The sequence below is a fragment of the Ranitomeya imitator genome, chromosome 1 (genome assembly GCF_032444005.1).
Source record: "Ranitomeya imitator isolate aRanImi1 chromosome 1, aRanImi1.pri, whole genome shotgun sequence".
Taxonomy (NCBI): Eukaryota; Metazoa; Chordata; class Amphibia; order Anura; family Dendrobatidae; genus Ranitomeya; species Ranitomeya imitator.
Genome location: NC_091282.1, coordinates 418175931 through 418248019, shown reverse-complemented (window position 1 = coordinate 418248019; position 72089 = coordinate 418175931). Strand labels below are relative to the sequence as shown.

The 72089-nt window shown below is 43.3% G+C and overlaps 1 protein-coding gene across 1 annotated transcript; it reads left to right on the top strand.

Moving 5' to 3' along the window:
- Positions 1 to 23130: 23130 nt before the first annotated feature.
- FOXB2 (forkhead box B2) lies at positions 23131 to 24263 on the top strand. The gene has a single exon (XM_069745475.1). It carries the CDS (start codon positions 23318 to 23320, stop codon positions 24254 to 24256), a length of 939 nt encoding a protein of 312 aa, XP_069601576.1. The 5' UTR covers positions 23131 to 23317; the 3' UTR covers positions 24257 to 24263.
- Positions 24264 to 72089: the final 47826 nt, after the last annotated feature.

The following is a 72089-nucleotide window of genomic DNA, read 5'->3' as shown; positions in this document are numbered from 1 at the left end:
CCCGGTCTGTGCCTCCTCCTCGTGGAACCGGTAAGACTGTTCCAGGGACCACGGGTGAAGGAAAATCGCTTAAAACTGTGGGGGAGGAGTCCGGGACTGCTCGCACTCCGAGACCAAGAGTATTGGACGGTGGTCTCAGTAGGGGACCTGTTAGGTGTTTCCGCTGCCATGAGAAGGGTCATGTTTCTGCGAACTGTCCTGTTACCGCTGAACCCATGCAGTGCGACGTTATAGACTCTAGAAAACGCATGTCTTTGGTTACACAGCTAGTGAGTGTGAATGCGGGTCAAAATGATACAGTGAAACACCTGTGTGAATTATCTGTTGATGGGAAAAATGTTGTGGCATTGCTAGACTCTGGAAGTGTGGTGACTCTGGTGAAAGCTAGTCTGGTGGCACTTCCGTCTGGTCCGTCTGACAAGTTTTCTGTGACGTGTGTGCATGGTGACACCCGCTCGTACTTAACAGCGGTCATATGGATTTCTACTCCCTATGGGTCAGTGCAGCACAAAGTGGGACTCGTTCCCGCATTGTTACAGGATGTAATCCTGGGAAGGGATTTTCCCTATTTCTGGCAGTTGTGGGAGAATCAGTTGCTTCTTCACGGTAGCTGTACCCGTGAATCTTCTCCCATGCCATCTGGAGGTCCCGAGTCCCTAGAGGAGACCCCACAGGAAGATGTTGCTGGGGAGGTTAGTGAATCTAACCTTCAGTACCCCTTCTCCGTCATGGCGGGGGAAACAGAGGAAACTGAGGAACCTCAGCGAGGGGCGGAGGCAGACAGCCATCCGGCACCATGCCTGCCAGATTTGGGAGTCCAGGTGGATGACTTCCACAGCGAGCAAATGAAAGATCCTACCCTGACTCCGGCTAGGAAAAATGTAAAAATGATAGATGGGGTACCCGTAGAACCTGACACTAGGCTAGCGTACCCGTATATGGTTCTTGAAAATGATTTGCTCTACCAGGTAGAAAAAAAAGGGGAAGACACAGTGCAACGGTTAGTGGTACCCAAACCTTATCGGCGGAAGGTACTGGATTTGGCCCACGGACATATAATGGGGGGACATCTGGGGGTACAGAAAACCACAGAAAGGATATTGCATTGTTTTGTGTGGCCTGGAATACATTGTGATGTGCGTAACTATTGTGAGTCCTGTCCAGAGTGCCAAATCGCGGCCCCTAAATCTCAGTTCCGTAGCCCTTTGGTACCCCTTCCTATCATCGGGGTCCCTTTTGAGAGAATTGGGATGGATTTGGTTGGGCCCCTTCCCCGATCCGCACGTGGGCACCAACATATCCTCGTCATCGTGGACTATGCCACTCGTTACCCGGAAGCCGTCCCTTTGCGTAACACAGCTACCAAGACGATCGCCAAGGAATTGGTACAAGTGTTTAGTCGGGTGGGAATTCCAAAACAGATACTCACCGACCAGGGGACTCCCTTTATGTCGAGGGTAATGAAGGAGCTCTGCAGACTCTTACAAATAGACCCGTTGCGTACGTCTGTCTATCACCCTCAAACAGATGGCCTGGTTGAGCGCTTCAACAAAACCTTAAAACAGATGCTCCGGAAGGCGATAGACAAAGATGGGAAGAACTGGGATTACTTGTTACCCTATTTGCTGTTTGCCATTAGGGAAGTTCCCCAGTCTTCCACAGGGTTTTCGCCTTTCGAACTGTTGTACGCCCGTCGTCCCCGGGGACTGCTGGATGTCGCAAAAGAAACCTGGGAAGGTCAAGTCACTCCCTTTAAAACGGTGATCGACCATGTAACACAAATGCAGGATCGTATTGCCGCTGTCATGCCCATTGTTAGGGACCATATGTTACAGGCCCAGGGAGCCCAGAGGCAAAGTTATGATAGAGGCGCTAAGGTCCGTACATTTGCACCCGGCGATAGGGTGTTGGTCCTAATCCCTACGGTGGATAGTAAATTCCTGGCGAAATGGCAGGGCCCATTTGAGGTCCGAGAAAGAGTTGGTGAAGTGAACTATAAAGTGTACCAGCCGGGTAAGAGAAAACCGGAACAGATTTATCATGTGAATCTGATAAAATCCTGGAAAGACCGCTCTGCCCTAACGGCGGATCTGCCCCGTCCGGTTTGTTCACCTACTGTACCAGAGGTGCAGGTTGCTGAGACTCTCTCAGAACGACAAAAATCTGAGGTTAAGCAATTTTTGTTACAGAACCGACAGTTTTTCTCCGAAAAACCTGGCCGGACTAAGTTGGTGAAACATGAGATTGTCACAGAGCCTGGCGTCACTGTTCATGTGAAGCCCTACCGGATTCCGGAAGCCCGCCGTGAAGCCGTCTCCCGGGAAGTGATGGCAATGTTGGACTTAGGAGTCATTGAGGAGTCACACAGCGCCTGGTCCAGTCCAATTGTGTTGATACCTAAACCGGATGGCTCCATCCGGTTTTGTAATGACTTTAGGAAACTGAATGCAGTTTCTAAATTTGATGCGTACCCTATGCCCCGGGTCGATGAGTTGATCGACCGGCTTGGTAAAGCCCGATACATTACGACCCTGGATTTAACAAAGGGGTACTGGCAGATTCCTCTGGCCGAGGCAGCCAGAGAGAAGACGGCATTTGCTACACCGGAAGGTCTGTTCCAGTATGTCTATATGCCGTTTGGACTTCACGGAGCTCCCGCAACGTTCCAGAGATTGATGGATCGAGTCTTGAGGCCTCACAGACAGTACGCTTCTGCCTACCTGGATGACATCGTAATTTACAGCATGGACTGGGAAACTCATCTCCAGAAGGTACAAGCGGTGATTGATGACCTGCGAGATGCAGATTTAACGGCAAACCCCAAGAAATGCCACATCGGGCTTGAAGAAGCCCGATACTTGGGCTACGTGATTGGCCGAGGAGTGGTTAAACCCCAGATCGACAAAATACAGGCAATTCAGGGCTGGCCACAACCAGTGAACAAGAAACAAGTGCAGGCTTTCCTGGGGATTGCCGGCTATTATCGCCGGTTCATACCCAATTTTTCAGCCATGGCTACTCCCTTGACGGATCTTACCAAGGGGAAGGGTTCCGTCATGGTAAAATGGACCTCAGCTGCTGAAGAGGCCTTCCACAGCCTGAAACGGGCTTTGTGCTCTCAGCCCGTACTAGTGACTCCTGATTTCAGCAGCAAGTTTGTGGTACAAACTGATGCCTCTGATACTGGTGTCGGAGCTGTACTTTCCCAGGTGAGGAACGGAGTCGAACACCCGGTCCTCTATCTCAGTCGGAAACTGAATGTACATGAGCAGAGGTATGCGGTGGTTGAAAAAGAGTGCCTAGCCATTAAATGGGCTCTCGACTCCCTCAAGTATTACCTGGCTGGTAGGAAGTTTAGGCTGGTCACAGACCATGCCCCTCTCAAGTGGATGCACCTCCACAAGGACCGTAATAGTCGGGTAACCCGGTGGTTCCTTGCCCTGCAGGCTTACTCTTTTACGGTGGAGCACCGACCTGGGGTGCAGATGGGGAACGCCGATGCCCTATCCCGAGTGCACTGTTTCAAAAGTGTTCTTGCTCGACCGGAGTGGTCTGAGCAAGGGGGGGGGATATGTAAGACTCATGCTGGTGTGGTAGATGGAGGCAGGTATATCTTGCCCAGGTGTTTGTCCTATGTGAATTAGGCCACTCAGTATCTTCAGGGTGCTAATGGGTTAATGATTGCAGGAATAAAAGATGACCAGCTGGGTGTTTCCAGTGTCTGCCTGGGGCACACAGATTGCCTGCCTGTGTGAGACAAACGTGAGTGAAGAGCTCTGCTCAAGACCTGTGTGATGTTAGCTGGGTGGGAGAAGCCCCCCCAGTTGTTGAGATAGCAACGTATTTGTTTAGTTAGTGCCGGACAGGCTAGGATTTATTTTTATGTTTTGTTTTTTGTGTTGCTTTCACGTTAATAAATCTGACCTGAGGTCAGCCTGCTCAGAAACCTGCTGTACGCCTCAGATTCAATGCACAAACCACGTGTCCTTTGACCCCAGCAAAGGCGATCCCAGAGTGTTTTTTCACAACCCCTAGATGAATTCATTCATTGAGAGGTGTTGTTTCTAAAATGGGGTCATCTATGAGGGCTTCTGATGTTCTAGCACCTCAGGGGCTCTCCCAGTTGGCCATAGCACCCGAAAACCATAACAGTAAAATCTGCTCTATATTATGGTGCTCTTTCCCTTCTGAGCTCCGCACTGTGCCTGAAAAGTATTTCCCAATTACATGTAGGTTATTGGTACTCTCGGGACAATTTTTTTACAACAAACTGAGGTCCATTCTTTACTATTAATCCTTAGAAAAATGTAAAACTTTAGTGGTAAAAATGTAATTATTCCTTCTTCACCACCAATGGTATAAAATTATGTGAGTCACATGTGGTGTCATATGCACCCCTAAATGAATTTATTATCGAGTGTAGTTTGTAAAATGATGTAACTTATGGGGGGTTCTGATGTTCTGGCACCTCAGGGGCCCTGCCAATGTGACATGGCACCCTCAAACCATTTCAACAAAATCGGAGCTTTTGCATTGTGCCTAAAACATAGTTTTCAACCACATATGGGGTATCGGTGTACTCAAGAGAAATTGCACAAGTTTGGGATCTATTTTCTCCTGTTATCCTTGTGAAATTGAGAAACTTAAAGTCTAAAACCACATTTTTGTGGGAAACTTTTTTTTTTTCATTTTCACAGATCAATGTTGTAAAATTCTGTGAAGAACCTATTGGTTAAAGGTACTCATCACACATCTAGATATATTCCTTTAGGGGTCTAGTTTTCAAAATTTTTTTTTGTATTGGGTTTCCACTGTTTAGGCACATTAGGGGCTCTCCAAACAGGACATGACATCAGCAGGACATTCCATCAAAGTCTGCGTTCCAAAACAACACTACTTCCTTTCTGAGCCCTGCCATGCACTCAAACAGTGGTTTTCCTCCACATATCTTTGTACTCAGGAGAAATTGCACTACAGATTATATAGTGTAATTTCTCCTGTTACTCTCGTGAAAATAAAAAAAATTGGGGCTAAAATAACATTTTTGTGGGGAAAAATGTGATTTTGTGAATCACCTGTGGCTTCATGGAGCTCACCACACATTTAGATCCTTAACCCCTTACCGGCATCGGACGTACTATACCGTCCGATGCCGGCTCCCCTGCTTTGATGCAGGGCTCCGCGGTGAGCCCGCACCAAAGCCGGGACATGTCAGCTGTTTTGAACAGCTGACATGTGCCCATAATAGGTGCGGGCAGAATCGCGATCTGCCCGCACCTATTAACTAGTTAAATGCCGCTGTCAAACGCAGACAGCGGCATTTAACTACCGCTTCCGGCCGGGCGGCCGGAAATGACGTCATCGCCGACCCCCGTCACATGATCGGGGGTCGGCGATGCTTGTATATTGTAACCATAGAGGTCCTAGAGACCTCTATGGTTACTGATTGCCCGTCGCTGTGAGCGCCACCCTGTGGTCGGCGCTCACAGCACACGTGCAATTCTGCTACATAGCAGCGATCAGCAGATCGCTGCTATGTAGCAGAGCCGATCGGGTTGTGCCTGCTTCTAGCCTCTCATGGAGGCTATTGAAGCATGGCAAAAGTTAAAAAAAAGTGTTTAAAAAAATGTGAAAAAAATAAAAAAAACATAAAAGTTTAAATCACCCCCCTTTCGCCCCAATCAAAATAAATCAATAAAAAAAATATCAAATCTACGCATATTTGGTATCGCCGCACTCAGAATCGCCCGATCTATCAAATAAAAAAAAGTATTAACCTGATCGCTAAACAGCGTAGCGGGAAAAAAACTCGAAACGCCAGAATTACTTTTTTTGGTCGCCGCGACATTGCATTAAAATGCAATAACGGGCGATCAAAAGAACGTATCTGCACCGAAATGCTATCATTAAAAACGTCATCTCAGCACGCAAAAAATAAGCCCTCAACCGACCCCAGAGCACGAAAAATGGAGACGCTACGAGTATCGGAAAATTGCGCAATTTTTTTTTTTTTTTTTTAGCAAAGTTTGGAATTTTTTTTCACCACTTAGATAAAAAATAACCTAGTCATGTTTGGTGTCTATGAACTCGTACTGACCTGGAGAATCATAATGGCAGGTCAGTTTTAGCATTTAGTGAACCTAGCAAAAAAGCCAAACAAAAAACCAATGTGGGATTGCACTTTTTTTGCAATTTCACCGCACTTGGAATTTTTTTCCCGTTTTCTAGTACATGACATGCTAAAACCAATGATGTCGTTCAAAAGTACAACTCGTCCCGCAAAAAATAAGCCCTCACATGGCCAAATTGACGGAAAAATAAAAAAGTTATGGCTCTGGGAAGGAGGGGAGTGAAAAACGAACACGGAAAAATGAAAAATCCCCCGGTCATGAAGGGGTTAAAGGGAACCTGTCACCTGAATTTGGTGGGACCGGTTTTCGGTCATATGGGCGGAGTTTTCAGGTGTTTGATTCACCCTTTCCTTACTCGCTGGCTGCATGCTGGCCGCAATATTGGATTGAAGTTCATTCTCTGTCCTCCATAGTACGCGCATGCACACGGCAATCTAGCCTTGCGCAAGCGTGTACTACGGAGGACAGAGAATGAACTTCAATCCAATATTGCGGCCAGCATGCAGCCAGCGGGTAAGGAAAGGGTGAATCAAACACCTGAAAACTCCGCCCATATGACCGAAAACCGATCCCGCCAAATTCAGGTGACAGGTTCCCTTTAAGGGGTCTAGTTTTCAAAATTGGGTCACTTGTGGGGGTTTCCACTGGTTATGCACATCAGAGGCTCTCCAAACGCAACATGTCGTCCACTCTCGATTTCAGCCAATTTTCCATTTAAAAAGTCAAACAGTGTTCCTTCAGTTCCAAGCTCTGACGTGAGCCCAAGCAGTAATTTTCCCCCACATATGGGATATCGGCATGCTTGAGAGAAATTGCACAACAAATTTGAGGTCCATTTTCTCCTGTCATCACTGTGAAATTAAAGAAATTTGGGTTTAAATTAAAATTTTTGTGAAGAAAAGTTTAATGTTCATCCTTTCCTTCCACATTACAAACATTCCTGTGAAGCGGTACAGTTTTTAGAATGGGGTAAATTTTGGATATTTTTTGTCATATATACCCCTTAAAGTTACTTCAAATGTGATGTGGTCCCTAAAAATGGTTTTGTAAATCTTGTTTGAAAAATGAGAAATTTCAGTCAACATTTAACACCTCTTACTTCATACAAAAAAGAAATTGTGTCAAAAATTGTGCTGATACAATGTAGTAATGTGGGAAATGTTATTTATTAATATTTTGTGTGACATAACTCTCTGATTTAAGGGCAAAAAGAATAAAAGTTTGAAAATGTATACATCTTTAAAATTTTCACCAAATTTCCAATTTTTTCACAAGTAAATGTAAGTCATATTGGACAAATTATACCACTATCATGAAGTACAATATTGCATAAAACAAAACATTCTCAAAATCAGTGGGATGTATTGAAGTTTTCCAGAGTTATTACCTCGTAAAGTGGCACTAGTCAGAATTGTAAAATTTGGCCTGGTAATGAAGGTCAAAACAGGCATGGGTTAAAATGGCCCATAATATGAACCCTATTATAATTTGCTGCCTTTTTATTTTGTTGCAGCATTTCATTCTCTACCTGTTCAGCTACATTAGGAGGCTTATAGCAAACTCCGATTAGCAGCTTTCCATTATTACAATACAATGTAAAGAGGTATAGATTATTGGAGCACATAGGGTCAAAGGGTATAAGAGATATAACCTGATAGTGTAGCACAGGCCCCAACGCACGTTTCATGTTTTCAGCTTCTTCCTGGGAGGTTTCAATATACAAGGGTGTATATATACTCCAATAACCTATACCTCTTTACATTGTACTGTCCATCTTTTTTTGTACTATGAAAGGCATTTTCTTTTGCACAGCACTTTGCTGGCTAAACTAAATGTAGATAATTATATTTTTGCACCCATTCTTGTACTGTATATTTCTGTATAGTAGATCAACTAGAGGTTAATGCACCAGCACTTTTTCTTAAAAGTGTAGGTTTAGGTATAGATATATGAAAGATATCTGACTAGGCATGCTGATTAGCCTATGAAATTTTCTATTTAGGATCATGATCTTTATATCACACTAATAGCATTATTGGGATTTGATCTGAATTAGGACTTGATGCCTCCTTGAACTTCATACATCTCTAGATATACGGCTATTATTTGCCTGTCTACAGTACCCTTATGATATTCTAATTATTCATTTCTGAACTACATTTGAAGGAACATTTCTTTATATGCATCAAACTGAGGTCCTTTAAGTGAATGTGTGTGATATCATCTGTTAGGGCTCCTTCTCACTTGCGCGAGACTCGGATGAGTCTCGACCGGCAATGCACCTGGTACAGAGGAGCGGAGCGTGCGGCTACATGTATTGCTATGCGGCTACACACTCCGATCTGAGTGCCGGGTGCAGTGCCGGGTTTTAAACATGTGAGGCTCATCCGAGTTGCTCGCAAGTGAGAAGGAGGCCTTAGTGGTTTTCTTCTGCATTTGTTTTCCCTTTTTTATGATATTATCAACTATCACTATTGCTTAATAAAGTTTTTGTGATTCTTAAGTGGCTTTTGACTTCCGTCTTCATACAGGTTTACACTAAATAAAAAGTCCCATATCTCTGGAACCGTATTACGGAATTTAAAAAAAAAAACACAAAATATATACCAATAGAGAAAAACGAAGGAGTAAGATCAAAAACATGTAAAAATAGAAAATAAATTTTATTGCAATAATCATACACAATATTACAGAACTGTAGTAAATAAGACTACATTATTTGAGGCACAAGAAACAGAATGCTAGAAAGCAGATATAGAACTCAGGGAAAAGGACCAGGCATATCATATATTTATAATAATAATAACTGTAATAATATGTAATATAACAGATATGTCTGGTAGAGATCCCAGTGTCTGTTGTACACACCAGTTTTAATTTAAGGGCTCTAGCATACGGTAGCAAGAGGAGCCCAATTCATTAAAAGGCATACACTCAAAGTGCTTTACAACATTTTTTTAGTATAAACACTTTAATAAATTGGCCATCTTAGTCATTCTTTTTGTGGGCTTATGGATGTTTTTTCTTTTTCTTTTCTGTTAGTCTTCTTTCGGTGGCCCATTATTCTGTGCATACTCTCTTACACCCCTTTTTGGTAATTTATACTTTTATTCTGAATTATTTATTTAGTTTGGAGGTGTAGTTATTCTTTTGAACATCTGAGAACTAATATTCACTCTCTCACAGTCCGATGGAGAAAACTTCCTCATAGAATATTAACTACCAAAATTCACAGCGCCTACCATGAATTTGTTGTAAGAGAGTTGATAGCATTAGTACGTTTTTAAGGGGTAGGATAAGGTTTACAATTTTCAAATCGTAGCTCATGTTAAAACTACAACATTCAATTACAGGGGTGATAATGGTGTGGGTATGATTTTGGGGGTTTGGGTAAAGTTACTGCTTCAAAGTTAAGATGCTACAGAGTACCGTAATATTTTAGAGACTTACACAATTATTTCAGACAATTCTATATGTCCAACATTATGGAAACAAGATGGTGAAGGATCTTTTCCAATGCAGCAAGGACATGCACCTGTAGACATATAAAGGTCCTTAAAGACATGGTTTGATGTGTTTAGTGTGATGAATGAAACACTTGGGATGAACTGCAAAAGTGATTACAAGCCAAACCTTTCCCAACTAGCATCAGTGCTTGACCTCAATTTTGGATACTAAAATCTTTAAAATCTTGCATGCAAATTGCCTCTTCAGAGAGCAAAAGGACCTAAACCCTAGTGCCTCTTATTGAAAGTAGACACATTCACATATCCAGTATTTTCTCAGCATTTTACATCAGAATGCGTAAGTCAAAATCAGGAGTGGAAGAGTTGGAGGAAAAGTATAATAGAAACACGTCCCACTTCTGTATTTATCACCCATTCCTGGTTTTGACTTACAGATACTGATGTAAAACACTGACCTAATACTGAACGTGTAAACATGGCCTAACAGTCAATATCAACCGTTTATTGAGCTGAGCCATATGACTTAGGATAAAAACCAAACCGGAATCTCAATTTGCAGACACGGGTTTCAGTGTATTGCCCCTCCTTAGTGCAAAGCATGTTATCTGATTTTGTTGTATGAAAGATCTTTGGCTGCAATAAGCTATACCAAAGAGATGAGATTGATATATAACTATTGTTTGGAAAAAAAAAATTGCCTTACATGGGTACACTGACAACCAAGAAGAAGGAAAAAGTAAGGTCACAAGGGGAGATGCCAATTCCATCTAAAATATATTTTTAGTTATGGATTATTCAAATATTGTAGAAAATAAAATATACTTCATCTTTGAGAAAGATTTATCAGCATGCACTTTGCTTAAACATTCAATCTTCATCTATGAACACACTGAGTGGACAACATCTAGTAAAAGACATGATAATAAAAGGTGAATAAGGTAAATGAAACAATAAAAGGAATTAGTAGGGAAGTAAATTGCATTTTGTTAAAATGGCTCAAAAGTTTGTGAGATTATAAGATTCTATTAAATGGTCACTGTCATTGCAACAAACTTTTCATAAATTCATAGCTCATATGAATATGAAAAACAAATACACAAATATATTTCCTATATCTTATCCCGGAAAAGCACTTCTTTCCCCACTTACGGGCTTCTTCTTCCCCTTCTACCTGAATTCTAAACTCATTTACTTTGAAAAACTGGCTTATGCCTTTGCTGTTGCAGTTATGAAGAAAGAAAAAGAGAAAGACAGAGAAGACATCATAGTAACATAGTAACATAGTAACATAGTAACATAGTTAGTAAGGCCGAAAAAAGACATTTGTCCATCCAGTTCAGCCTATATTCCATCATAATAAATCCCCAGATCTACGTCCTTCTACAGAACCTAATAATTGTATGATACAATATTGTTCTGCTCCAGGAAGACATCCAGGCCTCTCTTGAACCCCTCGACTGAGTTCGCCATCACCACCTCCTCAGGCAAGCAATTCCAGATTCTCACTGCCCTAACAGTAAAGAATCCTCTTCTATGTTGGTGGAAAAACCTTCTCTCCTCCAGACGCAAAGAATGCCCCCTTGTGCCCGTCACCTTCCTTGGTATAAACAGATCCTCAGCGAGATATTTGTATTGTCCCCTTATATACTTATACATGGTTATTAGATCGCCCCTCAGTCGTCTTTTTTCTAGACTAAATAATCCTAATTTCGCTAATCTATCTGGGTATTGTAGTTCTCCCATCCGCTTTATTAATTTTGTTGCCCTCCTTTGTACTCTCTCTAGTTCCATTATATCCTTCCTGAGCACCGGTGCCCAAAACTGGACACAGTACTCCATGTGCGGTCTAACTAGGGATTTGTACAGAGGCAGTATAATGCTCTCATCATGTGTATCCAGACCTCTTTTAATGCACCCCATGATCCTGTTTGCCTTGGCAGCTGCTGCCTGGCACTGGCTGCTCCAGGTAAGTTTATCATTAACTAGGATCCCCAAGTCCTTCTCCCTGTCAGATTTACCCAGTGGTTTCCCATTCAGTGTGTAATGGTGATATTGATTCCTTCTTCCCATGTGTATAACCTTACATTTATCATTGTTAAACCTCATCTGCCACCTTTCAGCCCAAGTTTCCAACTTATCCAGATCCATCTGTAGCAGAATACTATCTTCTCTTGTATTAACTGCTTTACATAGTTTTGTATCATCTGCAAATATCGATATTTTACTGTGTAAACCTTCTACCAGATCATTAATGAATATGTTGAAGAGAACAGGTCCCAATACTGACCCCTGCGGTACCCCACTGGTCACAGCGACCCAGTTAGAGACTATACCATTTATAACCACCCTCTGCTTTCTATCACTTAGCCAGTTACTAACCCATTTACACACATTTTCCCCCAGACCAAGCATTCTCATTTTGTGTACCAACCTCTTGTGCGGCACGGTATCAAACGCTTTGGAAAAATCGAGATATACCACGTCCAATGACTCACCGTGGTCCAGCCTATAGCTTACCTCTTCATAAAAACTGATTAGATTGGTTTGACAGGAGCGATTTCTCATAAACCCATGCTGATATGGAGTTAAACAGTTATTCTCATTGAGATAATCCAGAATAACATCCCTCAGAAACCCTTCAAATATTTTACCAACAATAGAGGTTAGACTTACTGGCCTATAATTTCCAGGTTCACTTTTGGAGCCCTTTTTGAATATTGGCACCACATTTGCTATGCGCCAGTCCTGCGGAACAGACCCTGTCGCTATAGAGTCCCTAAAAATAAGAAATAATGGTTTATCTATTACATTACTTAGTTCTGTTAGTACTCGTGGGTGTATGCCATCCGGACCCGGAGATTTATCTATTTTAATCTTATTTAGCCGGTTTCGCACCTCTTCTTGGGTTAGATTGGTGACCCTTAATATAGGGTTTTCATTGTTTCTTGGGATTTCACCTAGCATTTCATTTTCCACCGTGAATACCGTGGAGAAGAAGGTGTTTAATATGTTAGCTTTTTCCTCGTCATCTACAACCATTCTTTCCTCACTATTTTTTAAGGGGCCTACATTTTCAGTTTTTATTCTTTTACTATTGATATAGTTGAAGAACAGTTTGGGATTAGTTTTACTCTCCTTAGCAATGTGCTTCTCTGTTTCCTTTTTGGCAGCTTTAATTAGTTTTTTAGATAAAGTATTTTTCTCCCTATAGTTTTTTAGAGCTTCAGCGGTGCCATCCTGCTTTAGTAGTGCAAATGCTTTCTTTTTACTGTTAATTGCCTGTCTTACTTCTTTGTTTAGCCACATTGGGTTTTTCCTATTTCTAGTCCTTTTATTCCCACAAGGTATAAACCGCTTACACTGCCTATTTAGGATGTTCTTAAACATTTCCCATTTATTATCTGTAGTCTTATTTCTGAGGATATTGTCCCAGTCTACCAGATTAAGGGCATCTCTAAGCTGGTCAAACTTTGCCTTCCTAAAGTTCAGTGTTTTTGTGACTCCCTGACAAGTCCCCCTAGTGAAAGACAGGTGAAACTGTACAATATTGTGGTCGCTATTTCCTAGATGCCCAACCACCTGCAGATTTGTTATTCTGTCAGGTCTATTAGATAGTATTAGGTCTAAAAGTGCTCCTCCTCTGGTTGGATTCTGCACCAATTGTGAAAGATAATTTTTCTTGGTTATTAGCAGAAACCTGTTGCCTTTATGGGTTTCACAGGTTTCTGTTTCCCAGTTAATATCCGGGTAGTTAAAGTCCCCCATAACCAGGACCTCATTATGGGTTGCAGCTTCATCTATCTGCTTTAGAAGTAGACTTTCCATGGTTTCTGTTATATTTGGGGGTTTGTAACAGACCCCAATGAGAATTTTGTTACCATTTTTCCCTCCATGAATTTCGACCCATATGGACTCGACATCCTCATTTCCTTCGCTAATATCCTCCCTTAAAGTCATCACTACTATCAACACCCCATCGTCATCACTACTATCAACACCCCATCGTTGAAGTCCGAGAGAGCCGTGGAGCCTACCACATATTGTACACCGAGCTGCGTGCAAACCCTCAGAAGTTTTTTTACTACACCAGGATGTCGGAACAGAGCTTCAATGATTTGCTGCAATGTGTGCGAGGATCCATCACCAGGCATGACACACAGCTACAGCTTCCTGCTGAGGAACGTCTGTTGGTGACACTAAGGTACGTAATTTTGAAAAAGAAACACTTGTCATTAATATGATTGTTCTAAAAGCCATGTACTGACTTTTTTAGCATTTTTGTTCTAAAAGCCATGTACTGACTTTGTGTCCATTTTATTAAAAAAGCTATATACTAATTTTTTTCCATTTGTTTTTTAAAAACCTATGTACTGATTTTTTTTCCATTTTATGTTCTGCCCGGCTACTGGAGAGACAGTATCATCTCTCCATTTCCAATTCCAGATTGGAGTGTCCACTTTCTGGGATTATTGCAGACACCTGCTGTGCTTTATGTGACATTCTGCATGCAGCATTCCTCCCACAACTGAACTGTGGCTGGAAAATGCTGGAAAATTTATGGACATTTGTAATTTTCCTAACTGTTTGGGGGCTGTGGATGGCAAACAGATTTGCATTAGGAAACCAGTTGGAAATGGATCCGAGTTTTTCAATGATAAAAAATACTTTTCTATTGTTCTTATGGCGATTGCAGATGCTGACTGTTGACAATGGCTCATTTGGAGGAGGAAATGACTCACAGACTTTTAAAAATTCTGACATGGGTCAACGTTTGTATGGTAATGATTTTAATTTTCCACCGCCACAGCCTCTTCCCAACACTGAAGGACCTCCAATGCCGTTTGTTGTGGTTGGGGATGAAGTGTTCCAAAAGTGTGCCAGCCTCCTTAAACCGTACTCAAGTCAGGACTTAAATCACACAAAAAGATTTACAACTACCGACTGACAAGGGCACGAAGAACTGTGGAGTGTGCCTTTGGATTGCTGGTCTCTAAGTGGCGCATTTTGGGAACAGCCATTAATCTAAAAATTGATACTATTGATGAGAATGTGAAAGGGTGTGTTGTTCTGCACAACTACATCCTGGCTAAAGAGCTGCCTACTTTGTTTCTGATAATGGATGTCTGTCATGGCAAGACAAAATGGTTTAAGACACTAAAATGTACCTGTAATGTTAAAATGAACCTGTAATGTTATGTTTAAATTTACCTGTAATGTTAAAATGTTCCTGTAATGTTTGCTGACTGAAATAATAAAAAACCTCTAGTTAAACACCTGTTCCAAGTTCCCTCAACAATACAATACACACAAGTGTGTGTTTGCTGTGATGGCGCATAAAGTGTGGCGACGGTGCATACAAAGATAAAGAACACACTGTGAATATGCAAACAAAAGCAAAACTTTATTTAACAATAAAAAATGTGTTTTGGGGAATAAAAAATTAGCTTTGGGGAATGTTGGAGGGTGAAATATGATGGACATGCGGGGTGTAGAGCTGGCATGATTGGCTAGCGTGTGGATGATGAAGGGGTTCCAGGGGAAGGGCCTACAAAATGTGTGGGGTCTGGGAGGTCAAGGATGGAAGTAGACATATTAGAAGTGGAAGCGTGGGAAGGGAGAGACAAATTAGAAAACAGAGACAAACTGGAAGGTGAGGGTGGAGGTGGTAGGACAGTTTTGGGGGTACGTTGGCTGGTCCTTGTCTTCTTCTTGGTTTGCTGTGCTGAACTGGTACTGGCCTTCTGTTTGCTTCTTTTTTCTTTGGGGGGTGGGAGTAGTGGCTTGAGGCTAGTGCAGCAGGACTCGGCATGGTGGTGGAGGTAGACAGGCATGCAGCAGGACTCGGCATGGTGGTGGAGGTAGACAGGCGTGCAGCAAGACTCGGCATGGTGGTGGAGGTAGACAGGCATGCAGCAGGACTTGGCATGGTGGTGGAGGTAGACAAGCATGCAGCAGGACTCGGCATGGTGATGGAGGTAGACAGGCGTGCAGCAGGACTCGGCATGGTGGTGGCTTGAGGCAGGTGTGCAGCAGGACTCGGCATGGTGGTGAACCTGGTTAGTGTCTGGAGCAGCCAGAAATGCCATGTGTGGCTGCTGGAAGTACCGAGTCTGCTGCATAGCCTGGCTGTGAGCAGCATGGCAGGCCTGCATCACATTCAGCTGGAGATCAGGTGTAAAGTTTTCCGACATGCCCCACTCTATTACATTAAAACAATGTTGTGCCGGTCTCTGAAGGTCGGCTTCCAGGCAGTCAAGGCGTAGGTTGACTTCCTGAAAAAGTGAGTTTACATGCGCGAACCCACTTTCCAGTCTGTCTCCAACGGCCTTTAAGCCATTCTGGAAGACCAAGCCTATGTGAACAAACTCGAGCATGAGTAGCCTATTCCAGGCCTTCTGCCGCCAGTGAGAAGAGAAAAAAAAACAGTGGCAGAGGACTGGGACAGGGGAAAACCTGAAGGATCAGCTGCCGGTTCTCCAGCCTGTGAAGCCTGCCCACTTGCTGCATCGCTGGTGGATGACTCGGATTGTTCGGTGGCTGTTCGATGAGGGGAAGCTCCAACAGAGGATGATCCAGGTTCAGCGGTGCTGCTCTAGGTTCTGTTTGAAAAAGAAATGAAAAACATTACTGCAAAAAAATTTAAAATTTGAAAGCGCCAACATATCCTATTGAAAAGAAAAATTCAGATGTTATATCATGGAATGCAACACAAAAATACTTACGTTCGGTGACCAACCGCAGGCCTCAGGAAGGAGAGACTACAATGGTACTTGTATTTGGAAATCTTTTGAGCAGCACCACTTTGAACCCAACTCTCCTTTCTCATGTCCTTATTGAAGCGATCCTTCATCGAACGCCACCAGACTTTGACTCTTTTCACTGTGAAGGGGGAAAAAAATTGTAAAATAATGCACCACATGTTCACTGCCTCGTCAGACCACATTGCAATACTTACAAAAATCCTTTCTGACTTGTGGCGTGGCACGGTCCCATCATCCAACAGCGATCTGGCCACTTCATCCCATAGCCGCCGAATGACCACAGTGTCCGAGTGCCGCTGATCCCACGTGTCCCACAACGGAACTCGCTCCTGCACTACTGATATTAGGAGGTCGTTGTCAATGGTGCCTTCACGATGTGGAACCTAGAAATCAAATAAACACAATAATATAGTTGTAAACATAAAACAAAACAAAAACAGTAAAAAATACTTACCTGCCGTCTTTCCACCTGAACTTGGGCCTGAGTCTGCTCCTGCTCTTCCGCACTGGAACTGTTATGTAAAGAAAATACATGATTTTACCCCATGTGTCATATTGACAGTCAATACTTACCAATCAGTAGCAAAAGTACTCACTTCATCAGTCTCCTGTCCGCTCTGGGAGGTATGCCCTTCACTGGAGGACATCTTTGATGAGGAATGCTGCAAGACAGACAAAAGTGAGTACAGACTACAGTGAGAGAAACAGACAGACTTTTTCATAGCTTCTATACTCATGTCCTGAGTGAAATCCAGAGTCTTCAGATCATCAAAACAGTCTTCAGAGCAGCAAAGCAGTAACAATCGCTTCCAGAGTCTTGAGAGTAATAGACTACAAGTCTCCAGACCCCCTTTTATACATCAGTGATTTTTCAGGTGGTAACATAATTTCTTGGACATGATTAGTGTGAAGTACGCATGCATATCGAACGCATGTGTACGCTTGTACTTGCGCACCAATGCGTTCTCATTGACAGTAATGCTTTTTTTATGCAATCATCCACAATCGTCCGAATGCGGATGATTGCGCAATATCTGACGCCTCAAAATATGCAACATGTTGCGTTTGCGGGACCCCGCCACAGACCACCAAATGACGCATGAGTATGCATCTGCCAGCGAACTCATGCAGACGCATGAAACCTGCGTACACCATGTTAAATATAAATACACATGACGCATGCGGATCTCTGCGGATCAAACGCTGCGCGCACAGATGCAAATGGGAAACTAGCCTTATTTGGTCAACTTATTAAAACCACTATCATGATGCCTCCATTGGTTACGTATGTAGATTATTTTAAGGGCGCAGTCAGGCGGCCGTATAACACAGATGACGATCACACCGCAATGCTCGGACTGGTCGTCGGCTCTCTGAACTGGAGTGCATAGAAATACATGCATAGACAGACGTGTTTATAAATGCACTACCTAAACCACTTTACGATGTTCCAGTCAGTATGTGTGCATGATATAAAGTAGATATTATAGCCTGATTCATCAATTGCGCCTTTTAAAAAAGCTGCAAAATTTCACTCTGGTCCTTACACCCCCTGAGAGTATTTTCTAGTGTGCCATAATTTTGGTGCAATTTTTGCAACTTTTTGGCACCAAATTGTGACTTGTGGAGCAAAAAGTCACAAAAGCAGTTCAGGTCAGGAAAAAAGCCAATTTTGTTTTACTTTACGCCAATTTCATCAACCAGTTTTATTAATTTGGCACCAAAAACAGCAACTAATGCCACAAGACAAAAAGGTTGGTGACTTAAAAAAAAAAAAGAAAATGACGAACAGGGGTCATGTATCCTTCAGTCACAGTCTGCCGACATATAACGTATCAGTATGACTATTTCTACTGTATTCTTAAAACAGTTGTTCCCATTTTATTAAGTTTCTACCCTGGCTGTAGAACAACAATCCATTATGCAATCTCCTTGGCTCGATCCACTGTTGAGTCTCTGCTGCTGCTCCCCATACATGGCATTGGCAGTGATTCTGATGTCACCTGTTTTATAACAACCTGTAGCTGGGGAAGAAACTTAATTGAAAGACAACAACCTGTTTAACTGATTAATAGAGGCTATATACCCTGTGATGTACCAACTAGTTATATCAGGAGAGACAGGTATGTATCGCACAGAGAGAGGGCGGTTGTGATCTAAATCCAGGACAGTTTGCTGGACCTTGTTGCCCACAAACCTGTATATTTGATTAGGGCTGGATTTAAGGGTTAACCAGAAAGTGATGAGTGGGTCAGGTTAATCACATATCTCCGTGGTCCTGGGATGTTAAAATAAAGGTTCTATATGCTTCCTGGAGAAATGTGGAACCACATGGGGAAAATTAAGGCCATGTGTGAGTCTGGAGCTGGGTGGAGCTCCCAAAAGTCCAGGAAGCTACTGAGGGTCTGGACTACTGACAGGACCAGTATGAAGCTTGTCGGTGAAGCCTGAAAAGCTGTTAAGCAGGTAATCCAGAGCATGGGGAATTATGTGAACTGACGGGCATCAGTTATTGAATTGGGTGGACATAACCGCAGTGGAAATGGACTAACAGGACAGATCTGTTTTTGTAAAGTGTCCTGATGTATCCGCTGAAGAGAATGGACTGTAGGTTGGTTATGTGATGTTTACATGGCCTATATTGATTTATGGTTGTGTAATAAACCAGAAATTGACTCACTTAAATGAAGAGAACTGTGGCTGTATGTTTGAATATTGCTGCCAATTGAGTGTATCCCAACCCTCTTAGTGATCGCTACGTCACAACCCTAAAGAATTTTGTCATTAAGTAATGCCTTTCACACTAACTAAATGTTACTGTTCATGCCTAAGTTATTATTATTATTTATTGTTATTACGCCATTTATTCCATGGCGCTTTACATGTCTTTTTAAATATTTCCAATACCCATAACTAAACCTAAAATGATGTAACATATCCGTCTATAGACGCTTGACTGGTGCACAGTGTTTTCACAAATTGTGCCGGGCTCAGGCATAAAATAACTAGATGGACATTACTGATACAGTATATTGACACCCAGACATAACTGATGGTGGGTAGACTGATGGCTGAGTTGAATAACAGTAAAGTAGAATTACGGTACATTTTGGAATTTAGGTTCAGGTTAAGACCCATATCAATACCCCAGTTTAAGTTTTCATGAAGAATTTTACCTTGAGATCAATCTAAATGGTATTATCATGTGAAAACCCCTTTACAGCTATGTTAATTAAAGTGAACCTGTCACCCCCAAAATCGATGGGGAGGTAAGCTCACCGTCATCAGGGGCTTATCTACAGCATTCTGTAATGCTGTAGATAAGCCGTAGATGTATCCTGAAAGAGGAGAAAAAGACGTTAGATTATACTCACCCAGGGGCGGTCCCGCTGCGGTCTGGTCAAATGGTTGTCTCAAGTCCACTCTGGCGCCTCCTATCTTCATTCCATGACGTCCTCTTCTGGTCTTCACACCACGGCTCCGGCGCAGGCGTACTTTGTCTGCCCTGTTGAGGTACTGCAGACTGCAGGTAAAGTACTGCAGTGCGCAGGCGCCGGAAAGGCCAGAGAGGCCCGGCGCCTGCGCACTGCAGTACTTTGCTCTGCCCTCAACAGGGCAGACAAAGTACGCTGGCGCCAGAGCCGCGGCGTGAAGACCAGAAGAGGACGTCATGGAATGAAGATGGGAGGCGCCGGAGTGAACCTGAGACACCCATTTGACCAGACCACCCCTGGGTGAGTATAATCTAACGTCTTTTTCTCCTCTTTCAGGTAACATCGGCAGCTTATCTACAGCATTACAGAATGCTGTAGATAAGCCCATGATGACGGTGAGCTTACCTCACCGTCGATTTTGGGGGTGACAAGTTCCCTTTAATGATGTGATGATCGCACAATGTCCTCCTGAAAACATTTACAGTTCTCCATAGAATATTACGAGCACCAACTGTCATCACCTGTCTCAGTAATGGGAAAATCTGTACTAACTGAAGACATATTATATTACACCCATAAACTGTGAATTTTGAGAACGAATGATCAGTCCAGGAGGAGAAAGAAGTGTTCTTCCTAACATGGTATGTTACAGAGTTTCTTACTTTAGCATGTCCTATTGACTTATGAAAGCAAAATGTAAAATGATGATTACTCTTTAGGTTAAACATACTATACATAGGGCAAATAGTATAAATATTAATAAATAGAAATTAAAAATAAATATTAACAAGAGCTGGCAGATTCCCAGTTATCATATATTCTGGGTTATCAGATCACAGAAAAATCATATAAAATTTACATGTGACATTTAGATTAAGTTCGCACAATGAGTATTTGGTGCTTTTTGTGCTCAGAAAATGCAGCATATTACAGTTCCAGAAAAGTCTATGAGAATGATGTAAATCTCATGCCCACTGCACTGTTTTTTTTAATGCCGCAAAAACTGACTAGCAGTGTCAATTTTGAAAAACACAGCATGTCAATATTTATTTTATATGCATTTTATTTGCGGATTTTCCCCATAGATTTGAATGAGATGTGGAAAATCCACAGATAAATAATGCATATACTGTATGTCTTTAGTGCATTTCCACAGTGGAAACATAGTAGAAAATCTGCACATGACTTTGACAATAAAGTTTTATCAAAGCTAATAACACGAAGTTTCCAAAACAAAGCAGTTTTTATTTTAAAAATGACATAAAAAATAGACAAAAACATAAAAAACTCATAACAAGAAGCAAAAAACTCACTAAGGCCGTGTGCCCATGAAGAGTTTTTGGTCATTTTTTGACGTTGTTTATTTTTACTGCTGCAAAAACGCAGCTTCTTATAGTTCCAGCAAAGTGGATGGGATTTCAAGAGATCTCATGCCCACTGTTCTTCTTTTTTAGCGTGGTGGGTGTTTTAAATCCTAAACGTCAATTTATATTTCAGGTACGCTGAGTTTTCTGTGCGGATTTTTCCCACAGACTTACTTTAGATGCAGGAAATCCATAGGTAAAAAACGCACATTCGTTTTTTGTGAGTTTGCTCCGAAGAAACGCATGATCTGCGCAAGTAATCCGAATGTGACTCTATCAAAAAAAGTTGTTGAAGCCAAATACCAGGAGGCAAGAAAAACAAAGCAGATTTATTTACAACAGGACGTACCAACAAATGACAAAAAAAGCAATAAAAATGCAAGTGACCAATTTTACTTAATCGGTGCATAAATGGTGCAGAAAATCTGCACCATCAAAACCTCTCCAAAAGCTCATCATGGGAACGTAGCCTAAAAAGACAATAGTTCAGGAGCTTCTTAATTGACTGGGTTTGCTCAATTTGCTGTTGAAATCATATAATACAAATGTCAGAATATCACATGTTCTGTACTGATGTCACAGTATAAGAATGTCACTATATATGCATACAAATCAAACTGCAGGGGTCATCATTATAATTAATCATCACGTTCCTTTCTTCTGCTCATCTAAATGTCACCAGAATGACTCCAGTAAGTTCAGGTCTCCATATATCTGGCCAAACTGATACAAGAATGGATGACATAGATTGTTATGGGTTTGTTCACATTAATCAATGTGAATAGTTGTTGTGCTGGACCCTTCAAAAAGACAGACAAGAAACAAAAACTATATTTAGCAATTTGTTTTCCATCCTGCTCACCAATTTGCAGTAAAAAAAAAAAATTGTAAAAAAAAAAGCTGCTAAATGATATAGATAACCAAGGTATGTGGAAACCCTGCTTAACTGACAAAGGGCAACAGACTTACCTTCTCTAAGAATGTCAGGTGCATTGGTGCAACAAGAAATCTGGAAATATACAGATATATATATATATATATATATATATATATATATATATATATATATATATATATATATATATATATATATAATATCAGAGGTGTGCTAAGCCTGTGATGTTTGGAGGACAAAAGGGTAAAGTGATTTTATAACAGAAGATTAGCAAAGTGCATGCAAAGTGAGAGCAGATTACTCCTCTGCATAATGGAGAATTACTTTCTGAAATGACCTATCAAAGAATGTGGCGTCTATACAAGCATCACAAGGAACATTTTCTAATTACCGAGTTAAGAATTAGGTGAAAAAAGGTCCTATTTGTGAAGCACCCTTGTCCTCTTCTATTGAAGCCCCAAGCACTTTTAGGTAACTATTTGAGTAGTTTGGTGCTGCTTAAGAACTGCACAGAAATCACAGAATGCAAGTCCCCAGTATAGAAGATTCTATAGAACACCAGGGAGAGTGTGAGAATTCCCTTAGTGGTCCTGGATCTTCTGCACTTAACTCCTGCAGCAGAGAACTCCTTGAGGTCTTAATGCCTGGAAAGCTGTCAATGAAAAGGATCAAAGTGCTGCATACCTTCCCAGCCAAGCCCTCTCCAGGACGACCTCACACCGTGTTCTTCCAGTGCATTGGCTCTCCTTAGGTCTCAGTCAACCAGATGAGACCTTGTCTTGTGTGGAGCCCCTCAGAGACTGTCATGTGATAATGAAGAGGCAGCAGCGGGGGTCTCAGCATCTCTGTGATCAGTACAAAACCAGAGCTTCTTCATCTCCTGCTCATCTGCTTCCCCAGGCAGAGCCTCACCACCTTCCCTCTGTATCCAGTAGGAGCACATTGAGAAGGATGACACTCTGGAGGTCTGGATGCTGCTCTAGCTTGCTGATGAGACTCATTTAGCATCTTCTACTTGATCAACTCTGTTCTTCATTCTTTTCTGGAAGTCACTTTGCATCTGTAGTGTGAAGAGTCTGATCCTCATGGCTTGCTGACTTGTTCTAACTTCAGAATCCTATTTTTTTTAGAGGACTGAGAAGACAACTTGACCTGGAGCTGATATAAATAGGTCTCATGTTTAACATGATAAGATTTGTGCCGGTGATGTGAGACTTGGAGCCAAGTTATCCTACAAGAACCATTTAACTGCTGAAGACACAAGCATGCCTCGACCAGGAAAAAACTCCTACAGTGACCAGAAGCCACCATACTCTTATATTTCATTGACTGCCATGGCCATCCAGAGCTCCACTGAGAAAATGCTACCCCTTAGTGACATATATAAATTTATCATGGACAGGTTCCCATACTACAGAGAAAACACCCAGAGGTGGCAAAACTCTCTGAGGCATAACTTGTCCTTCAACGACTGCTTTATCAAGATCCCAAGAAGACCTGACCAGCCAGGAAAGGGGAGCTTCTGGGCTTTGCACCCGGAATGTGGAGACATGTTTGAAAATGGAAGTTTCCTAAGGAGACGAAAGAGGTTTAAGGTACACAGAGCAGAACATTTAGCTTCTAAAAATCACCAGATGATTCATTATTTCCATCACCCACACAATCAAACCAAACTGGGTCTTCCAACTTCTGATAGCCCCACAGTGGCTGGAATTGGAAGACTCCCCCACTTTCAGCCATACAACCAGTCCACCGGATTTAAGCACCCATTTGCAATAGAGAACATTATTGGCAGAGATTATAAGGGGGTCATGACTAGTGGTCTTCCTTTGGCATCTATGATGCATCACTTGGGATATCCTGTGCCCAGTCAACTTAGCAACATGGTTACCTCCATGTGGCCACATGTTGGCATGATGGACTCTATGACAAGCATGGCAGTGTCACAAGAATATGGACATTTCGGAGTACCCATGAAAACAATATGCCATGCTCCTAGTCAGACAATTCCAGCTGTGCCTGTGCCAATTAAGCCAACGGCGTCTCTCCCACCCATATCTGCTATTCCAAACCTGACTGTAAACCCTTCTATGTGCTCCCCAACAGCTTCACAGGCGGCAGTAACCTCACTCCTGGAGCAGGCACCTGGGAACCATTCAGACAGCGAGACTGGTATGCTGCACTCTGTACTGGTCCATTCATAGGCACTGACTTACCACCCAGAAACAGCAATGCAGCAGATCTATAGTGTGTGTGTGTATATACATTTATGTGTATATATTCATATATATATATTTATAGAGATAGATACTTCTATCCATCCATTTATCTATATTATAATATATATGTATATATATGTATATATATATATATATATATATATATATATATATATATATATATATATATATATATATATATATATACACATATATTTTTAGATAGCTGTACACACAGACATATAAGTTCTACTGTGCCTGGGACCCACGAACACTATAATGTGGGGTAAATAAGTGATTGTAGACTGATGTTATTCCTGTGTTTCCTTTGTATACAGTACATAGAGATATTACCGCTCACTACATATCGGCTGATAGTTAAAGTCTCTCCACTTCTTCTATAGAATCCAATGTGTTGATTCCACTAATGCTTCTGATCAGAGTGATGGGTGCAGGAGCCTGTGCCCCATACAACGGAGGAGTAAGCACTTTATAGCACAATGTAGATGCCACTGTGTGTCCTGTCCCTTCTCTTACTGATGCATTGTATACTTGTCTAATGACTATCCTCCCTGTCTGTGCTGATGGGTTATTATTAAACGAAACTTCAAAGTGACTCTCTGCAGCGTTTTATTTCTGTGTGTAAATATTAGAGTCTTTCCTGATGGTTTGTATTATTCCTACTATGTGTTTTACAGCAACTTGTTGATTGGGAGGGACGTGCTGTCACTGACTGACTGTCCGGTCCATACAGCTAGCGGAACATTCTCTGTAGATGCCAGGAACATGTCACTGATGAACTTTACATATGTGTGGCGACAAGTGAAAAAATGTATACAGAGAGGGAATGAAAGAGAGAAAGGAAAGAAAGAAAAAGAATGAGAGTAAGAAAGAAAGTAAGACATGTAAGCGACAGATAGATAAAGAGATAGATAGATGTAGATAGATGTATGGATGGATAAATAGATAGATGTGGGATAGATAGATAGATAGATAGATAGATAGATAGATAGATAGATAGATAGATAGATAGATAGATAAATTGATGATAGATAATAGATATATTGATAGATAGATAAATAAGTAGACAAATATGAAATAGATTAATTGATAGATAGATAGATAGATAGATAGATAGATAGATAGATAGATAGATATGAGATAGATAGATAGATATGAGATAGATAGATAAATAAGTAGACAAATATGAAATAGATTAATAGATAGAGCTGTATATAGATTGATTGATTGATAGATATTAGATAGATAGATAGATAGATAGATAGATAGAGAGAGATAGATAGATAGATAGATAGATAGATAGATAGATAGATAGATAGATATGGGATAGATATTAGATAGATAGATAGATAGATAGATATGGGATAGATAGATAGATAGATAGATATGGGATAGATATTAGATAGATATTAGATAGATAGATAGATAGATATATAGATAGATATTAGTTATACAGATATGAGCTAGATACAATGATAGACCGATAGGTATAATGAATGATCTATTTTTCTTTTCACCCCTGGGTTATAGACATGTAGCTCAGCACACATCCCCCAGTATAATATTAGCCTTATTGGCTTTGCCCCCATTTCCCCCCATTCCCCCAGGCAGTGATGTGTTGCACTAAACTTCATACGGATTGACGGATTTTGTTCTGAGAATTTGTCAGAGAAAATGACGTTCACCAAGTGCAGTAAATTAATAACACATTTCTAATGCTTCCCCCAAATTATCTATAACGATATACTTTACAAAGCTGTTTTTTTGTCTTTTTCTATGGAGTAAAAGACCTGATAAAACACGTCCTGTGCTGGACGTCTAATTACCGCTGCAGATAAGAGACATCGGAAGGGAAAATCACCGAAAGGCAGCAGACAAATGAGCAGAAATGATAGATGGCTGGAAGTCCAGTCACATAACTGCTAGAAATGTGAATGAAAGTGGTGATCAGACAGCCGAGCCCCCATACACTATCAGGAGGACCACATAGAAGAATATTATTATTATTAATACACTTTCTAAAGTATATGGCATAAATGTGATTAACTACATTATTACCGCATTTTGAATTAATAACTATATATATATATATTAATTAATTAAAAAAAAACAAAAGAAGTAAAAGCATATAATAAACCTGTAATAAAAACAAATGTACTTGCAGTTTAGGTTTCTGCTGTTAGCTCCATAGGTGACAATCTTTTATTACAGCATACATATATTAGAAGGATGGTGTAATTTATCCTGTAGTCTATGCATTAGAACTGAATATCACTAAATCTCTAGTTCTCTCGCCCTGTGTTTGTATCTATGAAATTATTTACCCCTTAATTTTTAAGATTATTATTATTATTGTGACAGGAGACTTTACTGTGCGGATTTTTTTCCTGCACGATATTCCATATTCCTGCTTTTTTTTCGTGTCTATTTTGTTTTGCGCGGAATTATTTCTGCATTTAGTGCACCACCAGCCTTCGATAACACTGATTTGGTTATATATTTAATTGCTTATTTCTTGCCTTTTCATTTCCATTCTTAGGGCTTCATGCGTTGCATCTCTAAGGGCTGCAAGCAATCTGTTCTTTCTATTAATATTGTTTATGGGGTGTACTTTTTATTCATTGCAGTAACCTAATGCCCAGCAACCCTCAAATATCGGCGCTTGTTATCTGATGATCAGTGAAAGTCACAGAAAACATTGTCATGGAAAATGCACACTTTACATCAAATTACTCTATCAAAAAGTGGAATTATTGGCAATGTAAAGCATGCTGCTCTAGAAAAATAAAAGATTTAAAGAACAAATATACAAAAATCTGCAAATGTTTTAAAAATTGTACTACATTTTTTTACTTTCTGAAAATGGTAGAAAAATAGAAAAAAAAGAAGTAAAAGTTATCACCACTGAAAACTAATATTTCAAGAGTGATTTTGTGGCTTCAGTAGGAAATGCACCATTTTATAAATCAAATCCCAAATCTTAATATATATATATATATATATATATATATATATATATATATATATAGTGTGTGTGTGTATATATATATATATATATATATATATATATCCTATATCTATCTATCTATCTATCTATATATATACACACGCATAAATATATATTTATATATAAATACATATATATATATATGTGGAAATATATACGTGTGTGTATATATATATATATATATATATATATATATATATATACACATACATATATAACTGAATTATTTCTGCAACATATACATGAATTTTTACAAATCTTCATAAAAATTGTTGACATTTCTACCGGAATATACTCTTAAAGGGATATTTACCACACTTTTTAAAGGGATCTTATGGGACATAACTAGGACAGCACTCTTTAGTTTTCAAGCCAAACTCACAGTTCTAGCTTTGCTGCATGAACTGACAGGTAATGAAATCCCTCCTTTACCCTAAATCTATACACAAGGCATTTGGTAAACTCAATATTGCAGAATGTCAGCCCTTACTAATGTGATAATAATATATTTGAACGGAAAATGACAAATGAGGGTACAGTTAAGGGGGAAAAACAAGTAAAAAAATAATCTTGCATTGGAATTTTCTAGGCATCCTAAAGGCTTTAAAATTTGGTATGTATTACATAAACTTTCTGATCTTGAAGAACACATTTATAATGGTCAGAATTTAGTTTTGACATCTGAATATTTTACTAATTTGTTCTGATATAACATTGGTGTTGTCCAATGGGAAGTTCTTCGTCTCAGCAGGTTCTGTCGGGTCAACCACATTTTTCATATATCTTCTATGTTTGCTTTTAATGCTCACATAATTGGAGCCTTCCTAATCAATAGAAATAGAACAGAGCTGTAAGATTACAGAATGAGGACATGTTTTCTCTCCTTGATATTAACAAAATATCTTTCTTAAATAAGTCATATTAGATACCCACTAGATGACATTCATTTAATTAATTAAAAAAAAAAAAATAGCGTGCGGATTTTGCAGTGAAAGTAATATATGCAAAGTTAACTATACTACATTTTTATAGTATCTGACCAAGATTCTTGTATGATAATCCGCCTTATAATTTAGATGTGGCTTTTAAAGGCTGTGTAGAATTGGGAAACCGCCCCACTGCCACCTCAGACCTTTTCACTTCACTGAGCTAAGTTGCAGTACCAAAGTATGCTCGTAGACAAGATTTGAGAAAAAAAGCCGCCATGTTTTTCTAATTTTTTACAGACCCCTTTAAATCTCATTAATGTGCACAGCAGATATAAAGCACATGGGGCATTTTGTACTCCGAAAATCTGTTGGCGAGCATATACTCTATCAAGCCAGGCATATCTGATAGAAGAGTTTTACTAGAGAGCCGAAATGGGGCTGGAATGTGTTATTGCATCACAATACATGCAGATATATGTACAGTGGGGAAAATAAATATTTGTTACAATGCCAATTTTGCAAGTTTTCCCATTAGAAAGAATGGAGAAGTCTGTAATTATTTATCATAGGTACACTTCAACTGTGTGACAGAATCTAAAAATAATCCAGAAAATCACATTGTATGATTTTTGCAGAACTAAATTGCATTTCATTGCATGAAATAAATATTTGGTCATCTTCCAATCAGCAAAAACACTGGCTCTCACAGACCTGTTAGGTTTTCTTTAAGAAGCCCTCCTACTCTGCACTCATTACCTATATTAATTACACCTGTTTGAACTTGTTACTTGTATAAAAGACACCTGTACACACAATCAATCACACTCCAACCCTTCCACCATGGCCAAGACCAAAGAGCTGTATACGGACACCAGGGACAAAATTGTAGACCTGCACAAGGCTGGGAAGGGCTACAGGACAATAGGGAAGCAGCTTGTGAGAAGGCAACAACTGCTGGCACAATTATTAGAAAATGGAAGAAACACAAGATGACTGTCAATCTTCCTCAGTCTGTGGCTCCATGCAAGTTCTCACCTCGTGGGGTAAGGGTGATTCTGAGAAAGGTCAGGAATCTTCCCAGAACTACATGGGAGGACCTGGTCAATGACCTGAAGAGAGCTGGGACCACAGTCTCAAACATTACCGTTAGTAGCACACTACACCATCATGGATTAAAATCCCGCAGGGTACGCAAGGTCCCTCTGCTCATGCCACCACATGTCCAGGCCCATTTGAAGTTTGACAATGACCAGCTAGATGATCCAGAGGAGGCATGGGAGAAGGTCATGTGGTCACAAGACCAAAATAGATCTTTTTGGCATCAACTCCACTCGCTGTGTTTGGAGGAAGAAAAAAGATGAGTACAACCCCAAGAACACCATCCCTACAAAGAAGCATGATGGGGGAAACATCATACTTGGGGGGGTGCTTTTCATACTTGGGGAGGTGCAACTGCACCATATTGACAGGAGAATGGATGGGGTCATGTATCGCAAGATTTTTGCCAACAACCTCCTTCCTTCAGTAAGATCATTGAAGATGGTAGTCGTGGTTAGGTCATCCAGCATGACAATAACACAAAACACACAGCCAGGGCAACTAAGGTGTGGCTCTGTAAGAAACATGATAATGTGTGCAAAACTGTAAAGCGCTGCGGAATATGTTAGCGCTATATAAAAATAAAGATTATTATTATTATTATTAAACATTTCATGTCCTTGGGTGGTCTAGCCAGTCTCCACATCTGAACCCAATAAAAATCTTTGGAGGGAGCTGAAACTCAATGGTGCCCAGCGGCAGCCCCGAAATCTGAAAGATCTGGAGAACATCTGCATGGAGGAGTGGGCCAAAATCCCTGCTGCAGTGTGTGCAAACTTGGTCAAGAACAACAGGAAACGTCTGATCGCTGTAAGTGCAGACAAAGGTTTCTGTACCAAATATTAAGTTCTATTTTTCAATTGTATCAAATCCTTATTTCATGCAATAAAATGTAAATTATGAAACTGTTAAACTGTAAAGAGCTGCGGAATATGTTGGCGCTATATAAATACAGATTATTTTATTATTATTATCATTAATATAAAAATCATACAATGTGATTTTCGTATTTTTAATTTTAGATTCTGTATCTCACAGTTGATGTGTACCTCTCCATTCTTTGTAGGCGGGAAAACTTGCAAAATCGGCAGTGTATCAAATACTTATTTTCCCAACTGTATATATTTCTAGCACCAATTTTACTGATCTGGTGCATGTCTTGTAAAAAATATTCTCTGTTAAATGATACATTCAATAAGTGATAACATTAACTTAGGCTGAATAAATATTTATTTCTGAGGGTTCTCTGTAAGGTTTGGAGTCATAGGCTTCTTCTTAACATAAAAGAGTTTGGCTATTTTTCAAGCACCAGACTTAGGGCTTGCTCACATTTGTGTATAAATCATAGAAATAAATATAAAAAAAAAATAAGATTGCATACGGACAGCTTACAGACAAGTGAGAAAAAAATCATCCTACTATCCGGGATGAGAATGGGACTGATTTTTTAATAGGCAAGTGTGAGCAGAACTCTGGTTCTGTGTAAGGTATGTCCTTATAACACAAGGGGCCTGTTAATTAAAGGGTTTGTTTAATATGCAGAATGAAGTTCTTAGTGACTATTTATATTGCTTGCACTCTTTCGGAGTCAAGATTGACTTACAAAGCATAATCCAGGTTCAAAGTCAGTAAATGTTCCATCTGTTTCCTGGTATACATTTCTGGCTGAGTATCCACTTCTTAGGATTATGAAATACTCGTGGTATCAGTTCAGTTGATTACTTCTTATGTGTAGACTTGCTTGATGCTCCTTGGTAAATTAAATGCACGCTTTAAGTAACAATAAAGCCTAATAGACATAACCTCTGAGTTATACAAAATTGGACCCATGGAAATGCATGGAACCATACTCTAACCCATATGCTTCTGATTTCATAACAAGGCATTCAGAGTATTTTTCTTTCAGAATCTTTATCAATAACAGAAAAAATAACCCTGAAATGCATCTTTGCTATGTAAGATTTCTCCGTCTCAGCCTTTGTTTTGCCTATGACTCCATACTATGAAGCTGCAGGAGCTCTATATGACCCCATGAAGGACTTGTGTATGCCGTAGGCATGTTGCCCCATGATCCTATTTCCAAACAAATATTAGGAAATTCTTGTGACAGGCTGCTACTAACCCAGGTGGATAGCAGTAATATAGCTTACTCTGCTACTAACAGGTCTTAATGGAACCACTCCAGGTGTCTATTATGTTGTATTTTGCGGAAACCTTCCATAAAGGTCAACTAAAGAATCAATCCTTGTCTGATGGCTGCCCATCTACTCTATTCTGGTGCCCTTAGCAGATGAAGCAAATGGAGCCCTAGAATCCATAACCCACTGAGTTAGGCTATGTTCACACCTGCATTTTATGATTCTGTCCCACTTTCCCCAGAGAGTTAGGCTATGTTCATGAGTCGCCCAATAGGGCAGTGGGGATACTCAGTACTGGGTCCGGTCACAATTAAAGGGGTGGTCACAGTGGCAGCGACCTGGTCCATGGCCCTGGGCACTCAAGTAAAGGGAAAGGTCTTTTAAGGGGAGTTGTAATAAATGTTATATTCGTGACGCCACCTGTGGTTCTCGGTCAGAGGGGACCAACACTGCTTGAAGGGGTCCCCTGGGGTGATGTTACTGCAGCATAGATGGTGACGCTTCCCACTGGTGAATCCGGGTTCCCAGGGCTCCTAGTGTAGTGGACAAGGATGGTGGGTTGCCAGTAAATAAACGGAGGACACAGGGTTGCAGTCTTTACCTGGTTTACTGATGGTAGTAGGCCACAGTCCAGGGCACCGGCAACAGGTGTAGATGGAGTCCAGGCAGCCTGAAGACAGGTGGAAACCCCGTTGACAGGTCAGTTTGGGAGCTTTCCACTTTGCGCTGGTCTATTAGTGCCTTGCTACCTGTAGTGTTCTAACAAGGTCCTTGATCTCTCCTGTCCTAGGACAGTGCCTGCATGATAGGCAGCTTGAGCCGTTTCTCTGAGGTCTCTTTACACAGTGACTCCAGCATCTGGATTGCTGCTGTACCTCAGGTTTAATATGGGCAAGTTACTTTCAGCTCTCTGCCCTCCGATTCTGCTGTAGGACTTGCAGTTGCCCACAACCTCGGGCTCCCGGTGCTCGGTTTCTGTGCTCAGCTTTGAGAGGCCCAATCGCAGTCTCCAGTAGTTCATCTGTTCCTCTGTACTCCCTCACTGTCTGCTGCCAACTAACTCTTCCTCCAGACCAGGATGTATATTGAGGGAAGCTCCCCATAAACCAGATTTTGAGCTCCCCCTTCTGGCCTGGAGTCAGAAAGTGTTGCATGTACAGCTTACCTGCCAAAGGGATCCCTCCTGTCTCCAGGCATGGCATTATCCTTCCAGAGAGGAAGGCAGCACCACTGTGGTACCCGAACTCCTGGGGTGCCACAATCACAATTGCATTTTATAATTCTGTCCCACTTTCCCCAGAGAGTTAGGCTATGTTCACACCTGCATTTTATGATTCTGTCCCACTTTCCCCAGAGAGTTAGGCTATGTTCACAATTGCTTTTATGATTCTGTTCCACGTTCCCCAGAGAGTTAGGCTATGTTCATGCCTGCATTTTATGATTCTGTCCCACTTTCCCCAGGGAGGTAGGCCATGTTCACACCTGCATTTTATGATTCTGTCACTCTGTCACTCCGTACTGTTTTCAGGGGCAAACAGAATAATGTTCAAAATGGATACATTGTATAACTGATGCAAACAAATAAATAGACTCTATTGGTTATTAATGGATCACTCTGGGTACCTTTGCATGACCAGTCAGTTCTTCCATTATTGAGAAATCAGCATTTGAATTATTAGCCAAATTACACTGTAGACCTCAGGCCTCTGTCACTCCAGCTCTATTCCAATCCCAGCGCAACCTAATCCTGCTTGACTGACAGCCTTTATGTTGTGTGACTTAAGGCAAAAGAAGCATCATTCAAGCTGTAGGAGGTGGCACTCCATAGAGCTGGAGTGACAGAGATTTCAGGTCTTCAGCCTCATTTGTATATCAATTCAAATGCTAATTTCTCGGAGGAACGGACTGGCCTGGCACAGATACTGCTGGACTTTAAAAGAGCTACATGCACATGTAAGTAGTTTAGGACATGAAATCCTCCAGACAGATTCCTTTTAAGTGTCTCTTTGTAACACAGAAGAAAAAGTTCAGATGCTCACCCAAATTATTATTATTATAATTATTATTAATTTATGTAGCGCCATTAATTCTATGGTGATGTACATGAGAAAAGGGGTTACAGACTGGTGCAGAGGGGAGAGGACCATGTCCTTGCGGACTTACATTCTATGGGATAATGGGGAGGAGACAGAAGGTCAGGGGAGCGGCAGCTCTGGCGGTTGGTGAGGCGGCCGCTATGGCGGTTGGTGAGGCTGCAGTTCTGACGGTTGGTGAGGCGGCAGCTCTGGCGGTTGGTGACGTGGCAGCTCTGGCGGTTGGTGATGCGGCATCTCTGGCGGTTGGTGATGCGGCAGAATGCTTATTGCAGGCTGTAGGCTTTCCTGAAGAGATGGTTTTTCAGGTTCCATATGAAAGATCCGAGGGTGGTGGATAATTGGACGTGTTGAGGCGTGGAGTTCCAGAGGATGGGGGATATTTGGGAGAAATCTTGGAGGCGGTTGTGTGAGGAACAAATAAGTGTGGAGGAGAGTAGGAGGTTTTGGGAGGATTGAAGATTACGTGAGGGAAGATTTTGGGAGATTAGTTCAGAGATATAGGGAGGGGACAGGTTGTGGATGGCTTTGTAGATCACTGTTAGTAGTTTGAACTTGATTTGTTGGGGAATTGGGAGCCAGTGTAGGGATTTGCAGAGGTGAGTAGCGAGGAGAGAGGTGGATTAGCCAGGCAGCAGAGTTGAGGACAGACTGGAGCGGTGCAAGAGAGTTAGCGGGGAGGCCACAGAGGAGAGTGTTGCAGTAATCGATGAGGGAGATGATGAGGGCATGCACAAGAGTTTTATTAGATTGTGGGCTGAGGAAGGGACGGATTCTGGCAATATTTTTGAGTTGGAGGCGACAGAAGGTGGCAAGAATTTGAACGTGTGGCTTGAAGGACAGGGCAGAGTCGAGAGTTACCCAGAGGCAGCAGATTTCAGGTGCAGGAGAGAACGTGATGCCGTTTACCGTAATAGATAGTTCAGGTAGGGGGATACGTGAGATGGGGGAAAGATGATGAGTTCGATTTTGTCTACGTTGAGTTTTAGGAAGCGAGAGGTGAAGGAGGATATGGCTGACAGACATTTCGGGATTCTGGACAGCAGAGAGGTGACATCTGGGCCAGAGAGGTAGATCTGAGTGTCGTCCGCATACAGGTGGTACTGGAAGCCATGGGACTTTATTAGTTGTCCTAGGCCAAGGGTATATATGGAAAAAAGTAGGGGCCCTAGGACAAAGCCTTGAGGGACTCCAACAGAGAGAGGGCGGGATGAGGAGGTAGTGTGGGAATAGGAAACGCTAAATGTGCGGTTGGAAAGGTATGAAGCAATCCAGGACAGGGAAAGGCCTTTGATGCCAAGGGAAGAAAGAATCTGTAGCAGTAGGCAGTGGTCGACTGTGTTGAAAGCAGAGGATAGGTCGAGAAGGAGCAGGATAGAGAACTGTCTGTTAGCTTTGGCTGTGAGTAAGTCATTAGTAATTTTGGTCAGAGCAGTTTCGGTGGAGTGGTGGGGGCAGAAGCCAGATTGGAGGTTGTCAAGAAGAATGTTAGATAAGAGGTGGGAGGAAAGTTGAGCATGGACATGCTGCTCAAGGAGTTTGGAAGCAAACGGGAGCAGTGATATGGGGCGATAGCTGGGCTTAGCAGTTGGTCAAGATTAGCTTTTTTGAGGATAGGTGTGATCGTGGCATGTTTGAAGGCAGAGGGGAAGGTACCATGGTTGTCGTTGTGTTGCAATGCTGAATGCACATTGCAGACAGATCAGTGAACACTAAGAAGGGTGCAGGGTGGCACCGCTATCTTTCACAAAGTACAGGACAAAGAGACATAAGCAGCAAACATGTCAACGGCGGTGCAATGCTGTAATGATTTTCTTTCAAACTGCAACCCCCTCCAAGGTCATACCATGCAACGCCATAGTCACCACCTATCTCTTCCTAGCGTTCCTCCTGGAGCTGCTGTAACCCATTTAAAAGGAACTCATCACATGTGATAATGCTATTAATCTACAGATACAGGATTAATCTGCTGGTTAATAGTGTTAGAAATATGCCCAGCCACTGTACTGAAAGTGCGACCCCCAGAAAAAGATTAACTTTATTCCTCGAGGGAACCTTTCAGTCATATAGGTGTGCTGGTGTAGCTATGGTCACTGCTCACAGCACTATAAGTGGTGGCCAGGGGCAGACATATCATATATAGCCACACAGGGACCCAAGCGGTAAAGGGGCCCACTTTCACCTTCAAATCAGGAAGAAGGTCCTGTCAAAGTGGGGCCGATATATTGCTCTTGCACAGGGGCCCTCTTCCGTCTGTGTCCATCACTGGTGGTGGCCGTAATGGTGCCTAGCTGCAGTGCTGCAGCACCAGGGAGAAAACTGTCTTTTCTTCTCCGGGGAGCCTCCGGCTTTCAGTCATGCAGGTGGACAGCTACAGTCACCACTCAGTATACTGTGAGCAGCAGCTATAATCACGCCCTGGCACTTTGACCGACAGCCAGCTCTGCCCTGATGCACTATAATGCTGGGTGTCAGACTAGGTGCCGGGGCATGGCTACAGCTGCTGCTCACAGTATACACCGTATACTGAGTGGTGACTGTAGCCGTCTCACCTGCATGACTGCAGGAGAAGTAAACTTAGTTTTCTCCTTGGTGCTGCAGCACGGCAGCCAGGCACCAGTACAACGCTATCAACCTTAATACGAAATTAAACCCATAGATCAAGATAAGGTGGCACATGAACTGAGTTAGATATATGAACAACAACAAGCTGCAGTCTATAATGCCAATAAAAACAGATTTTATTTAATGATAATTAAAATTTGTACATAACACCAAAGAATTCAAGCGTTCTCCTGACGAAGAAGCGAAACGTGCGTTGGGGCGACAGGGACACCACACACAACTCCTACATTCATGTAAGTGCTGCCCTTTACATTGTACCATTAGCCTAATAATTCGACAGCGAACAGTATATCCCTCTATTAAATGTAATATATGAGGTTATGTGTCCACGTTCAGGATTGCATCAGGATTTGGTCAGGATTTTATGCAGGTAAAATCCTGACCAAATCTGCACCTGAGGTCACTGGCAGGTCACCTGCTTTGTCCTTGCGTTGTTTCTGCAATGTAAGGACATGCTGCGCCCTTAAAAGAAGCGCCGCATGTCCGTTTCCGCGGGTCTGCCTCATGCATCTTTTAATGCATAGTGGAGACAGGATTTCATGAAATCCCCTCCACTATGCTGTAACATCTGGACGCTGCATTTTTTACGCTGCGGCTCAACGCAGTGTCAAAAACACAGCGTTTCCTGAACGTGGAAACATACCCTTAGTGGCTTTAATTACACTGCAGCGTGCAGGCACTTCTATCACTGTATTATACAAAGCGTACTGGCTCTCTGCAGTTACCTTGAATACTTTAGTGTTATTTATGTACAAATTTAAATTATGACTAAATACAATCTTTTTTAATTGCCATTATATACTGTAGCTCGTTGTTGTTCACAATGCTATTAACCTGCAGATTAACCCAATATTTGCAGGTTATCTGATGTGACAGGTTCCCTTTAAGCCCGCAAAATAAGTTTTTCTTTAAATATTACACAAACAAGACACAAAATAATGATCATAATTCATTAAGATCAAGGAGTATTTTTCCCAATGAAACATTTGCAGCTTGGGTATATCTGAAACAAACTGTGATTAGTTCAAAGGATTAGTGTATAACAGAGTGTAATATGTGAGCAGGATGAACAGTTAGAGCTGGCATACCACACACACACTACCTGTGAGGCACAGTGCTGGAGTTATTATAGCTGTCTGTGTAATTACATGAATTATACCGAGGAAACAGCTGTCACCGCAGTCCGACAAAATCATAGACTTGGAGGACTTATCTTTGCTCTGTATCAAACTACCTTCTAGCAGTATTTTATAACATACTTCCTTCCATAATAAAAGTTTCTATAGGTACAATTACCTACATACATCTGTACCTGCCTATGTTGGGAGATCTTTTAATTCATTGTATCTTAATATGTATAAAAATTGTAAATATTCATTGTGTTTACACTGTACAATCCATTAATTCTGTGAAGACGTCATACAAATCGTGGCACATATGGACATACTTACCCAAGAGGCATACAGTATCATAAGGATTTGAGCAAACAGAATATTGTATGGCATAGTTTACTCCACAGTAGATGAACATGTTTTACATAGCCATTCATGTAATATTTTATTTTCCCTGGCCTGGCCAAGACTCTTCCTTACAAAACTGTTTCCAGATTTGCCAAGAGCAAGATTCTTGATTGTAGGGGTAGCATAAATAACTGTTTGTCTGTGATCGACAACGTCTTTAACTTTTGCAACAATGCTACTCACTTGGGAGCGATATGAGGTATCACAGGAACCGTTTCTACAGTCTGGCTGGTTTCACAGTGAACAAGTCTGTATGATCATGTTCACACACCACCAAGAAACCTGAAGACACAGAAGAGAATAGTAAAACCAAAAACACTCAGTTTGAAAAAATGTTGCAGTAATCCGCAAGTGCTAGTAAAAGATGTAAAAAACAGGGTATTTGGTTGATACGTTGTTCTCTTGTGTCTACAAGACTGGGGAGTTCCACCACTCCTCTTGGGCTATCTGCACAAAAGCTGTTCTACCCTGTATGCACACATGGATTTTTCCTCTCTGAACCCTGTTCACACAGGTTATATACAGATGATCAGGTTTTTAAATACATCAGATAGGGATTGCATACATTAGTTAGGAGTGCTCTGATAAGGGTATACTGTGAAGATTGGTAGAGCAGCTTAGTATACATTTTTTGCAAAAAACGTATCAACCAAATACCCTGTTTTTTACATCTTTTACTAGCACTTGCGGATTACTGCAACATTTTTTCAAACTGAGTGTTTTTGGTTTTACTATTCTCTTTTGTGTCTTCTAGTCTGGCTGGTTTGTTTGAGTCCTCATAAACCACATCACAAGAAAATGTAAATATAGCCCTTGTCCGGCACAAAGTGAAACATAAAGTAAGCAGTCCATACAATAGTGTGGGTTTACCCGCTTGGCTTAGAGTCCAGCTTCTTAGTCCCTTTGCAAAGCCACACAATGTAGGAGGTCTACACACCTCCATGCACAGAACCATGTGTCAGATAAACAGGCCCCATTTTACAATATGAACCCCACCCTAGCATGGAGATATAGTGAGCAGCCGTCCCTCCCTAACTCTTCAGCTGCTCACAATAAGACCTGGCCCTAACATGGCCGATTAAGACCTCTTAGTACCATGTGTATTAGAGCATTACTCCAGGTTTATTTCACAGAGGACATGCACCTCTGTGATGCATATGTCCCATACACTATGTGTCAGGCAGCCACCTTACACTTTGTATTCATTGTGATGAACACTTTCCTGTTCATGAAAGTCAATTAATAAGAATTAAAACATTCATTTTTCTCTTACAAGATAGTCATATAAACATTGTCACTGCTAGGTATCAACGTCTAGTTATTTTATTATAACCTCCTCAAAATTCCAGCTGTCCTTTCATCCTCTCTAAACTGTATTATTATTCAGTAAGATGAACTTACAAAAATGAACGTTCTTAGCGCATAAATTGGCCTCCAGCCTGACTATGTACTCCTCCCATTTACCAGCAGGTGATGTATATCAATTCTACTTACCCATTTGAATTGTAGGATCATTGCCAGGGAGAGACATGTTTTGTCCATTTAACTGTAGGCTAATAGCTCAAGAGAGGTATGTACAGTGGACTAGGGGCCCATCAAAGGGAGGTCACCTTGGTGCGGTTGATGGGCACACATGAATTGGCCACTTTATCTATCTATCTATCTATCTATCTATCTATCTATCTATCTATCTATCTATCTATCTATCAAGAGATCCCAGATTTCTGAGATCCCAGATTTCAGATCAATATCAATTGATCTATATCCTCAGTGAATGTTTATAGCGGAGCAGACTGTTGGGTAAAGGTACCATCACACATAACGATATCGTTAACGATATCGTTGCTTTTTGTGACGTAGCAACGATATCGTTAACGAAATCGTTGTGTGTGACAGCGACCAACGTTCAGGCCCCTGCTGGGAGATCGTTGGTCGCTGGGGAAAGTCCAGCACTTTATTTTGTCGCTGGATCTCCCGCTGACATCGCTGGATCGGCGTGTGTGACGCCAATCCAGCGATGTCTTCACTGGTAACCAGGGTAAATATCGGGTTACTAAGCGCAGGGCCGCGCTTAGTAACCCGATGCTTACCCTGGTTACCATTGTAAATGTAAAAAAAAAACACTACATACTTACATTCCCGGTGTCTGGTCATGTCCTCCGCCGTCAGCTTCCCACACTGACTGGTGAGCACCGGCCAGCCGTAAAGCACAGCACAGCGGTGACGTCACCGCTGTACTTTACGGCCGGCGCTCAGTCAGTGCGGGAAGCTGAAGGCGAGGGACATGACCAGACACCGGGAATGTAAATATGTAGTGTTTTTTTTTACATTTACAACGGTAACCAGGGTAAACATCGGGTTACTAAGCGCGGCCCTGCGCTTAGTAACCCGATGTTTACCCTGGTTACCCGGGGACTTCGGGATCGTTGGTCGCTGGAGAGCTGTCTGTGTGACAGCTCTCCAGCGACCAAACAGCGACGCTGCAGCGATCGACATCGTTGTCGGTATCGCTGCAGCGTCGCTTAGTGTGACAGTACCTTAATGCCACTTACACGTAACAATCTGACTGTTAACTTATTAATATATTTATATAATGCTTTAGGTGAAACCGTTAGAAAGGCAATTACTCACTCAAGTCTGTTAACATGCAGACAGCCTCATTATATGAAAGTGAATTCACTGAATGCATACATTTCCTAATGCCGTGATTACTTCATTTTCTTAAGATTACAGTGTCAATTATTTCTCATAACCTTCTTAGCTAACAGATTAGCTTGATAGATTGACTAGAGAAAGCATATTTTACATGACAGCAGTTCACAAATGTCAGTCATGTGTATACATGCTAATACATCTAATACATTCAGATAAATATATATAATTTTGTTTCATCTTTCTCCATGATCCTATCTTTGATGTTGGTAGCCTCTTAAAATAAGGAAGCAAAGCTGTTGAAAGAGGCCCCTTTTCATTTATATACATAAGTGCTGCTGTTCCAATTTGCCCACGCCACATTTCTATTGTTCACTACTTAGCATGGTAAAGGAAGGCTTACACTGAATTAAGAATGTTTATTCTGCACAAATATTGGACATTGTGTGTTCAACAGAAGCAAATTGAAGAAGTCAAATAAAACATATTCACACTTGTTGTGTATCCCATAACAGACAAGGAGTCAAAAATCCAAAATCTAATCTTAAAAAAGCAAAAGTTTATTACAAAAATGACAACGACAGAAACTGGCACAAGAAAAATACATTTAACCCATTCATGACCAGAGGTATTTTCGTTTATGCGTTTTCGTTTTTTGCTCTCCTTTTTCCCAGAGCCATAACTTTTTTATTTTTCCATCAATATAGCCATGTGAGGGCTCGATGTTTTGCGGGACGAGTTGTACTTTTGAACAACACCATTGGTTTTAACATATCTTATACTGGAAAATGGGAAAACAATTCCAAGTGCGGTGAAATTGCAATAAAAGTGCAATCCCACAGTTGTTTTTTGTTTGTCTTTTTTACTAGGTTCACTAAATGCTAAAACTGACCTGCCATTATGATTCTCCAGGTCATTACAAGTTCATAGACACCAAACATTTATAGGTTGTTTTTTCTCTAAGTAGTGAAAAAAATACCAAACCTTGTTTTAAAAAAAAACGCCATTTTCCGATACCCGCAGTGTCTCCATTTTTCATGATCTCAAGTTGGGTGGGAGCTTATATTTTGTGCGCCGAGATGACGTTTTTAAAGATAACATTTTGGTGCAGATACGATCTTTTGATCGCCCGTTACTGCATTTAAAATAAAATTTAATTCTTGCGTTTTGACTTTTTTCTCGCTATGCCGTTTAGCAATCAGGTTATTCCTTTTTTAATTGATAGATCGGGTGATTCTAAATGCGTCAATACCAAATATGTGTAGGTTTGATTTTTTTTTTTAATTGTTTTATTTTGAATGGGGCGAAAGGGGGGTGGATTTGAACATATATATATATATATATATATATATATATATATTTATTTATTTATTTATTTTTAAACATTTTTAAACTTTTGCCATGCTTCAATAGTCTCCATGGGAGACTAGAAGCTGCCATAACCCAATCGGCTCTGCTACATAGAAGGCGATGATCAGATCATCTGTATGTAGCAGAATACCTCACTTGCTATTAGCACCGTCCACCCGGGGGCGCTCATAGGAATCAGGCCTATAACAACCTTAGAGGGCTCCAAGAGACCTCTGATTATCATGCTAACCCATCAGTCACCTGCGATCACGTGACAGGGGTCACCGATGGGCGGATTTCTGGCGCGATTGCTGGAAGTGCATGTTAAATGCCGCTGTCAGCGTTTGACAGTGGCATTTAATGGGACAATAGCAGCAGGTGGATTGCGATTCCACCCGCCGCTATTGTGGGCACAAAATCGTGTGTCAGCTGTGTGACTTAAATATGAGTATCTGAGCAAAGTGTATGAATACTTATGACCATGTGATATTTAAATTTTTCTTTTTTAATATATTTGCAAAAATTATTACATTTCTGCTTTTTTTCAGTCAAGATGGGGTGCAGAGTGTAAATTGATGAGAAAAAAATGAACTTTTTTGAATTTACCAAATGGCTGCAATAAAACAAAGGGTGAAACATTTAAAGGGGTCTGAATACTTTCTGTACCCACTGTATTGTAGGTGTTAGCACTCACCTGGTATGGAGGAAGACACCGAGACACAGCTATGCCTGGTGCGGGCTTGATTACGGAGCATGCGTGGCCATTCCTGACGCTGCCTAGGGAGTCCGTAGTGGAGCAGCAGGTCTGGTGGAAATCCCCCCATGACACCAGTGACTAGCATGTGTCATCGCCGAGCGCCGTTCGCAGCATCAATGACCATCGAGCTCACCGCGCATGCGTCCATCCCAGACTCCATTTTTATGAAGGACAATGGCGTAAAGGTAAATACAAATATATAGAAAGTAAAGCAGCCTCTATAAGATGGTATAGTGATTTTGAGAACTGGGTGATATTTAGAAAATGAATGCCCATGGAAAGTTCATGGAAAATATATTAAAGAAATGCATATGTAAATCCATTAAAGTGACAAGTGCAAACTGAATCATGATGAAAGGACATTGAACTGCGATTAAAGTATAGGGACTAATCCAGTCAGGGTCTATTCATTAATTTTAAAACAGCACATACATGCATACAATAATCAAACAGTATTCAAAGATAAGAACTTTTTTTAAAGTGACAGTGACATAAACTAGGGTGAAGGACGCCAAGAAAGTTTGAATGTCAAAACAATATATAATGCAGCATTGTATATAGAGCAGATAAAAAGAGCTCTATATACCTAAACATACATAAGGTCCACAGACCCATGCCCAATATTGATATGGATAAACAAATCAATTGTCATGGTCCAGTCCTGAGATTGTTTTCAGCTGTCTTGTCTCTGGACTGGTCATGCGGGAGTTAATGCCCTCTGCCTCGCTATGGAGCTGGCTGAGCTATTTCAGTCCTCTGCAGCCTGTGGGCCAGTGTCAGCTATAATTCAAGCGTCCCGGCTGGAGCCCCTGACCCGTGTTCCTATTAGTGATCGTTGTTCCTCTGACTGCCTGCACCAGTGTATCACTCCATCTGATTTCTAGACTTCGCCCCTTGTTTTTCATCTGTGATACCACGCTTCCTGTTGTGAATTCTGTGGTCAAGCTCCCTCCTGTGGTCATGAGTGGTACTTCGGCTGGTTCTGTCTATGAGTGGATGTGAGTGGGGCTGCGGCTTCTGAGTTTCCTTCCTCAGGTGACGAGGTTAAGTCATTAGGTGCTGCTCTATTTAACTCCACCTAGTTCTTTGTTCCTGGCCTCCAGTCTATGTTCCAGTATTGGTCTGGCTCTCTCCTGGATCGTTCTTGTGGCCTGTCTGCCCTGCATAAGCTAAGTTCTGCTTGTGTTACTTTTGTTTACTATATTTTCTGTCCAGCTTGCTATATTGGTTTTTCTTGCTTGCTGGAAGCTCTGAGACGCAGAGGGAGCACCTCCGTACCGTTAGTCGGTGCGGAGGGTCTTTTTGCCCCCTCTGCGTGGTTGTTTGTAGGTTTTTGTGCTAACCGCAAAGCTATCTTTCCTATCCTCGGTCTATTCAGTAAGTCGGGCCTCACTTTGCTAAAATCTATTTCATCTCTGTGTTTGTATTTTCATCTTAACTCACAGTCATTATATGTGGGGGGCTGCCTTTTCCTTTGGGGAATTTCTCTGAGGCAAGGTAGGCTTATTTTTCTATCTTCAGGGCTAGTTAGTTTCTCAGGCTGTGCCGAGTTGCATAGGGAGCGTTAGGCGCAATCCACGGCTACCTCTAGTGTGGTATGATAGGATTAGGGATTGCGGTCAGCAGAGTTCCCACGTCTCAGAGCTCGTCCTATGTTAGTAACTATCAGGTCACTTTGTGTGCTCTTAACCACTAGGTCCATTGTGGTTCTGAATCACCTGTTCATAACAGTACTGGAGGCCCAAAGTACTAATGCTTCTCAATAGAGGGAAAAGAGAAGTTCTGAGACCATTTTTTTTTCTTTGCACTGTGTTTTGTCTTTCTTTTCCCCATTACATCAGGGTGGTTCAGAACACTGGTGTAGATATGGACATTCAAGGTCTGTCCTCTTTGATGGATAATCTCGCTATAAGTGTTCAGAACATTCAAGATTTAGTGGTTCAGAATCCTATGTTAGAACCTAAAATTCCTATTCTTGAGTTATTTTCTGGAGATAGAGCTAAGTTTCTGAATTTCAAAAATAATTGTAAATTATTTCTGGCTTTGAAACCCCGATCCTCTGGTGACCCAGTTGAACAAGTAAAGATTATTATTTCTTTATTACGTGGCGACCCTCAAGACTGGGCATTTTCCCTTGCGCCAGGAGATCCTGCATTATGTGATATTGATGCGTTTTTTCTGGCGCTCGGGTTGCTTTATGATGAACCTAATTCAGTGGATCAGGAAGAGAAAATCTTGCTGGCTCTGTGTCAGGGTCAGGATGAGGTAGAGATATATTGTCAGAAATTTAGGAAGTGGTCTGTGCTCACTCAATGGAATGAATGTGCTCTGGCAGCAATTTTCAGAAAGGGTCTCTCTGAAGCCCTTAAGGATGTCATGGTGGGATTTCCTATGCCTGCTGGTCTGAATGAGTCTATGTCTTTGGCCATTCAGATCGATCGACGCTTACGTGAGCGTAAAACTGTGCACCATTTGGCGGTATTATCTGAGCATAAACCTGAGCCTATGCAATGCAATAGGACTTTGACCAGAGCTGAACGGCAAGAACACAGACGACGGAATGGGCTGTGTTTTTACTGTGGTGATTCCACTCATGCTATCTCCGATTGTCCTAAGCGCACTAAGCGGTTCGCTAGGTCTGCCACTATTGGTACGGTACAGTCGAAATTTCTTTTGTCCGTTACTTTGATCTGCTCTTTGTCATCCTATTCTGTCATGGCATTTGTGGATTCAGGCGCTGCCCTGAATTTGATGGACTTGGAGTATGCTAGGTGCTGTGGGTTTTTCTTGGAGCCCTTGCAGTATCCTATTCCATTGAGAGGAATTGATGTAACGCCTTTGGCCAGGAATAAGCCTCAGTACTGGACCCAGCTGACCATGTGCATGGCTCCTGCGCATCAGGAGGATATTCGCTTTTTGGTGTTGCATAATCTGCATGATGTGGTCGTGTTGGGGTTGCCATGGCTACAAGTCCATAACCCAGTATTGGATTGGAAATCAATGTCTGTGTCCAGCTGGGGTTGTCAGGGAGTACATGGTGATGTTCCATTTCTGTCTATTTCATCATCCACCCCTTCTGAGGTCCCAGAGTTCTTGTCGGATTACCGGGATGTATTTGATGAGCCCAAGTCCAGTGCCCTACCTCCGCATAGGCATTGTGATTGTGCTATCGATTTGATTCCTGGTAGTACGTTTCCTAAAGGTCGACTGTTTAATTTGTCTGTGCCTGAGCACGCCGCTATGCGGAGTTACGTAAAGGAATCCTTGGAGAAGGGTCATATTCGCCCGTCGTCGTCACCATTGGGAGCAGGGTTCTTTTTTGTGGCCAAGAAGGATGGTTCTTTGAGACCTTGTATTGATTACCGCCTTCTTAATAAGATCACAGTCAAATTTCAGTACCCTTTGCCGCTGCTGTCTGATTTGTTTGCTCGGATTAAGGGGGCTAGTTGGTTCACCAAGATAGATCTTCGAGGGGCGTATAATCTTGTGCGTATTAAACAGGGTGATGAATGGAAAACAGCATTTAATACGCCCGAGGCCCATTTTGAGTACCTGGTTATGCCATTCGGGCTTTCTAATGCTCCATCTGTATTTCAGTCCTTTATGCATGACATCTTCCGAGAGTACCTGGATAGATTCATGATTGTATATTTGGATGATATTTTGGTCTTTTCGGATGATTGGGAGTCTCATGTAAAGCAGGTCAGAATGGTGTTCCAGGTCCTTCGTGCGAATTCCTTGTTTGTGAAGGGGTCAAAGTGTCTCTTTGGAGTTCAGAAGGTTTCATTTTTGGGTTTCATTTTTTCCCCTTCTACTATCAAGATGGACCCTGTTAAAGTTCAGGCCATTTATGATTGGACTCAGCCGACATCTCTGAAGAGTCTGCAAAAGTTCCTGGGCTTTGCTAATTTTTATCGTCGCTTCATCAATAATTTTTCTAGTATTGCCAAACCGTTGACTGATTTAACCAAGAAGGGTGCTGATGTGGTCAATTGGTCTTCTGCTGCTGTGGAAGCTTTTCAAGAGTTGAAGCGTCGTTTTTCTTCTGCCCCTGTGTTGTGTCAACCAGATGTTTCGCTCCCGTTCCAGGTCGAGGTTGATGCTTCTGAGATTGGAGCAGGGGCTGTTTTGTCGCAAAGAAGTTCTGATGGCTCGGTGATGAAACCATGCGCCTTCTTTTCCACGAAGTTTTCGCCTGCTGAGCGTAATTATGATGTTGGCAATCGAGAGTTGCTGGCCATGAAGTGGGCATTCGAGGAGTGGCGTCATTGGCTTGAAGGAGCTAAGCATCGCGTGGTGGTCTTGACTGATCACAAGAACTTGACTTATCTCGAGTCTGCCAAACGGTTGAATCCTAGACAGGCTCGTTGGTCGCTGTTTTTCTCCCGTTTTGACTTTGTGGTTTCGTACATTCCGGGCTCTAAAAATGTGAAGGCGGATGCCCTGTCTAGGAGTTTTGTGCCCGACTCTCCGGGTTTGTCTGAGCCGGCGGGTATTCTCAAAGAGGGGGTAATTTTGTCTGCCATCTCCCCTGATTTGCGGCGGGTGCTGCAAAAATTTCAGGCTAATAGACCTGACCGTTGCCCAGCGGAGAAACTGTTTGTCCCTGATAAATGGACGAGTAGAGTTATCTCTGAGGTTCATTGTTTGGTGTTGGCTGGTCATCCTGGAATCTTTGGTACCAGAGATTTGGTGGCTAGATCCTTTTGGTGGCCGTCTCTGTCGCGGGATGTGCGTTCGTTTGTGCAGTCCTGTGGGATTTGTGCTCGGGCTAAGCCCTGCTGTTCTCGTGCCAGTGGGTTGCTTTTGCCCTTGCCAGTCCCAAAGAGGCCCTGGACACATATCTCTATGGATTTTATTTCGGATCTCCCCGTCTCTCAAAAAATGTCGGTCATTTGGGTTGTTTGTGATCGCTTCTCGAAGATGGTCCATTTGGTACCCTTGTCTAAATTGCCTTCCTCCTCTGATTTGGTACCATTGTTCTTCCTGCATGTGGTTCGGTTACATGGCATTCCGGAGAACATCGTTTCTGACAGAGGTTCCCAGTTTGTTTCGAGGTTTTGACGAGCCTTTTGTGCTAGGATGGGCATTGATTTGTCTTTTTCCTCAGCTTTCCATCCTCAGACAAATGGCCAGACTGAACGAACCAATCAGACCTTGGAAACATATCTGAGATGTTATGTTTCTGCCGATCAGGATGATTGGGTGTCTTTTTTGCCTTTGGCTGAGTTCGCCCTTAATAATCGGGCTAGCTCGGCCACTTTGGTTTCGCCGTTTTTCTGCAATTCTGGTTTCCATCCTCGTTTCTCTTCAGGGCAGGTTGAGTCTTCTGACTGTCCTGGTGTGGATACTGTGGTGGATAGGTTGCAGCAGATTTGGCATCATGTGGTGGACAATTTGACATTGTCTCAGGAGAGGGCTCAACGTTTCGCTAACCGCAGGCGCTGTGTGGGTCCCCGACTTCGTGTTGGGGATTTGGTTTCGTTGTCATCTCGTTATATTCCTATGAAGGTTTCCTCTCCTAAGTTTAAGCCTCGTTTCATTGGTCCGTATAGGATTTCTGAGGTTCTTAATCTTGTGTCTTTTCGTTTGACCCTTCCAGCTTCTTTTTCCATCCATAACGTATTCCATAGGTCATTGTTGCAGAGATACGTGGCACCTGTGGTTCCATCCGTTGATCCTCCTGCCCCGGTTTTGGTTGAGGGGGAGTTGGAGTATATAGTGGAGAAGATTTTGGATTCTCGTATTTCGAGACGGAAACTTCAGTACCTGGTTAAGTGGAAGGGTTATGGTCAGGAAGATAATTCCTGGGTCTTTGCCTCTGATGTTCATGCTGCCGATCTGGTTTGTGCCTTTCATTTGGCTCATCCTGGTCAGCCTGGGGGCTCTGGTGAGGGTTCGGTGACCCCTCCTCAAGGGGGGGTACTGTTGTGAATTCTGTGGTCAAGCTCCCTCCTGTGGTCATGAGTGGTACTTCGGCTGGTTCTGTCTATGAGCTTCCGCTGGTGGATGTGAGTGGGGCTGTGGCTTCTGAGTTTCCTTCCTCAGGTAACGAGGTTAAGTCATTAGTAGTGTTGAGCATTCCGATACCGCAAGTATCGGGTATCGGCCGATACTTGCGGTATCGGAATTCCGATACCGAGATCCGATACTTTTGTGGTATCGGGTATCGGTATCGGATACATAGAGATGTGTAAAATAAAGAATTAAAATAAAAAATATTGATATATTTACCTCTCCGGCGGCCCCTGGACTCAGCGCGGGTAACCGGCAGGCTTCGTTGTTCAAAATCAGCGCTTTTAGGATCTGAGAATCACGTCCCGGCTTCTGATTGGTCGCGGGCCGCCCATGTGACCGCCACGCGACCAATCACAAGCCGCGACGTCACCGCACGCTATTAACGCGCTCATTTTTAAAAATGAGCGCGTTAATGGCTTTCAAAGACGTAGCGGCTTGTGATTGGTCGCGGCCACGCGACCAATCACAAGCCGCGACGTCACCGCAAGCTATTAACGCGCTCATTTTTAAAAATGAGCGCGTTAATGGCTTTCAAAGACGTAGCGGCTTGTGATTGGTCGCTCCATCAGTGTTTCAGTCCTTTATGCATGACATCTTCCGAGAGTACCTGGATAAATTCCTGATTGTATACTTGGATGATATTTTGGTCTTCTCGGATGATTGGGAGTCTCACGTGAAGCAGGTCAGAATGGTGTTCCAGGTCCTGCGTGCGAATTCTTTGTTTGTGAAGGGGTCAAAGTGTCTCTTTGGTGTTCAGAAGGTGTCATTTTTGGGTTTCATTTTTTCCCCTTCTACTATCAAGATGGACCCTGTTAAAGTTCAGGCCATTTATGATTGGACTCAGCCGACATCTCTGAAGAGTCTGCAAAAGTTCCTGGGCTTTGCTAATTTTTATCGTCGCTTCATCAATAATTTTTCTAGTATTGCTAAACCGTTGACTGATTTAACCAAGAAGGGTGCTGATGTGGTCAATTGGTCTTCTGCTGCTGTGGAAGCTTTTAAAGAGTTGAAGTGTCGTTTTTCTTCTGCCCCTGTGTTGTGTCAACCAGATGTTTCGCTCCCGTTCCAGGTCGAGGTTGATGCTTCTGAGATTGGAGCAGGGGCTGTTTTGTCGCAAAGAAGTTCTGATGGCTCGGTGATGAAACCATGCGCCTTCTTTTCCACGAAGTTTTCGCCTGCTGAGCGTAATTATGATGTTGGCAATCGAGAGTTGCTGGCCATGAAGTGGGCATTCGAGGAGTGGCGTCATTGGCTTGAAGGAGCTAAGCATCGCGTGGTGGTCTTGACTGATCACAAGAACTTGACTTATCTCGAGTCTGCCAAACGGTTGAATCCTAGACAGGCTCGTTGGTCGCTGTTTTTCTCCCGTTTTGACTTTGTGGTTTCGTACATTCTGGGCTCTAAAAATGTGAAGGCGGATGCCCTGTCTAGGAGTTTTGTGCCCGACTCTCCGGGTTTGTCTGAGCCAGCGGGTATTCTCAAAGAGGGGGTAATTTTGTCTGCCATCTCCCCTGATTTGCGGCGGGTGCTGCAAAAATTTCAGGCTTATAGACCTGACCGTTGCCCAGCGGAGAAACTGTTTGTCCCTGATAAATGGACGAGTAGAGTTATCTCTGAGGTTCATTGTTTGGTGTTGGCTGGTCATCCTGGAATCTTTGGTACCAGAGATTTGGTGGCTAGATCCTTTTGGTGGCCGTCTCTGTCGCGGGATGTGCGTTCGTTTGTGCAGTCCTGTGGGATTTGTGCTCGGGCTAAGCCCTGCTGTTCTCCTGCCAGTGGGTTGCTTTTGCCCTTGCCAGTCCCGAAGAGGCCCTGGACACATATCTCTATGGATTTTATTTCGGATCTCCCCGTCTCTCAAAAAATGTCGGTCATTTGGGTTGTTTGTGATCGCTTCTTGAAGATGGTCCATTTGGTACCCTTGTCTAAATTGCCTTCCTCCTCTGATTTGGTACCATTGTTCTTCCAGCATGTGGTTCGGTTACATGGCATTCCGGAGAACATCGTTTCTGACAGAGGTTCCCAGTTTGTTTCGAGGTTTTGGCGAGCCTTTTGTGCTAGGATGGGCATTGATTTGTCTTTTTCCTCAGCTTTCCATCCTCAGACAAATGGCCAGACTGAACGAACCAATCAGACCTTGGAAACATATCTGAGATGTTATGTTTCTGCCGATCAGGATGATTGGGTGTCTTTTTTGCCTTTGGCTGAGTTCGCCCTTAATAATCGGGCTAGCTCGGCTACTTTGGTTTCGCCGTTTTTCTGCAATTCTGGTTTCCATCCTCGTTTCTCTTCAGGGCAGGTTGAGTCTTCTGACTGTCCTGGTGTGGATACTGTGGTGGATAGGTTGCAGCAGATTTGGCATCATGTGGTGGACAATTTGACATTGTCTCAGGAGAGGGCTCAACGTTTCGCTAACCGCAGGCGCTGTGTGGGTCCCCGACTTCGTGTTGGGGATTTGGTTTCGTTGTCATCTCGTTATATTCCTATGAAGGTTTCCTCTCCTAAGTTTAAGCCTCGTTTCATTGGTCCGTATAGGATTTCTGAGGTTCTTAATCTTGTGTCTTTTCGTTTGACCCTTCCAGCTTCTTTTTCCATCCATAACGTATTCCATAGGTCATTGTTGCGGAGATACGTGGCACCTGTGGTTCCATCCGTTGATCCTCCTGCCCCGGTTTTGGTTGAGGGGGAGTTGGAGTATATAGTGGAGAAGATTTTGGATTCTCGTATTTCGAGACGGAAACTTCAGTACCTGGTTAAGTGGAAGGGTTATGGTCAGGAAGATAATTCCTGGGTCTTTGCCTCTGATGTTCATGCTGCCGATCTGGTTTGTGCCTTTCATTTGGCTCATCCTGGTCAGCCTGGGGGCTCTGGTGAGGGTTCGGTGACCCCTCCTCAAGGGGGGGTACTGTTGTGAATTCTGTGGTCAAGCTCCCTCCTGTGGTCATGAGTGGTACTTCGGCTGGTTCTGTCTATGAGCTTCCGCTGGTGGATGTGAGTGGGGCTGTGGCTTCTGAGTTTCCTTCCTCAGGTAACGAGGTTAAGTCACTAGTAGTGTTGAGCATTCCGATACCGCAAGTATCGGGTATCGGCCGATACTTGCGGTATCGGAATTCCGATACCGAGATCCGATACTTTTGTGGTATCGGGTATCGGTATCGGATACATAGAGATGTGTAAAATAAAGAATTAAAATAAAAAATATTGATATATTTACCTCTCCGGCGGCCCCTGGACTCAGCGCGGGTAACCGGCAGGCTTCGTTGTTCAAAATCAGCGCTTTTAGGATCTGAGAATCACGTCCCGGCTTCTGATTGGCCGCGACCAATCACAAGCCGCTACGTCTTTGAAAGTCATTACCGCGCTCATTTTTAAAAATGAGCGCGTTAATAGCTTGCGGTGACGTCGCGGCTTGTGATTGGTCGCGACCACGCGACCAATCACAAGTCGCTACGTCTTTGAAAGCCATTAACGCGCTCATTTTTAAAAATGAGCGCGTTAATAGCTTGCGGTGACGTCGCGGCTTGTGATTGGTCGCGACCACGCGACCAATCACAAGTCGCTACGTCTTTGAAAGCCATTAACGCGCTCATTTTTAAAAATGAGCGCGTTAATAGCTTGCGGTGACGTCGCGGCTTGTGATTGGTCGCGTGGCGGTCACATGGGCGGCCCGCGACCAATCAGAAGCCGGGACGTGATTCTCAGGTCCTAAAAGTGCTGATTTTGAACAACGAAGCCTGCCGGTTACCCGCGCTGAGTTCAGGGGCCGCCGGAGAGGTAAATATATCAATATTTTTTATTTTAATTCTTTATTTTACACATCCCTATGGATCCCAGGGCCTGAAGGAGAGTTTCCTCTCCTTCAGACCCTGGGAACCATGAGAATACCTTCCGATACTTGATGTCCCATTGACTTGTATTGGTATCGGATATCGGTATCGGCGATATCCGATATTTTTCGGATATCGGCCGATACTATCCGATACCGATACTTTCAAGTATCGGACGGTATCGCTCAACACTAGTCATTAGGTGCTGCTCTATTTAACTCCACCTAGTTCTTTGTTCCTGGCCTCCAGTCTAATAATAATAATAATAATTTTATTTATATAGCGCCAACATATTCCGCAGCGCTTTACAAATTATAGAGGGGACTTGTACAGACAATAAACATTACATCATAACAGAAATACAGTTCAAAACAGATACCAGGAGGAGTGAGGGCCCTGCTCGCAAGCTTACAAACTATGGGGAAAAGGGGAGACACGAGAGGTGGATGGTAACAATTGCTTTAGTTATTCGGACCAGCTATAGTGTAAGGCTCAGGTGTTCATGTAAAGCTGCATGAACCAGTTACCTGCCTAAGTATGTAGCAGTACAGACACAGAGGGCTAATACTGCATAAAGTGTATGAGAACATGATGCGAGGAACCTTTTTTTTTTTTTTTTATTATAAATAGGCCACACAGGGATCGTTAGGTTAATGCATTGAGGCGGTAGGCCAGTCTGAACAAATGAGTTTTTAGGGCACGCTTAAAACTGTGGGGATTGGGGATTAATCGTATTAACCTAGGTAGTGCATTCCAAAGAATCGGCGCAGCACGTGTAAAGTCTTGGAGACGGGAGTGGGAGGTTCTGATTATTGAGGATGCTAACCTGAGGTCATTAGCGGAGCGGAGGGCACGGGTAGGGTGGTAGACTGATACCAGGGAGGAGATGTAGGGTGGTGCTGAGCCATGGAGTGCTTTGTGGATGAGGGTAGTAGTTTTGTACTGGATTCTGGAGTGGATGGGTAGCCAGTGTAATGACTGGCACAGGGTAGAGGCATTGGTGTAACGGTTGGTGAGGAATATGATCCTGGCTGCAGCATTCAGGACAGATTGGAGCGGGGAGAGTTTTGCAAGAGGGAGACCGATTAGTAGAGAGTTACAATAGTCCAGACGAGAATGAATAAGTGAAACAGTCAGAGTTTTTGCAGAGTCGAAATTAAGAAAAGGGCGAATTCTAGAAATGTTTTTGAGATGCAGGTAAGAAGAGCGAGCCAGTGATCGGATGTAGGGGGTGAATGAAAGGTCAGAATCAAGGATGACCCCAAGGCAGCGGGCATGTTGCTTTGGAGTAATGGTGGAACCGCACACGGAGATGGCAATGTCAGGCAAAGGTAGGTTAGTAGAGGGAGAGAACACGAGGAGTTCAGTTTTTGACAGGTTTAGTTTCAGATAGAGGGAGGACATGATGTTAGAGACAGCGGTAAGACAATCACTGGTGTTTTCTAAAAAGGTCGGTGTGATATCGGGAGCAGAAGTGTATAATTGGGTGTCGTCAGCATAGAGATGGTACTGGAAACCAAATCTACTGATTGTTTGTCCAATAGGGGCAGTATACAACGAGAAGAGTAGGGGGCCTAGGACTGATCCTTGAGGAACCCCAACAGTAAGGGGAAGGTGAGAGGAGGAGGAACCAGCAAAACATACAGTGAAGGATCGGTCAGAGAGATAGGAGGAGAACCAGGAGAGAACGGTGTCCTTGAGGCCGATGGAGCGGAGCATAGTGAGGAGGAGCTGATGATCCACAGTGTCAAATGCTGCAGAGAGATCCAAGAGAATTAGCATGGAGTAGTGACCATTAGATTTAGCTGTTAGTAGGTCATTAGAGACTTTAATGAGGGCAGTTTCAGTAGAGTGTAAAGAGCGGAAGCCAGATTGAAGAGGGTCGAGAAGAGAGTTATCTGAGAGATAGCGGGTAAGACGGGAGTGGACCAGGCGTTCGAGGAGTTTAGAGATGAAGGGAAGATTAGAGACAGGTCTATAATTAGCGGCACAGTTTTGATCGAGGGATGGTTTTTTAAGTAATGGATGTATGATGGCATGCTTAAATGAGGAGGGAAAAATACCGGAAGTGAGGGAAAGGTTGAATATTTTTGTTAGGTGAGAGGTGATAGCCGGGGAAAGGGACTGGAGGAGATGTGACGGAATGGGGTCACTGGTGCAAGTGGTCGGGCGCGAAGATGCAAGGAGCCTGCTTACTTCTTCTTCTGTAACTGCTTCAAAGTCAGAGAGTGAACTAGATGCAGTGGGGGAGGGAGGACAGTGCATGGTATGAAGAGATTGGGAGATGATTTCCTGTCGAATGTGGTCAATTTTTTCTTTGAAGTAATTGGCCAGATCGTCAGCATGGAGATCCGTGGTTGGGGCCTGCTCTCTTGGGTTGAGTAGGGACTGGAACGTGTCAAAGAGACGTTTAGGGTTATTGGACAGGGAGGTGATGAGGGTGTTGAAGTAGGTTTGTTTGGAGAGGTGAAGGGCAGAATTGTATGTCTTTAGCATGAACTTATAATGGATGAAATCTTCGGGTAGATTAGATTTTCTCCACAGACGTTCTGCGCACCTGGAGCACCGCTGCAGGAAACGTGTTTGCAGCGTGTGCCACGGTTGTTGCCGTCTGTGCCGAGTTGTTTTATGTATAGGAGGAGCAGCTTCATCCAGAGCACTTTGCAGGGTTTCATTGTAATGCTTCAATGCAGAATCAGGACATGAGATGGAGGAAATAGGGGCCAATGAGGACTGCAAGTTCATCATAAGTTTCTGGGTGTTAATGGCCTGTATGTTTCTATAGGTGTGGAAAGTGGGGGTGACCTGAGCGGGATGGCAGTTCTTGATAGAGAATGAAAGAAGGTTGTGGTCAGAGAGCGGGAGAGGGGAGTTTGTGAAGTCATCCACTGAGCAAAGTCGGGAGAAGACCAAGTCAAGGGAGTTTCCATCTTCATGTGTTGGAGAGTTAGTATGCTGCGAGAGGCCAAAAGAGGAGGATAGAGATAAAAGGTGAGAAGCAGATGGGGAGAGGGGAGAGGCAATGGGGATGTTGAAATCACCCATGATAAGGGTGGGGGTGTCACAGGAGAGAAAGTGTGGAAGCCAGGTGGCAAAGTGATCCAGGAACTGATGAGAGGGGCCGGGAGGACGATACACCACCGCCACTCGCATGGAGAAGGGGACGTAGAGTCTGACCACATGGACCTCAAAGGAAGGGAAGACAAGTGAGGGTACTTGGGGGATAACTTGGAAAGTACATTTGGGTGAAAGGAGCAGACCAACGCCTCCACCTGCTCTGTTGTCTGATCTTGGGGTATGAGAAAAGTGTAGTCCACCATATGAAAGAGCAGCAGCAGCGGTGGTGTCTGACTGCTGGATCCAGGTTTCAGTAAGAGCCAGGAGATTAAGAGAATTAGAAAGGAAGAAGTCATGAATGAAGGAGAGTTTATTACACACAGAGCGAGAATTCCAAAGGGCACAATTGAAAGAGACAGCAGGCATGCAGGGAATATTAATAAGGTTAGAGGGGTTTCTGGGTGTAGCAATTGGGAGGTTTGACTGGCTATAACATGGGGGGCCGGGGTTTGGAGATATGTCTCCAGCGACTAGGAGAAGGAGGATCGAAAGAGTGAGCAGATGGTTAAGTGATTTGTGAGAGCGTCTCTTGTGTTGGATGTTGGGACTGAATGGATCTGTGCTGTTAAGCAATGTGAATAGAGCATGAGTGCTATACATAGGAGAGGCAAGGACAGAGGGGCCGATATGGATGGAGTGTAGAGAGTTAATGCAAGGGCGGTGAATGTGAGTGAATGCAGCAGCCAGAATATAGATTATACAAATAAATATGGTGAGTATTTGTGCTGTTTCAAATGAATATGGATTAGATTTAGTTTTTCTTACCTGTCTCCTGCCCTGTCTAACTGCCATGTTATAACTGCCGAGTACTTACTTATGTTCCAGTATTGGTCTGGCTCTCTCCTGGATCGTTCTTGTGGCCTGTCTGCCCTGCATAAGCTAAGTTCTGCTTGTGTTACTTTTGTTTGCTATATTTTCTGTCCAGCTTGCTATTTTGGTTTTTCTTGCTTGCTGGAAGCTCTGAGACGCAGAGGGAGCACCTCCGTACCGTTAGTCGGTGCGGAGGGTCTTTTTGCCCCCTCTGCGTGGTTGTTTGTAGGTTTTTGTGCTAACCGCAAAGCTATCTTTCCTATCCTCGGTCTATTCAGTAAGTCGGGCCTCACTTTGCTAAAATCTATTTCATCTCTGTGTTTGTATTTTCATCTTAACTCACAGTCATTATATGTGGGGGGCTTTCCTTTGGGGAATTTCTCTGAGGCAAGGTAGGCTTATTTTTCTATCTTCAGGGCTAGTTAGTTTCTCAGGCTGTGCCGAGTTGCATAGGGAGCGTTAGGCGCAATCCACGGCTACCTCTAGTGTGGTATGATAGGATTAGGGATTGCGGTCAGCAGAGTTCCCACGTCTCAGAGCTCGTCCTATGTTAGTAACTATCAGGTCACTTTGTGTGCTCTTAACCACTAGGCCCATTGTGGTTCTGAATCACCTGTTCATAACAGCTTCCCGACTGGTTTCGACTCACATAGCATGCATTAGGTGGCACTGGGCGGCCCGCATATATCTGCGTCAGTAATAGGCCGTAAACCAGATGCTTTGCATTGCTTGTGTGAACAACGCCACATACAGACTAGTATCGCTTATTTTTTTATGCACTAATGCCAAACAGGATTGACACTGGTTGTTTCATTGGTATTTTTTGCACCTGTGTATTTGCCATCATTAATTGTGTCTGCCGCACCCTGCTAGTGCATTCGGTTGGAGGCTTCAGCAGGTAAACATCTCTGCATTTTTCTCTGTGACTTTTTTCAATTTTTTTGGAGGATTTTTAAGTCCTCTTTTTGTGTCGGTGAGTTTTTATTCTAGGTTTAGCGTTAGGACTGGCAAAATGTAAGGACCCTTGACGTGGGTTGCCAGCTTACGTTTTGAGGCCCCAATATAAACTAATACCTTACATACATTGATATGTGTTTTTTTTTTTTGCACTTTATCTTGAAGGGTGCGGGCGGACCAAGATGGCTCTGTAATCTGTTGGCCTCTATTCACATAGCATGCATTAGGTGGCACTGGGCGGCCCGCATATATCTGCGTCAGTAATAGGCCATAAACCAGATGCTTTGCATTGCTTGTGTGAACAACGCCACATACAGACTAGTATCGCTTATTTTTTTTCTGTGCACTAATGCCAAACAGCCAACACTGGATTGACACTGGTTGTTTCATCGGTATTTTTTGCACCTGTGTATTTGCCATCATTAATTGTGTCCGCCGCACCCTGCTAGTGCATTCGGTTGGAGGCTTCAGCAGGTAAACATCTCTGCATTTTTCTCTGACTTTTTTCAATTTTTTGGAGGATTTTTAAGTCCTCTTTTTGTGTGTGTAGACTCTGACTTCTGGTTTGTCCCCGACTATTCCTCTGACTCCCCCCTGTGTACTGCGCTGACCTCTCTGTGTATGACCTTGGCTTGTCTGACTTCTCTTTCATTACCTGTGGCACATGTGTTGTTCTTCAGTGTTGCTGTGCTGTGTGTACAACCGCTTTTCCCTCACCAGCACCCCCCGGTGGAGGTTGCACTATACTGCACTGCAGCAGCACACTACATTATAGCTGACCACACATTTAAAGGGGATTTTTTCATTTTTTTTTCTGTGGTCATGGATCTGCTTTGCAACCTGGCGGATCAAGTGTCCAGTTTGACACAGATGGTGTGAGATTTTTCGGTGGAACATCGGGTCCTTGTCACGTCTCATACTCTCTAACAAAAAGAACTGATGGAGACTGTTAAGACCATGCAGGGAACCACCCCAATGCTTTTAGTCAACCTGGTTAGTTCAGTCTCACACGTCCAGATAATTCCGGAAAAATCGGTACCGGAATTATCCGTGTCCGTGTGTCCATGTGCTCACGTGGCACATCAGTGTGGCACACGTGCGGCATCCGTGTGCCGCCCATGTGCCGACTGGGTACCACATGCACCGTGCAGGAGACAGCGCTACAGTTAAGCGCTGTCCCCTGCATCTGGTGCTGAAGCCGCCATTCATTTCTTCTCTCCAGCAGCTTTCGCTGGAGAGAAGATATGAAAAATCGTTTTTGCTGTTTAAAAAAAAGATCCCTGTCCCAAACCTATGGGAGGTGGAGCCGCATATTCATCACTGTAATGGGCAGCACCACGTGACCGCTCAAACAGGAGGAGCTGCGGTGAGGAGAAGAAACAGCGAAGGAGCCGGGTAAGTATTTTATTAACAGCGGGGGGGGGGGGGGGGGCGCACAGGGGGTGGGAGGGGGTTGGGGACAGGGATCTTTTTTTTAAACACCCCAAAAAAAAAAAAAAAAAAAAAAAAGATTTTCCATATCTTCTCTCCAGCGAACACTGCTGGAGAGAAGAAATGAATGGCGGCTTCAGCACCACGCTGGGGGGACAGCGCTTACTGTAGCGCTGTCTCCTGCATGGCACACGTACTGCACACGGACAACATCCGTGTGCAGTACGTGTTTTACACGGACCTATTGACTTTAATGGGTCCGTGTAATTGTCACACTCACGCCCTGACTGGTGGGCGTGAGCTCGGGGGGTTTGTGGCCCCACTGTGCCACAAACCAGACTACCCTGGAAGGGGCGTGACTATGACAGCTGCCTGGGTTTTCACTGGAGCCTCTGATGGTGAGGACAGGCTTGTGCAGCAGGCAGCTGCCAGGTGCTACTCCAGGGTGGTGTCTGGCTGTGGCTGCTGATCCCACTTGGGAGACAGGAACACCTGGATTGGTGCGGGCATTAGGCAGGACTGGCAGAAGAGCACGGCTGGAACACAGACGAGTGGGCTGGCACGGCTGAGACAGGGCTGGCAGAGACACGGCAGAGAACTCAGGGCTGGCAGAGACACGGCAGGAAACAGGATGGGCTAGGACAGCAGGAACACAGGACTGGAAGGCAGGGCAGGAACGGCAGGCCTGGCAGGAACACAGGATTGGGAGGCACTGCAGAGAACACAGGACTGGAAGGCAGGGCAGGAACGGCAGGACTGGCAGGAACACAGGATACACAGGACTGGTTGATGTGGTGTATGAATCAGGCTGCACTCAGATGACACCCGAGTGCAGTCCTATTGTGAGTGTGATGAAGGGACAGGTAGGGACCTGTACACACAGAAGATGCAGGTACGGAAACAAGCCAGAAGGAAAGGAGAATGAAGGAACAGGTAGGGACCTGTTCACACAGGAGGTGCAGGAAAGGAAACAAGCAGAAAGGAATGAGGTATGAAGAAACAGGTAGGGACCTGTTCACACAGGAGGACCAAGTAACAAGTAGAAGGTGGAACTAAGAGAAGAGAAGGAGAAGGCAGAGCCAAGGGCGGAGCCGCAAGAGGCGGAGCCAAGAGCTGAGACGCTGGAGGCGGAGCCAAGAGCGGAGACGCTGGAGGCGGAGCCAAGAGCGGAGACGCTGGAGGCGGAGCCAAGAGCAGAGACGCTGGAGGTGGAGCCAAGAGCAGAGACGCTGGAGGCGGAGCCAAGAGCGGAAATGCTGGAGGCGGAGCCAAGAGCGGAGACGCTGGAGGTAATGCCAAGAGCGGAGATGCTGGAGGCGGAGCCAAGAGCAGAGACGGAGCCAAGTGCAGAGACACAGGAGGCGGAGTCAGATAGTACCGCAAAGAGCGGAGCCAGATAGAACCGCAAAGAGCGGAGCCACAGAGCAAAGCCAGAGAGTGCGAAGCAAGGTCTGAGTGCAGAGCCGCAAGAGTGCGGAGTGTAAGCAAACAGAAAACACAAGGAAAGAAAGCAGGGAAGGAAGCCACAGACAAGGAGACCGAGAAAAGACAAAGTACAGACAAGGCAATAGAACAAGACATGGGGACAAAGACACAGGGACCAGGATATTCTGCCTCCTGGAGGGCGGACTACAAGATCAAGGCAAAAGCACAGAGAAAAGCTCAGAGAGAGTAACTCAGAGCAAGGCCAGGCAAACTCAGCAGCTAAACACTAACTGAGCTAACACATTGCACAGGCCCAGACCACCTGGTGGAGCTGCACTATATACAGGAGGCCTCTTGGTAATTGGTCAGGAACTGATTGGACAGGTGCACCTGATTCCTATAAGAACCAGAGAGTTCAGGTGCCGGCCCCCTATACACATAGCCATGAGGCATGCAGAGAGCAGAGACACAGAACATGGAGCTGGCATTAAAGAGAAAGCACATCATGGCCTGGAGCAGTGGGTAAGATTGTGTGAGAGATGTGAGGCCATGCTGTGATGCCAGCAGAGTTGTTACAGTAATACGTGCGCTCCCACGAACACTGACATGTCTCCGTGTTTTCCAAACGGACACACGGTCCGTGAAAACACGCTGACATGTGCAGAGACACATTGATTTTAATGTGTCTACGTGAGTCAGTGTCTCCGGTACGTGAGGAAACTGTCACCTCACGTACCGGAGCCACTGACGTGTGAAACCGGCCTTAGTCGGTAGATGTTATTTTGCATTCTGGCGAACCCTTGGTTCAGCTTCCTGACACCTTTTCGGGTGAAAAAGATAAATTTCATATGTTCAGGGAAAGCTGTAAGTTATTGTTTTCCCTTAGACCTCGATCATCTGGGAATGAAACTCAGCGGGTAGGGATTATTATCTCCTTACTTAGGCAGGGTCCCCAATCTTGGGCTTTTCTCACTGCCCCTCACTGCTCCTGAACGGATGTCTGTAGATAGGTTCTTTGAGGCCCTAGGACTTATCCAGGGCCGGACTGGGACTAAAATTCAGCCCTGGCATTTGAAGTTACACAGGCCCACTTGTCACATGGTAACTGTATAATATCTTTGTACACTTGTAGGCAGGGACGGTTTTAGGCAAAGTGGGGCCCTAGGCAAAGTTTAAAATGGGGCCCCAAATGCTAATATATTGCACATCACACAAAAGCATTTTGGTTGTATTTACATGCGCTGATTTCAGGCCGCTAAATGAGTTTGATCGACAATACTGAAGTTGTTCACCGCTTGTATCCCAGCCTCTTTCCACCAGCTGAGGAATAATGATGGGACAGAAGGATCACTAATAGATCACAGATAACCATACAGTATCATGTTATCAGCAGCACATCTACAGTTTACACCAGCGATGTGCTGCTGAGAACAATGATTTTTGCTCCAGCAAAAACAATCTGAATATGCAGCATATTACTTGTTTAGTAAAGTACACCCCATAGTCCTCCATATATTATAATGTGCACCATAGTCCTCCATATAGTATAATACACTCCCTATAGTCCTCCCTATATTAAAATACACTGCTCAGTCCTCGATATTGAATAATGCACTCCTCAGTCCTCGATATAGAATAATGCACTCCTCAGTCCCCCATATAGTATAATACACTCCTCAGTCCTCCATATAGTATAATACACTCCTCAGTCCTCCATATAGTATAATACACTCCTCAGTTCTCCATATAGTATAATACACTCCTCAGTTCTCCATATAGTATGATACACTCCTCATGGACCTCCATATATTAAAATACACAGCTTAGTCCTTCATAAAGCATAATACACTCCTCATAGTGCTCCATATAGTATAATACACTCCTCATAGTCCTCCATATATTAAAATACACTCCTCAGTCTTCCATACAGTATAATACACTCCTCATAGTGCTCCATATATTAAAATACACTCAGTCCTCCATATAGTATAATACACTCATCAGTCCTCCATATATTATAATACACTCCTTAGTCTTCCATATAGCATAATACACTCCTCAGTCCTCCATATAGTATAATACACTCCCCAGTTCTCCATATAGTATAATACACTCCTCATAGTCCTCTATATATTAAAATATACTGCTTAGTCCTCCATATAGTATAATGCACTCCTCATAGTGCTCCATATAGTATAACACACTCCTCATAGTCCTCCAAATATTAAAATATACTCCTCCGCCCCCCATACAGTATAATACTCGTAGTGCTCCATATAGTATAATGTATTCCCCATAGTCCTCAATACAGTATAATGCAGCCCACATATAGTATAATGCTGCCACCCCACAGAGTATAATGCAGCCACCCCACAGAATGTAATGTAGCCCCCTGAGTATAATGCAACCCTGCCATACAATACAATGCAACACCCCCATAGAATATAATGCAGCCCCCTCATTTGGTATAATGCAGCCCCTCCATAGAATATATGGTAGCCCCCTCATAGAGTATAATGCAGCCCCCATAGAATTTAATGTAGCCCCCTCATAGAGTATAATGAAGCCCCCATACATTATAATCTAGCCTCCATAAAATATAATGCTGCCCCCCATAAAATACAATGTAGCCCCCTCAGAGTATGATGCAATCACCCCTCCTAGAATATAATAAATTTAATACATAGAATACATTTACTATATAGAATATAATGCAGCCCCATAGAATATAATACAGCCCACCTCCCCACAGAATATAATGTAGCCCCATAAGAGTATGATGCAATCCTCCCTCATAGAATAAAATACAGCCCCCCATAGAATATAATGTAGCCCCCAGTGAATATAATACAGACCACCTCCCCATAGAATATAATGTAGCCCCATCAAAGAGTATGATGCAGTCCTCCCTTATAAAATCTAATACAGCCCCCCATAGAATATAATGTAAACCCCCCCATAGAATATAATACAGTCCACCTCCCCATAGAATATAATGTAGCCCCAACAAAGAGTATGATGCAATCCTCCCTCATAGAATATAATACAGCCCCCCTTAGAATATAATGTAGGCCCCCAGAGAATATAATTCAGCCAACCTCCCCATAGAATATAATACAGCCCCCATAGAATATAATGGAACCCCCAGATAATATAATACAGCCCCCCATAGAATATAATGTAGCCCCCCCCAGAGAATATAATACAGCCCACCTCTCCATAGAATATAGTGTAGCCCCATCAAAGAGTATGATGCAATACTCCCCCATAGAATATAATACAGCCCCCCATAGAATATAATACAGCCCCCCATAGAATTTAATGTAGGCCCCATAGATAATACAGCCCTCCCCCATAGAATATAATACAGCCCCCCATAGAATCTAATACAGCCCTCCCCCATATAATATAATACAGCCCCCACAGAATATAATACAGCCCCCCATAGAATCTAATACAGCCCTTCCCCATAGAATCTAATACAGCCTTCCCCCATAGAATATAATACAGCCCCATAGAATATAATACAGCCCCCCATAGAATCTTATACAGCCCTCCCCATAGAATATAATCACCCTCCCACCCCCAAGAATGGCCCCACAGTCTGGAAATCAGTCATTGAAATATTTAAAAAACACACAATCCTCACCTCTTCTCATGCCCTGCGCTGCTCCCGGTGCTCCCAGCTCGGCTCCAGTCTCAGCGGCTGCAGTCTGCACGGCACACAGCAGGTATGCAATGAAGTGATGTCATTGTGCACCCGCAGTGTCAGAGGCAGAGGGGAATGACGCTCTCTGCTCCATCATTGCCGGTATAGTTCAATGCGGCGGCGGTGGCGGGGGGGTCGGCACTGATGGAAGGTGACTGGCTGGGGGTCCCTGGGGCAGCAGGGGCCCTAGGCAGCTGCCTGGTCTGCCTGTCACTAACGCTGGACCTGATCTCACCCCATAAATGTAAGGAGGCTCTGACATTATAGGAGTCAATTTCCCTAATATGTACCAGTATGCTCTAAGTATATGGCCGGCGTCACACTAGCGAGTTTTATGGACGTATGAGCGCATAACGTTCCTAGAAAGCACCCAGGCTCGAGTTCATATGAGGACAACCAGCAGAGGGCGCCTCACCGCGAATGAAGGTAAATATAGGTCATTGACCTACTTTACCTTCATTCCCTGGGGTTTTACAGCCACGAGCACCGCTGCATTAGCAGAGCTCCTGGCTGTAAAATATTTTAACCCCTTCAGATAGATTTACATCGTGGGACGTTACAGATCTTCGGAAGGTATGTATATTGTTGGTTTATTATTTTTTCTTTGTTACAGAGCGAGGGTCTTTGTTATGACCTGGTGGTTAAGAGGCCACACTGATATGACCTGGTGGCTAAAACGCAACATGGAGCGAGCTCTGAGAAGGTGGTATCTCTACTGACCGCAGTCCCTAATCCTAACAAGAACACTAGAAATAGCCGTGGGATGTTCCTGACTCTCCCTAGACACCTCTTCACAGCCTAAGAAATAACTACCCCTAAAGAAGGAAATAGAAAGCTATCTTGCCTCAGAGAAAACCCCCAAAAGGAAAGATAGCCCCCCACAAATATTGAATGTGAATGGAGAGGGAAATGACATACACAGAAATGAAATCAGAATTCAGCAAAGGAAGCCAATACTAAACTAGATAGACAGAGAGAAAAGGATACTGTGCGGTCAGTATAAAAAACTACAAAATCCACGCAGAGTTTACAAAAATGAACTCCACACCGACTCACGGTGTGGAGGGTCAAATCTGCTTTCCCAGAGCTTCCAGCTAGCCTGAATAACACATAGTGACAAGCTGGACAAAAAGAGACATATTTGCAAAGCAATAGAGTCCGAACAAATGGACAAACAAAAACTAGCAAAAACTTATCTTTTGCAGACAAGGACTGGCCATATGAGAATTCCAAGAAGAGAACCAAATCCAACCAAGAACATTGACAGCAGGCATGGACTAAAGCCCAGAGCAGGTTTAAATAGCAAACCCAAGCAAGGCGATTAGTGAAGGCAGCTGCTACAGCTACCTAAAGGAGCAGCAGTTCCACTCGAAACCACCAGAGGGAGCCCAAGGGCAGAACTCACAAAAATACCATTAGCAACCACAGGAGGGAGCTCCAGAACGGAATTCACAACAGTACCCCCCCCTTGAGGAGGCGTCACCGAACCCTCACCAGAGCTCCCAGGCCAATCAGGACGAGCCAAATGGAAAGCACGAACCAAATCGGCAGCATGAACATCGGAGGCAACAACCCAAGAATTATCCTCCTGGCCATAACCCTTCCACTTGACCAGATACTGAAGCTTCCGCCTCGAAAAACGAGAATCCAAAATCTTCTCCGCCACATATTCCAATTCCCCCTCAACCAACACCGGAGCAGGAGGATCAACGGAGGGAACCATAGGTACCACATATCTCCGCAACAAGGATCTATGGAACACATTATGAATGGAAAAGGAAGCTGGAAGGGCCAAAACGAAAAGACACTGGATTGATAATTTCAGAAATCTTATAGGGCCCAATAAAGCGAGGCTTGAACTTAGGGGAAGAAACCTTCATAGGAACATGACGAGAAGACAACCAGACCAAATCACCAACATGAAGCCGGGGACCAACACACCGACGACGGTTATCAAAACGTTGAGCCTTTTCCTGATACAACGTCAAATTGTCCACCACATGAGTCCAAATTTGCTGCAACCTGTCCACCACGGAATCCACACCAGGACAGTCAGAAGGCTCAAGCTGCCCTGAAGAAAAACGAGGATGAAAACCAAAGTTACAAAAGAAAGGCGAAACCAAGGTAGCAGAACTAGCCCGATTATTAAGGGCAAACTCGGCCAACGGCAAAAAGGTCACTCAATCATCCTGATCAGCAGACACGAAGCATCTCAAATAGGTTTCCAAGGTCTGATTGGTTCGCTCCATTTGGCCATTTGTCTGAGGATGGAATGCTGAAGAAAAAGACAAATCAATGCCCATTCTAGCACAAAAGGACCGCCAAAACCTAGAAACGAACTGGGAACCTCTGTCAGACACAATATTCTCCAGAATACCATGCAAACGAACCACATGCTGATAAAACAATGGAACCAAATCAGAGGAGGAAGGCAACTTAGGCAACGGCACCAAATGGACCATCTTAGAAAACCGGTCACAAACCACCCAGATGACAGACATCTTCTGAGAGACAGGAAGATCAGAAATAAAATCCATGGAAATATGCGTCCAGGGCCTCTCAGGAATAGGCAAAGGCAAAAGCAACCCGCTGGCATGGGAACAGCAAGGCTTAGCCCGAGCACAGGTCCCACAGGACTGCACAAACGAACGCACATCCCGTGACAAGTAAGGCCACCAAAAGGACCTAGCCACCAAATCTCTGGTACCGAAAATCCCAGGGTGACCAGCCAACACCGAACAATGAACCTCAGAAATTACCCTACTAGTCCATCTATCAGGAACAAACAATTTCTCCACAGGACAGCGGTCAGGTTTATCAGCCTGAAACTCCTGAAGTACCCGGCGCAAATCAGGGGAGATGGCAGAAAGAATCACCCCTTCCTTGAGGATCCCAGGCGGCTCAAGAACTCCCGGAGAATCAGGCAAAAAACTCCTAGAAAGGGCATCAGCCTTCACATTCTTAGAACCAGGAATATACGAGACCACAAAATCAAAACGTGAGAAAAACAGAGACCACCGAGCCTGTCTAGGATTCAACCGCTTAGCAGACTCAAGGTAAATCAGATTCTTGTGATCAGTCAAGACCACCACGCGATGCTTGGCTCCCTCAAGCCAATGTCGCCACTCCTCAAATGCCCACTTCATAGCCAACAACTCCCGATTGCCGACATCATAATTACGCTCAGCAGGCGAAAACTTTCTGGAGAAGAAAGCACACGGTTTCATCAAAGAGCCATCAGAATTTCTCTGAGACAAAACGGCTCCTGCCCCAATCTCAGAAGCATCAACCTCAACCTGAAAAGGGAGAGAAACATCTGGCTGACGCAACACAGGGGCAGAAGTAAAACAACGTTTAAGCTCCTGAAAGGCCTCAACAGCCGCAGAGGACCAACTCACCACATCAGCGCCCTTCCTCGTCAAATCGGTCAGAGGCTTCACCACACTAGAAAAATTAGCAATAAAGCGGCGATAAAAATTGGCACAGCCCAAAAATTTCTGAAGGCTCTTTACAGATGTAGGTTGAGTCCAATCATGAATGGCCTGGACTTTAACAGGGTCCATTTCAATAGCCGAGGGGGAAAAATGAAACCCAAAAAAGAAACCTTCTGAACTCCAAAGAGGCACTTAGACCCCTTCACAAACAACGCATTAGCACGAAGGACCTGAAATACCATCCTAACCTGCTTTACATGAGACTCCCAATCATCGGAGAAAACCAAAATATCATCCAAATACACAATCATGAATTTATCCAGATAATTCCGGAAGATATCATGCATAAAGGACTGAAATACCGATGGAGCATTAGAGAGCCCGAATGGCATCACAAGATATTCAAAATGGCCTTAGGGCGTATTAAATGCTGTTTTCCATTCATCACCTTGTTTAATACGCACGAGATTATACGCCCCTCGAAGGTTGATTTTAGTAAACCAACTGGCACCCTTATTCCGAGCAAACAAATCAGAAAGTAAAGGTAAAGGGTACTGGAATTTGACAGTAATCTTATTGAGAAGGCGATAATCTATACAGGGTCTCAAGGAGCCATCCTTCTTGGCAACAAAAAAAAATCCCGCTCCCAACGGTGACGAAGACGGGCGAATATGCCCCTTCTCCAAGGACTCCTTTACATAACTCCGCATAGCGGCATGCTCTGGCACAGACAGATTGAAAAGTCGGCCCTTAGGGAACTTACAGCCAGGAATCAAATTAATGGCACAATCTCAGTCCCTATGAGGAGGCAGGGAACTGGACTTGGGCTCATCAAATACATCCTGGAAATCCGACAAAAACTCAGGAACTTCAGAAGAAGGGGACGAGGAAATGGACATCAAAGGAATATCACTATGTATCCCCTGACAACCCCAACCAGTTACAGACATAGATCTCCAATCCAGCACTGGGTTATGTACCTGTAACCATGGAAAACCCAGCACAACAACATCATGCAAATTATGCAACACCAAAAAGCGAATATTTTCCTGATGTGCTGGAGCCATGTACATGGTTAACTGAGTCCAATACTGAGGTTTATTCTTGGCCAATGGCGTAGCATCAATCCCCCTTAAGGGAATAGGACTTTGCAAAGGCTCCAAGGAAAAACCACAGCGCTTGGCAAATTCTAAGTCCATTAAGTTCAGGGCAGCGCCAGAATCCACAAATGCCATAACAGAAAAGGACGACAATGAGCAAATCAGGGTAACAGACAAGAGAAATTTAGGCTGTACAGTACTAATGGTAACAGACCCAGGAACCCTCCTAGTACGTTTAGGGCAATCAGAAATAGCATGAGCAGAATCACCACAGTAAAAACACAGGCCATTCTGACGTCTGAATTTCTGTCTTTCTGCTCTAGTCAAAATCCTATCACATTGCATAGAGTCAGGACTTTGCTCAGAGGACACTGCCATATAGTGCACAGCTTTGCGCTCACGCAAGCGCCGATCAATCTGAATGGCTAGAGACATAGATTCGCTCAAACCGGTAGGCGTAGGAAAGCCCACCATAACATCTTTAAGGGTTTCAGAAAGACCTTTTCTGAAAATAGCAGCCAGAGCCTCTTCATTCCACTTAGTGAGCACAGACCATTTTCTAAATTTCTGGCAGTATAACTCTGCCGCTTCTTGACCCTGACACAGGGCCAACAGTGTTTTCTCAGCATGCTCTACTGAGTTAGGTTCGTCATACAACAATCCGAGCGCTTGAAAAAATGCATCCACACTCAACAATGCCAGATCCCCTGTTTCAAGAGCAAAAGCGAAGTCTTGAGGATCACCACGCAGTAAGGATATGATGATTTTTACTTGCTGAATGGGATCACCAGAAGAACGGGGTTTCAAAGCTAAAAACAATTTGCAGCTATTTTTAAAGTTCAAAAACTTGGATCTGTCCCCAAAAAACAAATCAGGAGTAGAAATTCTAGGCTCAAGAGCCGGAGTCTGGACAATATAATCTTGGATACTCTGGACTCTTGCAGCAAGTTGATACACACGAGAAAACAAACTCTGAACCTCCATAACAGAGCATATATTCAGCACCACCCAGATATCAAGAGGAAAAAAAAGACAGAACAGAGTACAGAAAAAAAAATGGTTCAGAACTTTCTTTTCCTTCTTTTGAGATGCATTTAATTCATTTCTGGCCTGCTGTACTGTTATGACCTGGTGGTTAAGAGGCCACACTGATATGACCTGGTGGCTAAAACGCAACATGGAGCGAGCTCTGAGAAGGTGGTATCTCTACTGACCGCAGTCCCTAATCCTAACAACAACACTAGAAATAGCCGTGGGATGTTCCTGACTCTCCCTAGACACCTCTTCACAGCCTAAGAAATAACTACCCCTAAAGAAGGAAATAGAAAGCTATCTTGCCTCAGAGAAAACCCCCAAAAGGAAAGATAGCCCCCCACAAATATTGACTGTGAATGGAGAGGGAAATGACGTACACAGAAATGAAATCAGAATTCAGCAAAGGAGGCCAATACTAAACTAGATAGACAGAGAGAAAAGGATACTGTGCGGTCAGTATAAAAAACTACAAAATCCACGCAGAGTTTACAAAAATGAACTCCACACCGACTCACGGTGTGGAGGGTCAAATCTGCTTTCCCAGAGCTTCCAGCTAGCCTGAATAACACATAGTGACAAGCTGGACAAAAAGAGACATATTTGCAAAGCAATAGAGTCCAAACAAATGGACAAACAAAAACTAGCAAAAACTTATCTTTTGCAGACAAGGACTGGCCATATGAGAATTCCAAGGAGAGAACCAAATCCAACCAAGAACATTGACAGCAGGCATGGACTAAAGCCCAGAGCAGGTTTAAATAACAAACCCAAGCAAGGCGATTAGTGAAGGCAGCTGCTACAGCTACCTAAAGGAGCAGCAGTTCCACTCGAAACCACCAGAGGGAGCCCAAGGGCAGAACTCACAAAAATACCATTAGCAACCACAGGAGGGAGCTCCAGAACGGAATTCACAACAGGTCTTCAGATGGATTGAGCGTAGAATAAAATATTACAACAACCTTTGTGTTTATTTCATTAAAATACTTTTTAATAATGTGTTTGTGTTTTTTAAACCCTTTACTACTATTGGATTAATAATGGATAGGTGTCATAATTGACGCCTCTCCATTATTAATTTGGCTTAATGTCACCTTACAATAGCAAGGTGGCATTAACCCTTCATTACCCCATATCCCACCACTACACGGGAATGGGAAGAGAGTGGCCAAGTGCCAGAATAGGCGCTTCTTCCAGATGTGCCTTTTCTGGGGTGGCTGGGGGCAGATGTTTTTAGCCAGGGGGGGGGGGCAATAACCATGGACCCTCTCCAGGCTATTAATATCTGCCCTCAGTCACTGGCTTTACTACTCTGGTGGAGAAAATTGCGCGGGAGCCAACGCCAATTTTTTCTGCCATTTAACCCTTTAATAGCTAGAACGGCCAAATTTTGCATATACACACTACTAACATTAGTAGTGTGGAATATGCAAAAAAAAAATGAGGATATGAGATGGTTTACTGTATGTAAACCATGTCTCATATCATGTCGGGTTTAGGAAGGAGATAGCAAAAGCCGACAATTGAATTACCGGCTTTAAAGCTTGCTCGCGCTGTATGAAATATTAATATATATACATATGTGTCTACTGACATGTATATATATAGAGAGAGAGAGAGAGAGAGACAGTATATATGTTTTTATGTTTTTTTTTAACACATGCATCAATTGTATATCCGTGTGTCGGTTTTGCAAGCCTGCGAGAAAAACACGCAGTACGGATGCCATACGGATTACATACGGAGGATGCCATGCGCAAAATACGCTGACACACCCTGCCTACGGAGGAGCTACGGACCACTATTTTGGGGACTTTTCTGCGTATTACGGCCGTAATATACCGTATTGTCTTACGCCGAGTGTGACGCCGGCCTAAGACTCCCCATAGGCACTGGAGTTAGTTGTGTAGATGCTTGCTATTTTAGAACCACCAGTTTTCTGGGAACTGGAGACCCTAGAGAATCATCATTAAATGCAAGTAACGTAAATAGAATTTTGCAAAACCTTTTTGGCAGCAAATTTTGCACTACGAAGCACACATATGGAGTCTGTAGAGTCTGTAAGCACAAGGGTACCTATAGCAGTTGTAGTTATACCGGAGCCTACACAGGCCCATAAAGGTCCGGTTCAACCATATTAGAAGAAAAATACTATTAAAGACCTAAACTAGTTGAGAGCACAAGCTTTAAGTTACGCAACATACAGTGCAAATTACAGTGCAAATTCTATTTTACAAAGGGAACATTTTCTTTTAGTTTATTTATCATCAGGTAAGATGAACTATAAAACATTGTCTTCAAACCCTATATCTTAATTTTCAGTTCATTGTTTTAATTTGGCTGAATAAACATTCAGGCTGTACGTACGGGACTTACCTTATACCACTGTTTTATTTGGCTGAATAAACATTCAGGCTGTACGTACGGGACTTACCTTATACCACTGTTTGTATGTGTTTACCTGCAGTATGATATATAATGAATATAACTTGTCATGTAAACTAATAAGAGTAAAATAGCACTAAACTGGGTTATGTGTATCATTTAAACTTAAACTCACTGATGACAAAGGAGATTTTAATTTTAGATGAAGAAAGTTCTAAGTAAATATGTGGTAAGCTGCAGGAATCACCAAAGAAGAGATCAGCTACCTACTCCCTTGGCAGACCTCTTGGCTGTCAGCCATGATAGATGACATTGTGTGAATGTAGCTGACTCAAGAAGAACCAATTAAAGCATACAAAAATCTTAGATTAACATATTTATAA

Bases quoted from the DNA above. Each gene is read 5' to 3' on its own strand.
- FOXB2 (XM_069745475.1), top strand. From the start codon at position 23,318: ATGCCTCGACCAGGAAAAAACTCCTACAGTGACCAGAAGCCACCATAC.